This window comes from Candoia aspera, chromosome 2 (genome assembly GCF_035149785.1).
Source record: "Candoia aspera isolate rCanAsp1 chromosome 2, rCanAsp1.hap2, whole genome shotgun sequence".
Lineage (NCBI taxonomy): Eukaryota > Metazoa > Chordata > Lepidosauria > Squamata > Boidae > Candoia > Candoia aspera.
The window spans coordinates 81966436-82038524 of NC_086154.1; the positions used below are offsets into that span (position 1 = coordinate 81966436).

Sequence of the window (72089 nt, forward strand, 5' to 3'; positions counted from 1 at the left end):
TTTTTGGCTTTTTAAAAATTCCTACCCCCAAACAGTGGTAAACAGTGCTGCCCAATTTTGACAGTTGTGGCCTGATGCTGGGGAACCACAAACCAGGAGTTTGAAACTGCCTGAAATCCTGGGGCCTCAGGGGGTCCAGCCCTGCTCTAGCTGGATCAAAGGTGTGACTCAGAAGAAAGCAGCTTCCTTTCTGTGTGAGAAGGATGTGACCAGGTACATATATATGTATCTTTACGTGCTTATGTATAGATGCTGTGTATAGGCACACTCACAATCCCACAACCACAACTAACAACTGAGGACAAGTCACGGTGGGCTGTGGCTTCTCACTGCCTCACAAGTCAATTACTTCAGAAAAATGTCTTGGGTGGTGGTGGGGTTGGTTGATATACAAGGAGTGCTGACAGTCATGCTCACCTAGCAAGAGCTGTAGGTTTGCTTTTTCCAGCTACATGAGAGAAAAGCAGACATTCATTCTGGAATGACAGAAAGTTCCAGAAGGCAGTTTCTGCCTCCTTCACATGGGAATTGCCCTACACTTTTTAAATTAGTGCCGTGATATTGCCTAGGTGATCAAGCTTTCAAAGCTAATAAATACTGAAAGAAATCCCAAGGAGAGGGAGGGAAGGAGACAGAAATGGAGGAAGAGGGGGAGGGAGGGAGGGAGGTGGTACATACTGTAGCTTACGGACTTTGGGAACATTTAAAAAGCTTTCTGTAACTCCTCACCAGCAAGCTGTGTTGGGACTGGATCTCTCACAATCCTGCAATAGATTTCTTGAAGTTGGAAATGGTCAGGTGACAGGATGACCACTAAAAAATACCTGTGCATTTTTGGTGATTCGGAACTCAGTGTACCCTTCCATAGAGGTATGAAAATCCTTGCAAGACAAACCAGTGCTCCCTCAAATAAATATTCTAGATCAGAGTTCTCCAAAGTGGTCAATGTTGAACCCCAAGGGTTGATGGGACTATCCAAAGGGGTCGATGTTGTTGTTGTTATTATCCATAGTACTATTAGTTCATAAATGTTTTGGGGTTGGTGAACAATCTGAAACTTCATGAATGGGCTGATGAGCTGAAGAGTTTGGGGATACCTGCTCTAGGTGGATTGTACTCATGTCATGGGATGGTCCCATTGATGGACATTTCTCATTGCAGCTCAGAGTATGTATAAAATCTAGTGCTCCTTGAGTGAGTTTGAATCCTAGTGACTTAAAAGAAAAACATCTAGGTAATTTTCTTGGCAGCAGTACAGATGTGATTTGCCACTGCCTTCCTAGTTCAATCTACAGCCCTGGGATTTCCTGATGGTCTCCCATTTGGCACTAACCAGCTGCAACCCTGTTAGTGTTTTTCCAAGATCAGCCATGCTGGGTTCTAGTGCTGTTATAACAAAAATGTTTTGCAAGAACGAAACCACAAGATCGCCACATATTTAACAATATATATTTAATATATAATTTCTAGATCAGTACATTCAGTTTAATGTGTTTTTCTTCACAAACAGAAGAACTCTTACAATAGTAAATTTCTAAAATAAATACTATTAAAATAGAGCTTCGAAATAAATATTCTATACAAAGGAAAACTTCTGTGGTAATTTTTTCAGTTGAGGAAAGAAGAGGGAAACCTGGGCTGCTCTCTGTAAAGACTAATAAAAATAACCTAACCATGCACAGAGCTCAGGACAGCAACTTGGGTAGGAGAAAGAGCAGCTATTTCACTTTGCCAGAGCAACAAGAGACAGAAATAGCAAGTGCTGTGCCACTGTGTGCCCACTTTCCGTCCCCTTGCTTTGTATAGAATTATGCTGCAGGGCATCTCTGAAGAAATAACGTGTTTGCTTAGAACAAGAGATGCGACTATCTCTTTTACTTGGTGTGCATTCTCTTGTTTGTCTGTTGAGAGATGAAGGCGCTACCCATCTGAGACGAGTCTTCAGGACAAAGTGAGTCACTAAGGGGAGGGAGGGAAGAGGAGGGAGCAAAGAGCAAAGGACAGGGAACCTGAGGTCTCTTAGTTGTGGCTGAACAATAGCTTCTAGCATCTTCCACCACTGGCCATGCTGGGGCTGGTAGTCAGCTCCGTCAGGTGGGCCACAGGTTCCCTGCTTTTGCCATGGATTCATTTGTCTAGATTGCACTTTGACCCTTCTGAACAATTTCCTTGTGACTCAGGATCCAGCCTGACCTGCTGGGAGAACAGAAGGAAGTTCCCTGGATTAGCCAGTCAGATTGGTACTTAATTTCACATGGATGTGGCGGTTCTGTCTCCATAACCCTTGAGAGGGTGAGGTGGTCAAAAGGGTGAGTTCACAGAGAAGAGGAGGATCAGCCATAGAATGGAAAGGGTAAAAGGGTGGGAGTGGCAGGTGAGGAACTTTGCAGGCTGAGCATTCAAGAAGACCATCTCAAAGGAATAGTGTGATGCAGTTCAGGGTCTTCTTGGCTGGTGTAACCCAGAAAGCTTTCAAAGCTTGGCAAGAAATTTGTCAGCGGTGTTGCTAGGCCTTGAGGAAAATGCTGTAGAAACATGCGGACTGACTGCTACACAAGAGGGCTGGGTGGGAGGAGGGGGAAGCAGTGGAGGCTGGCAGCTGAATTCTGCTTGCATTTTCAGAGTCTTCCTTTCCATGGTCCTTTTCACACATGATCCATTTCCAATATGTTGATATCGAAAGATTAAAAACAAGTTTCAAAAACCCACACAGTAATTTAAGTGGCTTTCAACTATGTACAGTAAAAATAAAAGCCCCAAGCTTTCTTCCTTAAAAAGTGTAAGAAATATAGACAAATGTAAAAGGTCAAAATGTTGATTCACCAGTTTGGATGCTCTGCTTCTTTCTCTGACTATGGACAACCCAGCTTGCTAGAATTTTTTGTTAAGTATTGCTTGATCAGTACTGCTGCACACTAATAAGAACAAACGAAACAATAAGACAGCATTTCCAACTTAGTGACCTCCAGATGTTTTGGACATCAATTCCCCTGCTGTCAAGAGGATGTTGGAGCTGAAGTTCAATAAATCTGGAGGACACCACTTTGAGGAATGCCGTAATAAAGCATTTAGGTTATGGATAGTGCTACGTCATTGCCCTGAATATTGACAGGGATGGATACATTCAACAATAAGTTGGCTGGGATTCTCTTTTCTGCTCACTTTGCTCACCCTGTGTGATTCTCTCAAGTATTTGGAAGAACATCCATAAAACATACTGAGCAGAATCCAGCAGGAGCTTGTAATCTCCACTGAAATGAATGTAAGTGGAACAAGAAGATTCTTGAAGCTCTCTTTCACCATTCATCTCAATGGACAGAGGTTTCCAATGGATCCACTCAGTGTCTCCTTGGTAAGGCTAAGCTACAAAAATTAAGGACTCATAAAACAAATTAAATTATTTTTCCTGTAAAATAGAAGAATAAGAACGTATAAAAAATTTAAAAATAGTTTCCAGCCGATAAATATCTACCATTCTAAACAAATAACTGCATCATGAAAAAAAAAATAAAAAGTGAGCATATTCCTCTACCTGCTTACCCCTAAAATAATAATCCTATCTCTCTGTATAGTTGATTAATTTTGGACCAGAAATCATATTTGGTTGAGGAGGTGCCATGGGGATTTTCTAATTAAACAGAGAAGTACTCTTCACTTTTACAGACCAGCTTTTTACATGCCCGTCATTTCCATTGATTCTGTAGTGTCAATGACTTTCTGTTTAGCTTCTCGTAATAAGGTTAATCCACTGGCCTTGAGCAGGGGTGCTTCCCCCAAAAAAGCATTTTAACAGCCTTTGTCGCTGTCCAAGTGCAGAGATTAACCTTCCCAACCTTCAGCCCTTCACATATATTCCACTCCATTTTCCATCCCTCCCAGTCAGCACTGGAGCAATAGGACTTGTAATCCAACCTCCCCAGGGGGCACCAGTTTGAGGAAGTTTGATATTGATAGATGAGACCTAGAAAGGGGTGGCTGGTGAAAACTATAGGCACTTTGTCAGAAAAGTGCCCCTCAAGCTTTTCTTTCTGCAAAGCACTTAAAACATGTGAGCAAGCCTTCTGGAAGAACCAAGGCATGCTACTTTACAGGAGAGAGAAAATTAAGCAGCAACTGTCTAATGTGAGAATTAAAATATTGAGTGAATGCTGTTTTGTCAGAAACAAGTCCTTTTTGATGAGTTTGGGATTGCCCTGATCCATTTCCAACTACCCCAAGATACTCAAGATATTGTGCCTGGTTTGGACTAACCCTTCAGATGCAGAGTGGAGGATAATTCTTAAGCTTCAACTCAAGCATTTGTATCACCTGATTTGATAAAGTATAATTTATTTCAGGAGAACCGAACTGCTTACATTGATCCTGAAAGTACTGATGACATTAGTGCCCTTGAGATTAGTTTTCTTTCTTCTTTTGTGTAGCAGGATCTTATTTGTGCAATACTTTGAATGTGCAATAATGATCAAGCAACATAATACACTATTTCAAATGTACACTCAGAATCTTCTGTGTTTGAAATGGGATGCAAAAAAGGCTTAAACTCCTAGGAACTCTTTCCAGTGGGCATTCTCTGACCAAGCCAGGCCGTATCTTTCAGACTTGCCCCAGCATTTAAGCATCAAAAGCCTTATATTACCATTGGCCCGTACTGACATTAATGGATAGAGTTCAGGCTGGTGGCTGCTTTGAATTCTTTGTGGAACTGGCAAGAGAGTTCACCCTTCCCACCATTTTGTTACATGAGATCAAGCGAAGCTAAATGAGGAAGTAATCCATTAGTTAGAATATATTCTTTGTGATGATCACTCTATAAAGGGGAGAGAGAGGGAGAGAGAGAGAAAGAGAGAAGATGGACTTGGAAAAGGGAGAATTGGGACATTTGCTCATTATTCCGATTTTCAGGACTGAGCCTTAAAGGCAGTAGAATCAACAGGACTTAACGGCAATGTTAATCCAGGTGTTAAGCTCATCCAGGACATTTAAACCTCTATGGGGAGCAGAATGCCCTACCCCTGTATCTACCCCTCTGGTCAGCCTTGAATCCTTTATTCAAGTTTAAATACTCTGTTGAAGCTTAATACCTGAGAAGAGCTACTGATTTCTACATATTCAGAAAGATTATTTTTAAAAGAAGTACTCTCACAACATACAGACACAACAATGACAACAACAAAATGAGGTGGTAGGGAACTTTCTTGTTAAAGCCTTGGGGGAAACTTAACCCTTACTGCCCACAACCTATAAATATGTTAAGAGGATGGTGGCCCTGAACTGAAGTCCTGCTGCTGATGTACATGCCAAGCCTATTTCTGATTTCTTCTTGCAATCTCTAGATTGAGCAAACTGCCAGGACTAAGAACTAGGAGAGGAGATGTCTTCAAATTGCTCTATGTAGTCTGTTTTGGCCCTTGCACTGCAAAATATCAATATCCCTCCCTCCCCCTCCCCCCTCCCCCCTCCCCTCCTCCCTCCCTCCCTTCCTTCCTTCCTTCCTTCCTTCCTTCCATCCTTCCTTCCTTCCTTCCTTCCGTCCTTCCTTCCTTCCTTCCTTCCTTCCCTGAAAAAGGCTGACATATGTTATCCTTTGATACAGGTGACAAAACACCCTTCCTGTTTCTTTTCCCACCCTGCACTTCCCAGCCCTCATCTCTCCAGCAGTCAAAACGGTTTCTCTGGTCTGCTGTCAACTTTCCCATCAGGGGATGCTTTACAAATCACGCTGTTTGTGTTTTTGCACCGACATCCAGGCCGACTCACTCGGTCATAGCACTGCTGTGACAGCTTCACACAACCAGTGGCTGGCAGATAGCACAGCAAGCAGGGGAAAACCAGGGAGAGAGCACTCATGAAGGACCAGCGGGCACAGCAGTTCGAGTGGGCGCAGGAGCAGGGATGGTCTGCACAGGAGCCCTCATCATCCTCGTTGGTGCAGTGATAGAATATGCCCTTTACCAGGCACATGCAAGTTGAGTAATTGACCAGGTTCTGGGCTGAGCATAGACACTCCTGATTGCACACCCAGCATGAGGGCAAAGTCCTAGGCAGGGCACATTCCTTGCACTTGCATTTTCCACAGGCTTCACACAGCAAAAAGTGCTTGTCCAGCTTCAGAGATGTGGGTCCTTTCAGATCCAGGGGCTTGCAGTGAACTGCCTTGGGCTGAAGCCGAACTGCTCTTGGGGAGGACTGGTCAGCCACAGGAGCTGGGACCATGTGGTCCAAAAGCCTTTGATCCGAAGATGTGCTGCTGCTGCTGCTGCTGATGGAGCTGGGCCGCCCACTGAAGGAGATCCACGGATGGGTGACATCTTGCTCACACCGTGGTGGAAGGATGGGCTCGTGGTGGCCCCGGGAAGGCTTCTGAGCAACCAGTTGAGCCAGCGTGGGATTGTCAATGTAGTCGTTCTCCATATGTGTTGTCTTCATTTGGTCAATAGGCAGGATAGTCAGGGGATGTTGCAGTCTGCCATATGGGATCCGGCTCTCTAGCAGAGGCTGTACCATGGTAGAATTGGGGACCACGGTCATGCTGTGAGGCATCCGAGGCTCCATTGTTTTTAGGCTGTCCAGCACTGGGAAAACCCTGCTTTTAAGCGTCCTGAAAAAAAGGAGAAAGAAGAGAGAAGCAGCTGAGACATTATCCATTACTGTTCCAACAAAGTTCCAACAAAGGACTGAGCTGTTCCTCTGCCAGGGTGGTCCCAGGGCCACCCCTGACAATTTGCAGGGTAACTCTTTGTGGTGTCAGTCCCATAAGTGAGAAGGGACAATGTCGGTGTGCAAGTGGAGTTGTAAGGGTTTGTGCACACACTATAGTGGCATCCCAAAGAACTCGAACTGCAATCCCATCTCCATGGGAAATTTATTTAAATACTGGGGGAGGGGAAAACAAGGAAAAATTTATACCTATTGCTGTTAAGGAGAAAATGATGGAATAACTGGTATGATGTAAGAGAGCCAATATAGTGCAGAGGTTAAAACTGGAGAGACCCTCCAGTTGACCTCCTCCCTCAGTCTTGGGAACTCTGCTTGAGGACTTTGAACCAGTCACTCATTCTCTCACAATATCTCACAGGAGTGCCCTGGTGGTGAAAAAATTGGGACAATGGAGCACTAACAAATAAGTAGCTAAGACGAATGCCTTCTGTGGGTGGCCCTAGGAGCTGTCCACCTGGAAATCCACCTTCTGTGAATACTTCAAATCAATGAGGCTTCAGCATGTGGGAATCCCAATCGTGTTTTGGCCATGGGGACACTCTCATGATTTCTACAAGGGTTTTTTCCCCTTGTTTTTAATGTTTTTTATTTATGCATGCCCAGAATTGTTGGAAGTCAGTAGCATATAAATTTAATTAAAAACACACACACAGAGACAAATGCATTGCACAAGTTGCTTCTCTAGGGAAGCTGGGTTGTTTGGATGGATGGATGGATGGATGATAGACAGACAGACAGACAGACAGACAGAGAGATAGCTCCACTGGAATTAAAAGGGATCTTCTGGACTTACTTATTTATGTATATATCAAATTTATTCACCGCTCATCTCACTCAGAGAGTGACTGAAATTAGCCTGATTTCTATAAAGAGTCTCTCCAAACATGACCTAGAAGAGTAGGGAAACTTTTTATGGACTGTAGCACATATCTGTGGATGCCTTGAGGATGACAGTGTCAGCCTAGGAACAGATTAGAACCTGTTCTTGGGAAAGGTAGAGAGACAGTGACTGGCTCATGTCATAGAGTAGATGTGGGGCTGAAATGGAAAGTGACATGTTCTTTAGGGGTAGTTGAAATCAAAGAAGCATACGATTACAGACATTGCCAACAGTTTCCTGCAGAGTCCAATAAAATTGATGGAATAGGACCAGTTTGTTCTATGAATCTGGAGCACAGAATTGGAAACAAGAGTCTGAAATGGAACTGTACTATTGAGTTAATGACACTGATTCTTGCCACAGAAATTCTGGGCCTGCTGCCCACAGTGCCATCTGTCAGCCTCAGTTTTCTAGTGTCTAAATAGGCAGAATAGTTATGATGACTCACTTGTTGAATCCGTACCCAGTGTCTTAAGATCCAAAAGTAGAAGATGATAAATTAAGAGCAAATGCATACATAAATATTGCCTAAAATCCAGCCAAAAACAAGTGCTGCCAACTTATTCAGAAATATTTGTGAATGGAAGAGGGAAGTAATGTCATCACTCATCACTTTAGCTCATTCACAGGTTAAAAAAAAAAGGTTGGCCATGAATGTATGCTAGTCAACTTGATGCCCTCCAGATATGTTAAAATTACAACTCGCAGAATTTCTACATAGTGATCATGTAAGACTGGAGCTTGGAATCAGTGTGCATCTTGAGGGCACCAATTTGGGAAAGGTCCTTCACACAAATCAAGGTACAGATACTCTGATTCTAGAACACATAGAAAACACAGAAAGAAAAAGAGTCTTAATTTTTATATCAACAGTGGCCAATGTGCGTTCTCAAGCCTAGATTTTATACCTCCAAATGTCAATTCATTCTAAATGACTCATTTCATAAAACCAAACAACTGGGATTACCACAGATGTCATCTAGTCTAACCTCCTGCTCAGGACAGGACCTGCTAGAGCATTTTGGACAGATGGCTTCCAGTCTCAATTTGAAGACTTCAGGTAAAGGGGAACATACTGCTTCATGAGGCCACCTATTCACTGGTTAAGAACCCTTACTGTCAGGAAGTTCCTCTTAATATTTAACCTGAATCTATTCCCCTGAGGTTTTAACTCATTGGTTCTAGTCCTGCCCTCTGAGGAAACAGAAGTCCACTCCCTCCTCCTGATGACAACCACTGAAATCTTGATACCCCCCCTCCCCAAATCAACTGAAGCTTACCAAACTCATTTTCAGACTGCGATGGCCAGGACTGGACACTGGGTCTGGAATGAGCTCATCAGACAGGTCCATTTGGCATTAGTGTTGATTTTGACCTTAAGTCAACTCTAGGTTTGTCCCCAAACCTTTGGATTTCATGGCCTGCAAATTTTTAATGCTTGTATGTTGTTGTTCTCCATTTTGGTGAAGACTGAATGGATTGTAGATAATGATCACTTTGATTTTTTTAAAGAAGTTTATGCCAGTCTCAGATTCTACTGCTCTAGGATGCACTAGAAATAACTCATTCATTCAGTCAATAACCAGAAGAGTAGCCATTTTCTAAATCAGCTTTTATTCCAGAATGCCTCATTTATTCCTTGGAATTAGAATGATACTCATATTTGGAGCAGCAGGATAATGGTCCCTTCCCCTCCCACCCTTTCCCTCAACTTATCAGCCTACTGTTGCATAGTACACTGTGACTATCTTTGCATGTAACTTCAGACCTTCAGTAACTTCCAAAAGTTAAGAGTCCTTAGTGTGTTCCCCCAGAATTCCCAGAATCCCCAATGTTATAGCCTAGCAATGAGGCCATGGTATGAGGTTCAGCACACCAAGCTTTGGGCCCCTGAACTCTCCTCTCCTCTTTGCTCCAATATGGCCAAGAGCAGACTGGAAACTTACTTTTTAGAATAAGCCACAGATCAGCAATATATACATAACCTAAACTGTGTACTTTTGAAGTCACTGCTTGTGAAATTGGCTTGTTTCAACACCCCATCCCTGAGTAACCAGAGTTTATAGTTTGGACATTCAAATATGATTAATCTAAAATGGAAAATTCCAAGCTCTTCTCTATGCTTGCATCAGAGGAAAGGGAGTGTACAGTCCTAACATTTGCTGCAACATGTTCTTGCAATACTAAACCAGGATAGAAGAAACTGTGATTCTACTCCAACTTCCATCAGTCCCAACTGGTCTGGATAATGGTCAAGGAGGAAGAGGGGAGCTGTTGCCCAAGAACCTCTGGAAGTCCACAGGTTGCCGAGATTGGGGGAAACCATAATGTAATGTTTAAGTGCAAACATAGGTAAAACATTTTCTCTTCCCAGTAAAAATAAGCTGCAGAAAAATTCTTTAAAAGCATATTTCTTAGGCTCAACATCAGTCCTCTGACTGTTCTGCAAAAAGGAAGCGTAATAAGTGAGATGCAAATCAGAGCAGAGGACACAAAATCCTTTAAAATATTCAGACTATTTTTCATCCAAACACCAAGCCGCATAATATTTGGTTTAAATGCTGTTTACTAGCCAATCCCTCTATTGCTAGTCTCTAATTTCATTGGAAGAGTGCAATTTATACTGGAGCCCATCCAGGGATTCAACTGTAGGGGAGGACATGAAACCACAGGAAGCAACTAAACTTAAATCAAAGAACGGAAATGGCTTGGTTCAAATTTAGAGAGTACACATTGTTTTTTGGTGGAGTTGCCACTTCCTTGCAGTGACCTTTAGATTCTTTATTAATTATGTTTTTTTTAAGAGGCAAGCAACCCCAAGCATTCCTAGCTAAGACTGAGGAGAAGCTGTTGAAATCTGTGAGCTGAAAAAAGAGGACTGGAGGGAAACACCAGTTCAGGGACAGAATGAGTAAACATGAGAAGTAATGTGGGGGAGAGAGAAAGAGCAGAAACTCCATTCAATATCCAGTGAGACTTAAAAGTGCCTCGCTTTGGCTAGATCTTGATTTTCATCCCATTAAATCCAAACTCGGTTTTGTTACAGGCTGTGAACTGGGCTTCCTCTCCCTTGCCTTGCATGGACCAGACGTACTTATCAGCACTTCAAATGCCGATTCCAGCCTTTGGCCTTGCCCCTTTGCTCCAACCCTTCAGCTGGACTGCCTTTTCTATCTTTTCTGTCCTTAAAAGCCAGGATGGCTGAAACCCTTGCTTGGCCCTTAAATAACACTCCTCCAATTTAGGAAAAGAAATGTATTTTTGACGAGCTGCACAAGTGGGTGGGTTAGGATGTTGTAAACTCCAGCCAATCAGAGCAAAGGATAGCTGATTTCTGCTGCAAACTGGCAGAGCTGGTTTCTCCTCTGCTTGAGCCCAGAGAGGGAGTTCTATCCCACGACACAGAATGGCAAGTCCGCTTCTTCAATGACACTGACCGGAGTGTCTGCATTGAGGCTGCATTGACCTCAGTGTTCAGTTCCACTCATTTAGCGGGGAAGACAGAGGAGGCAGAGAGTAAACCAATGGTAGCTCACTCTGAGGACAATAAAAACATTTGTACTGAGACAGCAGCACTGTTTGGCTCATCTTCTAGAGTGCTGGGCACTTCCAATCTGAACTAGGAAGGAGCCAAAGGTAGGAAATTAAACTGGGTGTGCAGATATTATGTATTCATTTTCTGGATTACTTGGCCTGGATAATGAGAACCTGACAACAGCAGGGGTTGTGCAATGGGAGGAACAAGATAAAAGTTATCTCAAGTCAACAGTGAAGAAATTGCTTGTGGCATTGCCCTTTATGACAATGTCAGATTTTAACAATACTTTGCCTTTTTCTCTGTCATTCAACATAAATCCCTGAACTATCAGGAACCAGCAGATCACTTGAAATTATGGATTTGAAAAGCATGCCTTCCCCAGGACCCCTTATAAGCTCTTAAAACCCTATGCCTACAACCAAAAGCTCATTAGGAACAGAATGAGTTTAGAGAAGTTTGCATTTTCTTTTTGCTGCAAGTTCCAGTTTCAAAAGTATTTTTAAGGTAATTATATTACTATGAGCATTTATTTCAGTTTTGTGTAGGCCTCCTACCTGAATGACTCTAGGCAGCTTACAACCTGTTTACACAAAAGCATCCACAGAGGCAATAAAATCTTTGAAAAGTTTATTGCTGTCTTGCATTCATAACTCATCACCAAATGCCCTAAGGAAGAAGATGATTTTGACCTGCTTCCTAAAGGATAAAAGATGGGGGCTTAGAGTGGGCTAATTGCTTGCTTGGATCCGACAACAGAGACTCTTAAGCTTGAAAGCTTGAAAATGTGTATTGTATTTGTGGGCAGCTGGTTTTCATCCTTGATTACTGATGACAGAAATGTTGACTGAGATTGATAAAAATACTGAAATTAAGGTGGATGGTTGTTTGCTCTTTATTCCAGCATCAACAGAATCAATAAATCAAGCTTTTAAAAAAATATAAGTTTGTAACTTTAACACACATCTTCTATTTTAACATGATACTGTTCGAAATAAACTGCATACTGTGTTAACAATACTAGTAATAATAACTTTTAGTAATAACTTACTATCACCAACGTAAACTGGACATTGAAAACCATAGCCATTTAAGAGCTGGTTAAACAGCCTGTACTAGAATTTCTCTTGGCCTGGACCTATTTTAGAATAGAAGAGGGAGAATGTGTATTTGAATGTTGTATTAGTGTTTGAAGGTATGATAATTCGGGGGGGAGCTACATATCATGCTGTCTCTGCACATCTGAAATAGATCTGAAGCAGCATATGCAGCAGGATGCATTAAATCATTTTTGTGACAATGAAGGCTTTTCCATTTGTACAGTGGCTTTCACCAAAGACCTCTCAAATCTGTCTCAAGAAAACTGCACCTCAGTTACAGGCCATTATGTTACGCATTATTTGGTACCTCTGCATTCCACCCTTCCCTTCAAACAACTCAGAGAGAGGTGCAGGAGGATCTTGGGCTTGTTCAGACCTGCTGAGCTTCAGAGGTGGAACCATATCAGGAACCTTCAGGACATTCAGAGAAGTTTAAGGTGGTCACAATAATCAGCATTGGATGGAGAGAAAGGTATTGAGGATGTAAGGAGCACACAAGGGATAAGTCAGGTGTGGCAAGTTCTGCCTTAAAGAATAAGACTACACAGGGGATGGAGTAAATCACCCATATGAAGTATGAACACAGTCTTGTTGCAATTTGCATGTTTCAGCTCTACTAGAACAGTTGGGCTCAGATAGGAATAATATTGTGAAATATGTTACTTCTAACTAAATATTAGTTTGCTGAAGTCAGAGGAAGTTGATGTTCAAAATGAACAAATCCAACCATACTGGAACTGTTCTGATGTTGTTCTGACCATTCTGGAGGTGCTTTGACCTCAAAACAACTCTTCCGAGTTTGAAGCAGGTATTTTGGACTCAAAATGAGGCCCTTCCAAGGGCAAAATCCATCCGGAATGGTACGAACAGAGGCTTTGAATTAAGAATAGAGCATTTCAAACTTCAAATGTTTCAAATGCAAAGCCATTTGTATGTCCCTAATTAACAGCATTTACAGAATCTGAATAATTGGAAAACTTGCAAGATACCAATGAAGATGTGGGGCTCTTGTTCACAGAAGACAAAAATAAGGCATAGAATTGGATCAAGAGCTAGCAGTATTTTGAGTAGAACAATCAAAATTTAAGGAGATTCAAGAAACTTATTATTATTATTATTAATAATAATAATAATAATAATAATAATAATAATAAATTTATTAGCTGCCCAACTCCAGTGGAATAGAGGTGGCCCAACTCCAGAATGACTCTTGGTGGCTTACAATTAAAAAAATAGTAAACAATAAAAAGAAACAATGCAACTGGACAAACCACATTCAATATATCATAACTGTCCCGTTGGTTTAACTGAGTCAACAATAGACTCAGAACCCTTGGGAACTAAATTGTGTGTGTGTGTGTGTATCCGTATCCTTTGTATTCACCCCCAAGGTATGGAAAGCTTACTTCTGAACTGCATTCAATGGACAATAATAAAAGAAAAGCAAAATATTTAAAATAAATTCAGTAGATCATATTATACAGTGGTATAGGGATTAGCAGGGATTGATGTGGATATACAAAGGCAGAGTTCAATACTAAAGTAATTTTTTTATTAAGACTGATGGGGATTAGGAGCAGGCAACAACTCTTTCCCTTGTTTTTACAACAATTAGCTTTAAACAAAAAGGAAAATTTAAAAATAAAAATAAAAAGAACTAGTTGTTCAAGCCAGTCAGTGAAGTTTTTTTGGAAGTGGGTGAAATCTTAAAACTGAAGGTGATACTGCTGTGACAAAAAGCACACATGACTAAAATGTCCACAAAATTAAATACAGATTTTTTATAGCTGAAATTACGCAATAGCACCAAAACTCACAAGATTTTGGCTTCTCATGAAATGTTAGTATGGGTGTTCACACAAAGTTGGGTGAGCTTGTGAGGTTACAATTGGAACTAAGTAACCTGTAATCCCATAATCATGCATTCAGCTTTAAAAGTTCACCACCCAGGAGTTTTCAACAATAACTAGTATGCCAAAGCAAATCTCATGTGGCCATGCATGTTTGATTGCTAACATTTGGATCCCGTGATTCAGTCTTCCCATGGGCCTTACCAATGGAGTGCTTGTGCTGTGTGGCAAGGCAGAAAAGCAGTTGGATATTAAATTAGATGCTAGGGATTTGACATATAATTCAATAACTTATCTTATATGCTTCTGCCCATGCTCCCCAAACATAATCTTTCACATTAATGTTTGATCCAAAATGCCGCAGTATTAATTAGCACTCAAGATCAAGCCCAGAGAAAAGATGAGAGATGAGGCTTACAATTGTAGGAGGGATTTCAGGTTGCTGCCATGTTATTCTACCTTCAGGATGCATTCTGAATAGAATTCTCTTACTGTTATTAGGAACAATATAAGCAGCATAAGCAACCTGCCCTGTAAAACTTAAATCTGTGCAACAGCCCCATAAACTGGAGTCTTCAAATGAAAACAACTGAACAAGGCAGTTGGAACAGACACCCAGATAAATTATGGATTTGGAATGGAGCCATTTCATTTTTTCAGCAAAATACACAGTGTAGCATCATGAAGAAGTAATATTTCATTGCAAGCAATCTTCCAGGAAATTAAGATAATGTTTTTCCCTTTTCTCTTGTCCACCTAGCTGGACATGTCCACAACATGCATTTGGATGGCCTATTCATATGGAACTCAAACGTAGCTACAGAAGCGAGGTTACCTTTCTACATGAGCTCTACCCATTGACCTCCCATGTTGAATCTGGAGAGCAGAACAGGAAATTCTAGTTGGGAGCAATCCCTTGGATCACTAAGCTCTGGAGATACTTAATGCCCCATTTCACCCTTAATGAAACCTAAATCTTTCCAATTGTTGCGGGACTGGCCCCACCCACTTTTGGGACACAGCCCTTATTATACCACACAAAGCCTGTGGTGGCCCTTGAATCAATGGAAATTCTGTGCTCTCTTTTTAGACTCTAAAATAGGAATGGCAATCCTATGTTTTGGTCTTCAACTCCCATCAGGCATAGTCAGCACAGCCAAAAGCTAGGGATCATGGTAAGTAAGGTTCAAACAGCCTATTCATTCCTATGCTAGAAGATACTGCATTATAAAGTAATGCTGTCTGCTCTTTCAGGTATGAATCTGAAAACACTGGAATTTGAAAATAAGAAAACAGCTCAGAAAGAGGCACCTTGAAAAGAGGCCATCTGAACAATACTCTGAATGGAGTATTTACTGAGCATGATTCTAGTGGTTGATTTAGGGCATGGGACACTCAGATTCAGATTTCCACTCAGCCATGAAACTCCTTGCCCGATTCCCATGAAAGGCAGGCTCGAACTAAGAGAATAACGCTATAGAGATTCGAACTAGACCAATTCATCTCAAAAGCAGGAGGTTGGAAGAAGATGCCTCAGTTAATTACTCTTACGTTTTAACTGCAAATTTTATCAAGGTGCGATCTGACCACCATCCTGCAAAATGGAAGATAGCTATGGAGTATATCTTCCTTCAAAATAAATATGCCAAATGTATTAAAGTTGTGTTTCGAAGGATGTTTATTTGGAAATGGGTCATACCAAATACATTGGGATTCATTCCCAAGTAGAACAGTAGCGGTAGTCCACGTTCATAGCAGAAGAAATGAGATGTATAGTCTAAAAGGAGTTTACATTTAGATTAAAGGGTTACTCCCATTTTATTCATGGCATCGGGCCTGGTTACTTGAGGGGCTACCTGTCTCCCATAGTATCTGCCCAGCTGATTAGATCTGGCTGGGTTGGCACGCTTTGGGTTCCTTCAATTAGACAATGCCACATATTGGAAATGAGGTTCCCCTTGAGATCCGTAAGGCCCTCACCCTACTGGTGTTTCAAAGGGACTTGAAGACCTGGCTTTTCTCCAGGCCTTTGATGAGGGTGAGTGAAGTCTCCTCAGATTGTGTGGGTTCGTTTCTTTTTTTTTCCTGTTCCTGTCCAGTTCTTGTCATCTTTGCCATTTTTTATTCTTTTATTATACTTTTTAAAACGCTTTTATTTGTGAGCTGCCAAATTTCTAGAAACATACATTTCTTATTCTGTAAATTTACTACACATACAGTATATTCAATGAAAAGATGCACAGCAGTAGCCCTCCAGAGATTTCCAAATCTCCGTACACTTAGGTGTGACTGGATTGGGTGATTAAAGAATAGATCAAAGCATATAGATCTGTCGCTTGTGCAGAGTTAGGAGTGGAAAATATAAAGGAACAGCACCAGTAGGACACAATTTGGAGTCTCTTCTTCACTCCGTTGAAGAATGTAAATTGCTACAAATCTGGCTCAAATACAAGCCAATTTTCTCTCTCTGTTTCTCTCCCCTCACTTTTGGTTCTGGCTTTCAACCATCTTGATGATGAAGAAAACAAATGTCCAAGCCTGAAAATCTGGAAGCTTATAAATATTTTATAAATCTTACAAAAGGTATAGTTCAGTACAGATTTTGGTCTTCCTCATTGCCAACAAACCTTTTTTTTTTAAGGGAAACTTTAACCTGCCTCCGAAAGAGTTGTTCAAGAAAGAGCAGACGCCTACTGAACTGAGTAAACATGCAATAGCCATGGAACTTTTAACTGCTCTTGTTGAATGTTCCAGAGAATCTTGGCATGAATTGAGAGGGAATAAGAAAGTATTCATTCCTCTCAGACAAAAGACTTCTAGAAGCAGGCAAGGCAACAGTGAAAGAATCTGAAGAGAAATTCTTACTTTGGGGGCGACCACTCTGAGGGTAGAAATGGGGCAGATTATCTATAATATGTAGACAATGATCAAGAGGATCAAGCAGTGCTCAATTTGTATGGAGAAATATGAAACCAAGACACTGCTACAGCAGTCTCAGGTACACAAACCAGACAGGTACCACCTCAGTAAGACGTAACACTGGGCTTCCCATACATGCCTGAGCAGTAAACCTTCTGAATGAAATTAGCTGGAAGTGCTTGGCTTCCAATCAGCAACATTTCCAGTAAAATATCTGACCAAACAGCCAGGCCCTTGTCTCTGTCGCTGTATAGCGTGGGCAGCTATTTGTGCAACTGTAACAAGTTAATCTGGTAAGTGTGACCGTGAAGGTCTCAGTTGTAAAGATGGCCCTGCTGGATCAGGCAGAAACAAGAGGTATGACCCTGAGGCCATCCAGATGTTGACTCCGAGCCATGCCAGCCAGCAAGACCAAATGTGAGGGATTATGAAACTTCTGATGGACCATGGGTTTTCTGACTCCTAATGCAGAAACATTTTCTATTCCAAAATGCTTGAAAAAGTAGCAGCCTGGCCAATTGAAAACCAAACCTTCGCTAATGATACAGACGATCAAAACACGATGGATCACCGTGAAGGAACATTAAAAAACAAAACAAAACCCTGTTTGCTAAAAGCAGGAAAAAAGTTTCTCTTGGTTTGACCAAACTGACAGGAGGATAGAAACTCCAGTTAATACGGATCAAATTACTTCTAATCCCCATGGAACATGTACTGTTTAATACTGAATAGCATCAAAAGACTTCAAACTAAACTAAAGAGAACACTGGAAACAGATCAACAGCATCCAATTCCACACAATATCTCTTTCTAGGTTTAAATGGCATCTCATGCTTCAGGAAATTGGCTTCAAATTCCTCTGTCAACTATTTTCAAGCTCTACTGTATCAAGGGAGTGACCTTGGTGCAATGGAATACATAAATTAGACTACATGGAGTAAATCCTTGGTATAAAAGTAGCTGCACTGATATATAAGGACATACATAAAATGGGGGAAATGGCAAAATGGTTAAATTCGAAAGTTGGGATGGTGAAACTGCAATATTTTAGGATTGTGATCAAGTGCTTCAAGTGCTTCAAATTCTTTTCTTTGAATGCTGGACTTTCTTTTTATAAGAAAGGCATCCAGCATCCTGGGAATTCATTTTTGTTCTACACATCACCAGTATTGCTTGATTTCTAAGCAAAAAAAAAAAAATGTGTATCTGAGTTTTCTTAGACATTGACCATAATTCTTTAACTGCCACAGTATCTGAGACTGTGCTACACGGACCACAGAAGCACACTTACCAGGCACACTGAACTCAGTGGATCTCACTTCTGAGTAAACATGCTTAGGATCAGGCTTCAGGTCTTCTATGACTGCGACAACCACCACAATTCCATCTGTCAAAAGGGAAAAGCAATTGAACATTATACTCAATAGTTTCCACACATGGGAACATGAAGGTAAAGGAAGGAGATCTTCCCATAAACTGGGACTTTGGAGATCTGTTGGACTGTAATTTCCAGCAGGTTGTGGTGGCTGGGAACAATGGGAGTTGTAGTCCAACCTGTCTGGAAAGCACCAGGTAGGGAAAGTTGCTGCTAAGGGAAAGGCTCTTGATGCAGCCATTTTACAAAGCCCAGTCACACAAAACCACGGCTTTGCATAGGCAGGGTTAGATGTGGCGCAGGATAAGCCTTTTCATTTTATGCAGGTGAAAAGATCAGCTGCAGAAGAAGGCAAGCTGTTTAAAAAGATGCTTGAATGCAGGAATCCCATACCAACTCAATGCATAACTGATAGGTTGTAGGAAGCAGCATTTATTAAATGGAGACATTCTCAACAGTATTCCAATATCCCGAAAATGATTTAATACCTCCCTAATTCCTCCATGGTTCACTTTTATGTTATGGGAACTAGAGGGTGGATAGAAGGAAACAAGTTGAAGAGATCCCTGTGATTCAATGCCCAGGTTTACAACACTTCTCTTAAAACAGCTCCAGATCAAGAAAGCTAGGTTAAATATTGAACACACTACGGTAATTAGGAATGTTGGTGGGAGAGAGGGGAGAGAGAGAGAGAGAGAGAGAGAGAGAAAGAAAAGGAAAATGCTGGAGAGAGTCTGGGTGAAAGAGAGAGAGCTTCAACATCAGAACGGAAACATCTCCACCAGTTCACTTTCCTTGTGAAGTCGATATTGCTTTTGTTATTTTAAAAACTGGGGGGGGGGGTTTGTCAAGCAGAGCAGAAGCTCGATTTTTAGATGGTCAGGTGTTTTTAAATAAAAATGTAAGCAAAACAGGTTCAAAGATAGAAGGGAGCCTGGGAAATCCATCAGCCTTTCCACCCCTTCCAAATTCGGTAAGAGATTTTTGACACTGACATTTCAGGGGCCCGGGCTGCAAGAAACGGCAGGCTGCAACGCCACCATCGCTAGGCTGCCCTTCCAACAGGGGTGGGGGCCGATCACCGCAGCTCAGACCCCTTGCTGCCCCCGGCAGATCTTGGGGCCCTCCTTGGCGGCTTCGCCTGGCCCAGCCTGCGCTCCTTCGGCCGCCTGCCATTTTCTGACCCGGACGTGCAGACAGGCCACACCAGGAGTTCGAGGCTCTCTCTCTTTTGCTACGTTGCGAGGCCCGGCCGGTTCCAGCCCTGGCCTAGATCTCCACCGCGCAATAGGCGGAGAAGGCCCCGACAGGATTCGCGCTTTCCCCCTCTCTCTGGCTCTCCTTCTCCCGCTCCACGTCTGCCGCGCACAGGTACAGAAAGCCCCTGGCACCCCCACCGGCGCTGTTTCATTCTAGCGCAGCGCGATCCTCCCGGCTAATCCCAGAGTTCAAAGCCAGAAGCCGCTGCGGGTGGGGAGGAAAAGGCGAAGGGAACGGACACCAGGCGAAGCGAAGCGAAGCAAACGGGGTGGGGGGAATGAGAGAGAGAAGAGGAGGCGGTATCGCAGGATCGTTACCCGAAATAAAAGGCAAGCGAAAAGAGCAAAGGTCACGGCAGGGAGCAGCGGCTTGGCTGGGCGAGAGCCCCGATGACGGCAAAGGCTCCGGAACCGCATCAAGCTACCTACCCAGGCGGGAGGAGAGAGGTACCAAAGTCAGAGGGAAAAACTCGACGTTCACACGCGCAGCCGGGCTACAAGCCGGAGAGTCGAGTCCCTTTGACTGTATAGACTGACCCCGAGGACAAGCGAGGCGGACACAGCTGGGATGCGGCCGACAGATCGACCTTCATCCCAGCGAACGCACAGGTACCTACGACTAAAACAGTGTCTTGATAAGGCGGATGTGTGAGGATTGGGGGGAAGCCTGTATCTCAGGAGCACCAGGCTAAATTACAGTCCATTCCGAAGAGGCAATTCATGGAAAATGAGGAGAGCCTTGTCTTGTTTTCTTTTTTAAAGATACATCCAGAAGTTTAAGGGCACACGCCTTTCCCGCAGACGATCAGATGAGGAAGTAGAATTATTCCCCCTTCTTTCACCCGTCTCCTCCCCCCGCGCCGTCCCCGCGATGATTTTCCTACTTACTTTCAACAATCCAGTCCAGATCATATCTCTACAGGCGAGTTAATCCTAAATCCGAGAAAGATCCCGGCTGTACTTGCACGTGGGTGGTGAAGGATGATGTTAAAATCGGCACGAAACACACCCGGGGCTCAGAAAGCAACCTACAAGTGCTGCGCTGTCAGGAGCGGCGGTGGCAGCCGTCGCTTCCCCTCGCTTAGCTTCGCTATTGCAACAACTGCTGCCTGGGAAAATGGCTATTTTATGAATGGGAGGGAAAGGGCCTCTACCACGCATGCCTGTCCTCCCAAATCTATGAATGGGTGGGCAATGGCGTTCCAAGGCGCATGCTCTGCTCTCATTTTATGAATGGGGGGCCGGAAGGGAAGTTATTGAGAGTTAAGGATGGGTATACACTGGTGTTTTTCCTTTTTTTTTTATGAATGAAACGCGGTAGCTGCAGGCAGTTGCGCATGCACCACAGTACACACCTCCAGCCTCAGGCTGATGGTAAAGCTAACAACAGTGCAGGCAGGGAGTGGACGTGTGGTTAAGAGTGAAAGAAAAGGAAATAGGTCGTAGTGGAAAAATATCCTTTGTCTTTGCTACTGAGGGCGAGAGATGGCATTTCTCATGAGTAATTAAGGGAGGCGGATGGAGAGGGCGTAAGAGAAAGGCTGCGTGCGGTTTAACGTAGTGTCGCAGCCTTTCGCGGGTATTTCTCCAGGCTGGTGCCGGGCTTGTATTCCCTCAGGACTGTGGTGACCGTCTGGACGTCCCCCAGGATCTCGTTACAGCGCCGACGCCTGCTCCCGTTCTTTTCTGGGCGGCGACGGCATTTCTGGTGGTTAACTTGAAGCCGAGGCGTTTCGGAGCCTTTTAAAAACAAAGAAGATACGGGGAGGGTGGGGGAACGTGCCCCCTTCCCAATCCCTTGACAAATCTGGAAATTTTGTAGGGCCTTACTCTGACCTTATTTGTTTCTTTAAGACTACATCAGTGGTTCAGTAGAAATCTGGAATTCCCTGTATTGGATTTTGTCTAAAGGACATGATCTGTACTTCTGTGAGCCTTGAGAGCAGGGGCAAAGAAGGGGTGGGTTTAAGAAAAGGCCACTTAATCGATGGAAAACGGCCGAGCTGGAAATCAATACTCATTCCTTAATCCTCCACCCCACCAGCTTCCTCTTCTTTTCCCCCAGGACAGGATCATATATATATATAGCTGCATTCAGTGCATTTTCAGAACCTGTTCAGGAAAGCAGGGTGAAGAAAAAATTAACTGGAGAATTCAGTTCTCCAGAACTTCTTTCCAAAGCAAGAGCAGAGCCTGGATCATCCAGAAGAGCAGGACAGCTATGTGAGCCAACCTTATCTAACTCAGGGACCTCCAGATAGGTTGGACTACAATGATCGCCACCCCCAAACCAGCATGGGGGGGAGGGAGGGTAATGAAACACATCACATTTGGTCTCCTCCATCACCACTGAGGTTTAGAAACAGCCAAATAAACCTGAGATTGGGAGAAGCCAGAATGGGACAGAAATGCAAATGAGCCTCAGCAAAGCAGTTTATCCAAGTAATGCAATCCAATGTACGGCAACACCTTTATGGGTGTGCTGGGAAAACAAAATGTATCTCCTACTTCACTCAGTGGAAGGGCTCAAAGAATATTTTCAAATCACCTACAGTTTGGTTTCTCCCAAACTGTATTTCTCCGTTTGTGTGAATCATGGGAAATAGAGAAAGAAAGAAATGGAAGCTCCCCTTATTTCTGTGGATGTTCCCAGGTGAAGGACTCTCTGTGCTATCAGTCAAAAGACATGGTGCTGCTACTCTGTCACACCTTCTTAACAGACTTTTGGTAAGAAAAATAAAAGATGGAAAAAGCAGTGGGTAGAAAAATGGAAGATAAAATGATTACATTGCCTCTAAAATTCCATCAATGAAGCAGGGTAATTGTCAATAAAAGCCTCATCTCTATTTTTCTAGCTAAACACTTGCATTATAACTTAGATCTTAGCTCTGTGATCCTGTTTAACTGAATTCAGTGCAGTCCTAGACAGAATGCACATTTCTATGTGGAACCCTTTCTTGCCCCAGTGGGGCAAGGAGTTATCTAGAATTTGGGGTGCTCCGGATCCTGTTAAAGAGCGCTGGGTTTGCAGCACAGCCCTGAATATAGGAATATAAAGTCCCCTTCAAGTCAAGCTTGATTCTTAGTATCGACACACAAATACATCTCACTAAGTTCCAAGAAAACTCCCAGGAAATTGGGATATAATTAAATTCACATTCAGACATAATTTTTAAAGTAACAGTGAAAGAGCAGTTTCTAAAGATTTAACTTGTTACTGTGTTCAATAATCTAATAACATTTCAGTGTTCCTGAAACCTTGTTAAATATTAATTGCAGGTGTCCTCTCATTCACTTTAATAGAGGAAGTAAACAGGAAGAGGGATTCAGAAGGATTTTTTTCCATGACCTTACAGTATTCTTCTGAATTACAGAATAAATTGAAAATGGTCCTTGAATATTCATAATGATGCAGAAATACAAATCATTATTTGATTGTACACAAAGAATGAAACAGGATGAAATGAAATTCTTAGAAAATATATAAAGGATATTGGGGAGAATAAAATCAGATGGAGTCTGGTAGCACCTTTTCAGACTAACACCTTTTATTAAAAGGTATAAGCTTTCATGCACTACAGCTTACCTCATCCGATGCACAGGGAATAGTAACCATTCTTTTAGCTGATAGCTAATGCCTGTATGTTTGTATAAGTTAAGGAATGCAAAAGGGAATTGCTTCCTTCTCATCTTACTGGGACTTTGTTTCACCTGAAAATTCAGGAAAGAAAGAAAAAAACCCCAAGCGTACACTTTGTAAATATTTTAATGCACACCAACTCAATGTGTATTCCAAAACATTATTTTAAAAGGCATGCTCATAACATTAGAAGTGTTCTAATTGCTAGAACAGAAAAATAAGTCACATTCAAAATAGCTCCTGAGAAGGGAAAAGTTTGAGAACAGCTACATAAGTAAGGGAACAGCTTAAAGAACTCTCATTTTCCGGCAGGGCCAGCTCCATCCCTGGGCAAAGTGAGTGCATCTTAGGCAGTGGGTGCTGAACTGCAGAGAAGGTTAAGTAGTTGGATGACCCACAGGGCTAACCCTGAAGCTTCTCAAAGCTATCAGATTGTCTTAGTTGTATGGAGGACACAATCCAATCACTAGCAGTGAAATGAGAATCTGTTGCACCTCTGTTAGTTTCAAATTTGATACTTGGGTAGGAAAATGTTTTTGTGTTGGTGTTGCTTTTCTGGACCAGTTTTAGGTATGCAGCAGCTCCTTGCCAGAGCAGGTAATAATCTCTTCAGTGGAATTGCTTAAAGTATAAATAGGCCTCAAGACCTTAAAATAAAACCTGAAAAAGAGTGGCATAGCAATATTTTCCCCCTTTCAGCATGATATCTATCTAGATAGTGCCACCTCCTGCCCCTTAAATTGGGAGGTTTAATCCCAATTTAGTTCTTTGCCAACTTTGCAAATGAGAGGTGGGTGGAAGGGATAGGAGTGCAGCACTGGACATGGCATACTCTTCATAGAGGATCAAGAAGGGCACTGAATGAAAAAGAAATATGTGCAAGTGAAGCTACAACATCTGGAGTTTCCATTTCTGGCCTACCATGCAGATCCACAGCCTATGGTCTTAAACGCAGCCTGTCATGGAAAATATGCCCTTGAGAGTTAGAGCCAATAATATGATTGGGTAGACAGTAGTTTCAGATATATTAAGTATGGACTATAAAAAATGCAATTTCTTCCCTAATTCTGGAAATGTAAATTTAAGATAACCTCAGAATCTATATAATTCAGAATTCTAGTCCAGGCATTTCAACAATGCTGAGTTTCAATCAAGGCAGATTGTGTTCCCAATTCCTTGTTTGTAGAACAATGGAGAGAAGTCTAAGGAACATTTCTCCCTCCCCCTTGACTCTTTCTACCCTACCAGATATGACTTATCCTAAGTGAAGGTAAAATAAAAGATGGAGGATTCAGACTGAGGCATGATCTCATGCATATTCTCCTGTGTTTCTGCACTATCAAGGCAAAGAAATAAAAACTGCAGCTAACAGTGGAGCTGCTTTTTCCTTTCTGCATCTCTCTGTGACCCTAGCTTTTTGGGGGGGGGGCAGGGGGGTAACATATGTTTCAGTTTCCCAAGTTTAGGTTAAAACCAGAGATTGGAATAAATACTGTCATGTATGTAGATGAAACCTCTGACTTTTCCTCCTGCCTCACTAACACCTGGTACTTGTATCCTCCATGAATTACTCACATCATATATAATGTGTGGTGTGTGTGTGTGGTTTTTGCATAGCCAATATCAGCTGTGTGTTTAGCTTCCTTCCTTCCCTTTCAGTTCTTTTCTTCAACTTTGCCTAAAAACAAACACATTCTCTTATCTAAACATTTCGTTTTATCCCATTATTCAAAAATGGGAAACTGACTCCACTAACTAGCCGGATTGTTTCTCCCCTGACTTGCCTGTGATCTCCCCCACCCCCTGCAAATTGTCCTCCCTCATCTTTCAGCCAAAGAACCTTCCAATACCGTAGAAGGCATCCAACTGATCAAGACAAGTTCTAGTATGTTTCTTTTTAAAGATTTTTCAAGCAAATCGTACAGGGGAACTGTTGCATCCTTGTAAGAATCCGTTTGTTACAGGAACAGGTTGGTTACATGGCTGTGATTTCATTAAGACTCCCTTCATGTTCTGGTGCAGTTTCATACTGCTCACTAAGAAAATAATGCAATGATACAAGCTTTGACTGTTAATTTGTAGAGCACTCTGTGGGTTGAGGGGCTGTCCTGCCCTCCAAGCCATCACAGTGCTCAGGCCTATGATAGTCCTCAGTTTTTGATCAAAGTACTGAATACTTAAGGTCTTGCTTCGTTTTGAAATCATCATTCATGTCAGCTAGAATGCAAAGGTTTGAAGACAAATGTGCCCTTCACTTCCATTTTGTACAGTCTCAGTATATCAAGGACGTTGATACTTTACTTGTATTTATTTGATTTATATAGCCATCCATCTTATGCAACATAACCCTGGGTGTTTCATGAACAACAGTAAAAGCAGTAACAACATAAAAACCAACACAGAAAACTCTCAGTGCTCCCAACTGCCACATATCTCCACCCATCCACAAAAAAACTTTCTGAGTTCCAGCCTCACACTATCCCAATGCTTCTGGGAAAAGCCAGGTCTTCACAGCTTTTCAGAAGTCTAGGAGGGCAGGGGACTTCCGGATCTCGGAGGGAAGGTGTTCCAAAGGGCAGGAGCAGCTACCAAGAAGGTACACTCTCTCAATCCCACTAGGGCAATATCCGAGGGAAGGAATCTGGAGCATGCCCACCCTATCAGAACTAATGGAATAGGCAGATATCCTTGGAGAGAGGTGGTCCCACAGATAACCTGGCCCTGTGCCATTCAGAGCTTTAGAGGTGATAGCCAGCACCTTGAATCATACCTGGAAAGAAACTGGAAGCCAGTGTAGCTCACTCAGCAGTGGTATAACATGGACAAACTACAGGAGCCAAGAACTGTACATGCTGCCACTTTCTGGACTATCTATGATTTCTGGATGGTCTTCAAGGGCAGCTCCAAGTTGAGCACAATGCTGTAATCCAGTTGGGAAGTGACCAGGGCATGAGTGGCTGTGAGCAAGGCCTCCTGGTCCAGGAATGGACACAACTGGCACACAAGATATAGCTGTGCAAAAACCTCCCCCTAGCAACAGTTGCTACCTGCTCCTCAGGCAGGAGCCATGTGTCCAGGAGGACTCCGAAGTTGCACACCAGCTCTGTTTGGGGGAGTGCAACCCTGGCAAGAGTTAAAGGTGATACCTCACCAGAACGAGGGAGACCAAAAACCCAGACCCATTTTGTCTTGCTATGGTTGAGTTGAAGCTGATTCCTCTCCCACGGTTTTGTGCCTAAAGGCCTTCAGCAAAATCTGTACCCCACCGCATTGTGCCTAGGAACTCATAACCTAAGAGGCTCTATGCTGTCCAGATATTTGAGCACTCTGTGCTCATTCAGGAACTGAATGAGTTCCACCTTAGGCACGAAAGCTGGCCAGATGACCTTGGGCCAGTCACTCTCTCTCAGCCCAAGAGCCAATCAGGCATAGTAGGAGAGTTCTAGTCCCACCTTAGGCATGTTCGCTGCCTTGAGTTATTTATAAAAATAATAAAGGCGCAATAGAAAATAAATAAATGAAATGAATGAATGAATAAATCCCCTTTAAAGGAAGAGAGTTGAGTTTCATACATATCATTCATCTGACATTGCATTTGCATGCAAAATGGTGATTTGATTTGATCTAGTGGTTAAGGAGCCAGTTTGGTCTTGTGGTTGAGGCAACGGGCTAGAAACCAGGAGACCGAGAGTTCTAGTCCCGCCTTAGGCACGAAAGCTGGCTGGGTGACCTTGGGCCAGTCACTCTCTTTCAGCCCAACTCACCTCACAGGGTTGCTGTTGTGGGGAAAATAGGAGGAGGAAGGAGTATTAGGCATGTTCGCTGCCTTGAGTCATTTGTAAAAATAATAAAGGCGGGATAAAAATAAATAAATAAATGAAATAATGACACTTCTTCCCCTTCAAACCTTCATTTCCATACTTCATGTCTGTACAGGCTGTGGATCTGATGAAAGTCTGACCAAGGCCATCAGTCAGTATGTCCCATTGAGAGATGACAGCAATGACTGCATTTACCAACTCAGTTCTGTTTCAGGGAAATTCAGATTATGAATGAATGAATGAAATCACCTGCTTATTGTTTCCCAATGATCCAGGTTCACTATTTTCACCTTTGTGTAGTAAAACTGGCAAATGGAAATACAGGTACTGAGCAACACAGTCTGACAACAATTGATTTCCAGAATGCTCACAAGTAGCTACTGATGGGCAGAGCTAATGCTTTCCTGGATATTATTTTCATACCAGTTATAGCTTCCATCTCTCCAGTCAGAAGGAGAGAAATCATTTTCTTTAGCACAGCACATGACAAGCAGCACAGCTGCAACTGATATTTAGGTGACAGCAATAGTTAGTTTGGAATATTTTCCAAGCTGATTTGTACTGGAACCAATGGTTAATCAATGCTTCATAGGTAAATGGACATTTCCCGGGTGGGATTTCACAGTTCAGTGGATCAAATATATTCTTTTCGATGTGAGTGAAAATAGAGTGCAGTGTATGGCTAACAAAATAAATGATTTGCAGACAAAGCCAGAGTCATCTTTATCTAAACAGATGCATCACCAGCTCATTCTAGTAAATCAGTAATTTTATTTTTACTCTGTGAACTTGAGGAAAGCACCCTGATTTTTGAATGAGTGGTTGCCTTCAAGCCAGTGCAGCTGATAAAGTTATTTTCAATGAGGTGGTAGCATTTTATTGCCTGACTTTTACCTAATGATTAGTCTCAATGGTCCAGAAATTGGACTGGTTGCTTAGCCATTACAATCTGTCAGTTACAACAGTACAGTTGAAACCGAGTCTATGATAACTATTTCTTGTTCTGTTTTCTGTAAGCTTACCTAGTTCCCACAACATATGGTATTATTTCTTTTATTTAGCACTTTGTTCTAAAGAATCAAAAGCCTGTCTCCAAGAAAAATTCACAGGAACTTATTTCTGGCTGCTTCTCATATGGCTCTTGAACATGCATATAACTTGAATAGAAGCCAAATGATGCTCCCGCAATGGGTTCCATTTTATGTGTTTATTAATTTTATATTTCAGCTTTCTTAAAGTGGCTCATGTGATGATCTTTCATATTCTGTCCTCATAGCACCTAACCTGTGAAGTAGGTTAGGCCAGGAGAGCATGATAATCTCAAAATCATTCAGTGAACTCCTTGACCAAATGGGAACTTGAATCTCTATTTGCTTGAATTAGTCATCTTGAACATGGTGGAAACAGACAAATGCAGGCATGGAAAAGGGCAGTTTGTTATTGCTGTGGTAGTTTGCATGCCAGAGAGAAAGCCTACCTGGTCCAGGGACAATAAGTTGCAGTATTCATTGGGGAACGTGGGAATTTCTAAGGCAGACCCATTTTTCATTTGATTGGCTGGGGTAGGTCAACTGGATTATATATGATCTGAAGTTGATGCAGACCAATTTAAGCGGTCCATAGACTGTGAGAGGGCATTTTATAGAATGGGCAAGACATTTATTTGGCAAAAGTCAGTCTGGAACAAGTCAGCTCTTTTCTTTGGGCTCTTAAGTCTGTGATTCCTATGCTAGATAATTGACTACTTTCACTGGACTTTAAGAAGCTAGCAGAAAAGAATTTTTTTTAAAAAAGGTAAAAAGTTGTATGTTCCTGCCAATTATTTTTCTTACATATTTCTGAATTGTCCAGCCTTCTGTTGAATGCTTGAGGCAACTTACAATGAAACCACAAAATTAAGAAATGCAGCAGTTAAGAGAATCCATAAAAGCATTCATTTATTTAAAAAAAAAGTGGAGGAGAGAATCCCTAGGAGGTTAGTCTGCAGCAGCAAAAACACCAGAGTCTTGTGGCACGATAAAGATGAGCATTTTCATTACAGCATGAGCCTTTATTTGATGAAAGATAAGCATACTGTAGCCCATGACAGCTGACATCCTAATAAAAGTGTTAATCTTCAAGATGCCACGAAACTCTCTGCTGCTTTTCCTGGAACTGGCTAATATAGCTGCCCCTCTGGAAATGAGAAACAGGAACCTTTTCAAATCAGGGATAAATCTACCGGCGTGTTTCTGCTGACTGAAGTGCTTCCCCCTGTGGGACTCTTCAACTGCTGATTTATGACTGTAGCTGCAAAACTAGATACTACGAAGTTACAGTGTAGCAGTCTCTAGTAGCTCCTTCCTGTGCTCACCTGGAGCTAGATCCTACTGGATTCAGTGGATTTACACTATAGCTATGCACAAACATGCCTTACTCAAGTTGCTGTAGGTTATCCCTCTAATTGCCCAGGCTAAACCCAGATGATATCTTAAGGCAGTGTTTCTCAATCTTGACAACTTTAAGATGTGTGGACTTCAATTCCCAGAATTCCCCAGCCAGAATTCCCCATGCTGGCTGGGGAATTCTGGGAGTTGAAGTCCACACATCTTAAAGTTGCCAAGGTTGAGAAACACTGTCTTAAGGAATCCTCCTCCCTAGGCTGTGGTCATCTTTCATGGTCCTCCTGTGGGTGCCCTGTCATTGTGGGGCTCTGCTTGTGGAATGTAGCACCAGGGAGGTGCAGCTGGTAACTATTGTTCATGTTTTCTTAGGGCTGACTGAAGACATCGACCCCCCGGCATTTCTGTTGCTTGTTTTTCAGTGCCCATTCCACACTGGAACAGTGGATTTACATGTTTCATATTTTTCCTGGGCATTTTAACAGCCTCATGTGGTACAGAGCGGTAGGCGGCAGTATTGCAACCAAAACTCTCCCCACAACCCGAGTTCGATCCTAGCAGAAGCTGGATCTGGGCAGCCGGCTCAGGTCGACTCAGCCTTCCATCCTTCCGAGGTCGGTAAAATGAGGACCCAGCTCTCTGGAGGAAAGGTAATTACGACTGGGGAAGGCAATGGCAAACCACCCCGCTATAGGCTGACAAGAAAACATCACAAAAGCAGCGTCCCCCCAGAGGGTCAGACATGACTTGGTGCTTGCACAGGGGACCTTTCACCTGGGCATTTTATTGTTTTACTATTTTTCTTCCATTTTTTAAAGACTATCTTTCTGTTGTAAGAAAGATGCTCACCTGCTCAGAATGCAGCCCTTTCCGCTGTTGTGCAGATTAGAAATGACATAATCATAGTGTTAGGCCCAACAAGCTATTGATAACTGTTTTCTTCTCTCATGATTGCCCATGTTGTACCTTTTTCTAGTGTTCTTGGTGAACAGCAATAACTTTGATATTTACGCTGAATGCCCGAGGCACAGCTAAGAGACAGAGAAAAAAAATGACTGAAAATAAATACATCCCTTGTGTGCTAGTATTAAAAGGAGAAGAGACTTCATGTAACTACTGCAAGTGGAATCTAGATGAGAGCAGCATATTGCCTTGGGTGAAAAGGGTGGGCTGATAAATAACAGTTCCAACTTCCTATGCAGACTTCAGGCATGTTTAACCTTATTGATCGCATTTTTTGAAATAAAAATAATGAAATCAGTGAGTGCAGGTGGAGCTAACTTTGCATAGTAGCAATCTGTTGGAAGGATTGTGGTATAGACTTTTCTAAGTTTTTAAGGTGCTATACTGATGGCATTTAAATAACTACTTTAGCAATGCCTAAGAGTTTGGACACCCAGAGGGAATTTTTCTTCAGGGATTTTTTGTTGTTGTTGTTGTTTGGCATGAAAAGATGCTTTCAAGTCACATAGCAAATTGCTTTTGAAAGTCTTTTCAATTTCAGAAGCAGCTATCCGCAACAGAGAAGGCTGCTCTTTGGAAAACAACCTTTCAGAGCAGTGCATGGTTATAGCTGTAGTGCATTCCTTAGATCCTAAGCACTCTATCCTTTGCAGATACGATAGAGTAGGTAGTAGAAATACTGTAACTCACCTTTCCATAATGACTAAAATATCCCTAGAGAGAGAAACAATACAGTCAGGCGTTTGTATATTGTTCTTGGAGTTGGTGTTTAATAATCTACTTGATTAGAAAATGAAAATCTTTTTTCTCATCGAGAATTATAACTTTAATACTCAGAAGAGACATTTAGCAGGATTTTCTCCTAAATCTTGACTGCAGGACCCTAGAAACAGATTTATGAAATATTTTCCAGGTTGTTGTGAGTTTTCTTCAGGCTTAGAGGTATGATCTTATTGCTGTATAGAAAGTGACTAGACTAGCCTTTCCCCAAAAGCTGCTCACTGGATGGTTGTATTACAGCTCCCATAATCCCCAGCCATCCTAAGTCAGCCAGAAACTCTTAGGACCAGCTATGACTTCTAATTCCAACCCCTATAGGCTTAAAGATAAAATATCTGGTGCGCTACCTTTGTATGAAATATAAATATGAATGTTGAAATAAAAAAGTCTTATGGCCTGAAGAGCAGTTCTATTTCTCACTCCCAGTTTCCAGAAAGATGAGTCAGACAATTGCTTTTCAGAAGCTGTCCTGATTCTACTTCTGAACCTTCAAGTCCCATTAAGCTTGATGTCTAGGAGTCACTGATAGCTCTTCCTCCATAAAAAGTATCCTTTTCTTTTAAAGAGAAGCAAAGTTAGCTGTCATCTCCATACTGCATGACAGTGATTCTGTAAATGAATGAAGTATTCCAGGAGGGCCAAGGATTCCATTGCCATTCATTTTCACTGAGCAAAGTACAGTGCTAATATTACGGGAGATGGAAAAGTTCTGTCTGCTACTTGTATTTCTCTTGGACTCTCATTCTTCAGTTTCCCATGCCTGCTGAGTTGCGTTCTTTTTCATCTCCGATGTTATCCCTGGTCCCTATAGATTAAGAAATGTGGAAGTGGAACACATTTCACTACAAACCAACTTCTGGGAAGAACTCAGTACATTTTAGGTTATAAGTTATCCTTCAGGCTTTTATCACAAATATTAGTCTGTGGCATGCAATTAGCCAAGAGGATATAAAGAAGTCCAAAAAACCTGAAAGCTTTTTTTAAAACTACCATAAAAAACAGTTTTAATCTTTCCTCCCCTTCTGTTCTAGATTCTTTCAACATTTTAAAATAAAGCTGAGAGTAAGAATGGGAAACAACAGGCACTTTATTTCTAAGTAAACATGGTTACGACTGGGCAGTAAAAGTTGCAATTCAGGTAATATTTCTTTGAAGTTAGTTCCACAAAACTTGCTAAAGTGGGGACCAACATTAACCCAGAAGCTAGAATACAATTCAGTCCGGCATTAGAACATTTGCAAAAAAAAAAAAAAAAGTTTGTTCTATGTGCATGTGTTTTACATAGCACAACTTTTCCATGCTCTGAACTGGAAGATAAAAAAGCATTTGCAGAGTTGGAAGGGACCATTTTGGTATTCATTCCAGCTATTTCGTGCAGGAATTCAGATCAAAATATCCTCAACATATATCTAACCCCCTTCTCTGCTGTATTTGAAATTTAAACTTATATTTGAAATTTAAACTGCATTTGAAACTTTAAAATCCTAAAGTGGGCGCTGCCACTTAATACAGTATAGCCATATCGAGGGCTTCTGGTCAGGGTCCCAGCAAGCCAGTGGTGTTGGATATTCCATTCCACCCCACTGTACTTCTGATTGATATACTGTACCGTGACATCATTTCAGTCTCTAGCTCCCTCACCCCCCCTTTTCCCCCCCAGAAAAGATATTTCAGAATTCCAGGGCCATTAAACAGGCCCAATCCTCACTGGACATTTTGGGGAAAAGTTCCTTTCATTTACCTACAGCTGGTATTTTTTGCTAGTTTTGCTGAGCAATCTCTGTTGATGCATATTAATATAATTATAACATTATAATATATATATATATAAATATATTAGTAGGACAATATTAATAATAGATATATTAATCTCTATTAATGACATCTGTATTGATGCCATTTGAATTCAAAGCCAGATAAGGCGTTCCTAAATAGGATGTTCAGATGGCAATAACTGGATTGTAGGCAGGTTTACTAAAATAACTGATACGGATTTCAACTGGATTTAATCCATGCAAGCTAAAAACGCAGAACTTATTATAAAGAAGCTCCATTTAACAGATAAGTTTATTTCTTAACTCTAAACGGGGCTGGAGGGAGAGTATAATCTTAGTGCCGGGTCAGCTCTCACGCACCTGGTTTGGAGCTGACCCGGTACTATGATTTTACTCTGCTTACGGCCCCGTTTATTCAACCGATTCGCTTAGCCGTTTCCTGGAGGTATAGGGATGGGATGAGCGCCTGCCACTTTCCCAGAAAGCCGTCTTTACCCGGAGTAAACTCCCTTCAACCCAGGAGGGGCTTCCTTCCTTGTCAATATTGTCGTGCTGGACCTTCGCTCCCGAAGCAGCCCGGTCCTACGCAGGGCTGCTCAGGAGCGGCCTACTCAGAAGTAAAGCCAACGGCGCCGATTCCCAGCTCAAGGGTTGACGCGCGCTGCAGCTTCGCCAGCCAGCGCCTCCGCAAGACGGCTCGGGCGGGCATTCCGAGGGTGCGGGAGCGAGGGGAGACCGGGTCGCTCGCTTTCCTACTCGGTCTTTGGATCCCCTCTCGACCTGTAAGCCGGCCCGGGGAGGAGCCCCGCGCAGGCGCCCAGGCTTCCTTCGCCGCCCCCCGCCCAGCCGGTTGTAGCGCTGCTACTGCAGCTTTAAGGGACTGCAGCCATCCGTCTGGCAGACGCCGCCGAGCCTCACAAAAGAACAGGATGTTGTTGATTTGTAACCAAACCACAGGGAGGAAATGAGTGTAAATTTCCTCTAAACATCCCAACTGTCTGCCTCCTCCGCTTCCGCCTCCGCCACTCCCGCAGCCCAAGAGCGCCTGCGCTGGATTCATCCCGGGGAATTTCGCTGAGCCGGTGGCTTTGCGAGCCTCGGCTGCGGAGCTGTCGCGAGGCTCCGAAGTGCTCCCCTCGGTCTTTGAACCCCACCCCAATACCGGTGGGGCCCCTCCGCTTCCGTTTCATGTGTTGTTTGCTGGGGTGGGTGGCTGGGTGTCGCTTTACATCTTGTAAACAAACTGGTAGCACCTTTTCCGACTACAGTAATACATTTCATTAAAAGGCATAAGCTCACGACATTTGTTAGCCGGAGAAGCTGCTACCAGACTCTGATTTTTGGCTACCTTGTAAACGCCCGACCACCCAGATCCGGCACAACGCACTGGGGGATAGGGGGCGAGTGAGGGGAGGGCGGGAGTCACTCACTATGTGACTGTCCCTCTGCAGGGAAGGAATGGCATGATCCGATCTGTTCCTTTTGCTCAATCTTTAATTCCTTTTCTAGCTGAGATCCTGCAGGAAATCCCTGGAATCCAACACTTCTTTCCAATAATAATTTCAGTTGTTAGAGAGCCCTCTAAGAGCCGCTTTCCAAGCAGTGTGCCAGGGCTGATGTCACTATATTCCTAGAGATGAAGTCTTGCTCCCCTTTTCTTTTTAAAGTAGCAGCCCTGACTAAGTTACTACAGCTACAAAATGAAAGACTCACTATTTTTCACTCATAGCGCCCCCAATCTTGATTTCATGTATCTAAACTGATAATCAGTTTGAATTTATCATCTTATGATAAAGAACACAAGTGTAAGTACTATTCATATTTGTTAATCTGAGATTAACAGAAGCAAGCCTAATACTGCAGTAGCCCCACCGATTTTGAGTGGGAAATGAAAACCAGACCTGTTTATGCTATTAGGAAGAAGCCTGTAGAACAGATTGTGAATATATCATGTGGCGGATTTATTTCTGACAGAAGCATAGAAATAGCTTCTTGTGCCTGATGATAAATGGAGAAGGAAAATCTGCCACATGAAGTCGGGGAACAAGGTAACTGCCAAGACAAGGAAAAAACCCAAATTAAAATAGTTGTTGTTTATTCGTTTAGTCACTTCCGACTCTTCGTGACTTCATGGACCAGCCCACGCCAGAGCTTCCTGTTGGTCATCAACACCCCCAGCTCCCCCAGGGATGAGTCCATCACCTCTAGAATATCATCTATCCACCTTGCCCTTGGTCGGCCCCTCTTCCTTTTGCCTTCCACTCTCCCTAGCATCAGCACCTTCTCCAGGGTGTCCTGTCTTCTCATTATGTGGCCAAAGTATTTCAGTTTTGCCTTTAATATCGTTCCCTCAAGTGAGCATTCTGGCTTTATTTCCTGGAGTATGGACTGGTTTGATCTTCTTGCAGTCCAAGGCACTCTCAGAATTTTCCTCCAACACCACAGTTCAAAAGCATCGATCTTCCTTCTCTCAGCCTTCCTTATGGTCCAGCTCTTGCAGCCATATGTTATTACGGGGAACACTATAGCTTTAACTATGCAGACCTTTGTTGTCAGTATGATGTCTCTGCTCTTAACTATTTTACTGAGATTTGTCATTGCTCTTCTCCCAAGGATTAAGCGTCTTCTGATTTCCTGATTGCAGTCAGCATCTGCAGTAATCTTCGCACCTAGGAGTACAAAGTCTTTCACTGCTTCTACATTTTCTCCCTCTATTTGCCAGTTATCAATCAAGCTGGTTGCTATAATCTTGGTTTTTTTGAGGTTTAGCTGCAAGCCAGCTTTTGCATTTTCTTCTTTCACCTTCATCATAAGGCTCCTCAGTTCCTCTTCGCTTTCAGCCATCCAAGTGGTATCATCTGCATATCTGAGATTGTTAATGTTTCCTCCAGTGATTTTAACTCCAGCCTTGGATTCCTCAAGCCCAGCATGTCGCATGATGTGTTCTGCATACAAGTTGAATAGGTAGGGTGAGAGTATACAGCCCTGCCGTACTCCTTTCCCAATCTTAAACCAGTCCGTTGTTCCATGGTCTGTTCTTACTGTTGCTACTTGGTCGTTATAAAGATTCTTCAGGAGGCAGACAAGATGACTTGGTATCCCCATACCACTAAGAACTTGCCACAATTGGTTACGGTCCACACAGTCAAAGGCTTTAGAATAGTCAATAAAACAGAAATAGATGTTTTTCTGAAACTGCCTGGCTTTTTCCATTATCCAGAGGATATTGGCAATTTGGTCTCTAGTTCCTCTGCCTTTTCTAAACCCAGCTTGTACATCTGGCAATTCTCGCTCCATGAATTGCTGAAGTCTACATTGCAGGATCTTGAGCATTACCATACTGGCATGTGAAATGAGTGCCACTGTTCGATAGTTTGAACATTCTTTAGTGTTCCCCTTTTTTGGTATGGGGATATAAGTTGATTTTTTCCAATCGGATGGCCATTCTTGTGTTTTCCAAATTTGCTGGCATATAGCATACATTACCTTGACAGCATCATCTTGCAAGATTTTGAACAGTTCAGCTGGGATGCCGTCGTCTCCTGCTGCCTTGTTATTAGCAATGCTTCTTAAGGCCCATTCAACCTCACTCTTCAGGATGTCTGGCTCCAGCTCACTGACCACACTGTCAAAGCTATCCCCGATATTGTTATCCTTCCTATACAGGTCTTCTGTATATTCTTGCCACCTTTTCTTGATCTCTTTTTCTTCTGTTAGGTCCTTGCCATCTTTGTTTTTGATCATACCCATTTTTGCCTGGAATTTACCTCCGATGTTTCTAATTTTCTGGAAGAGGTCTCTTGTCCTTCCTATTCTATTGTTCTTCCACTTCCGTGCATTGCTTGTTTAAAAATAATTCCTTATCTCTTCTGGCTAACCTCTGGAATTTTGCATTTAATTGGGCATATCTCCCCCTATCACTGTTGCCTTTTGCTTTCCTTCTTTCTTGGGCTACTTCTAGTGTCTCAGCATACAGCCATTTTGCCTTCTTGGTTTTCTCTTTCTTTGGGATGTATTTTGTTGCCGCCTCCTGAACAATGTTGCGAATTTCTGTCCATAGTTCTTCCAGGACTCTATCTACTAAGTCCAGTCCCTTAAATCTATTCTTCACCTCCACTGCATATTCCTTAGGAATATTAGTGAGCTCATATCTAGCTGATCTGTGGGTCTTCCCTAATCTCTTGAGTCTGATCCTAAATTGTGCAAGAAGAAGTTCGTGATCGGAACTACAGTCAGCTCCAGGTCTTGTTTTTACTGACTGTACAGATGTCCGCCACCTTTGGCTGCAAAGGATGTAGTCAATCTGATTTCGGTGTTGTCCATCTGGTGAAGTCCATGTATAAAGCCGTCTCTTAGGTTGTTGGAAGAGAGTGTTTGTTATGCAGAGTGAGTTGTCTTGGCAAAATTCTATCAGCCTATGTCCTGCTTTGTTTTGTTCTTCCAGGCAATGCTTACCTGTAATTCCAGGTGTCATTTGACTGCCCACCTTAGCATTCCAGTCTCCTGTGATGAAAATAACATCTCTTTTAGGCGTGTTGTCCAGTAGGTGCTGCAGATCCTCATAGAACTGCTCTACTTCAGCTTCTTCAGCATCTGTGGTTGGGGCATATATTTGGATCACTGTGATGTTAGATGGCTTGCCCTGAATTCGAATTGAGATCATTCTGTCATTTTTTTTGGATTGTATCCAAGCACTGCTTTAGCCACTTTACTATTAATTATGAAGGCTACTCCATTTCTTCTGTGGTCCTCTTGTCCACAGTAGTAGATCTAGTGGTCATTTGATGTGAAGTGGCCCATTCCAGTCCATTTCAGTTCACTGACGCCCAAAATGTCTATCTTTAATCTTGACATCTCACCAATAACCACATCCAATTTGCCCTGGCTCATAGATCTTACATTCCAGGTTCCAATGGTGTGTTGATCCTTAGAACATCGGATTCGCCGTTCACCACCAGTACCGTCGGCTGCTAGCCGTCCTTTCGGCTTTGAGCTAGCTGCCTCGTCACGTCTGGGGCTAGTTGAACTCATCCTCTGTTCCTCCCCAGTAGCATTTTGACCATCTTCCAACCTGGGGGTCTCATCTTCCGATGGTATACCGACATATCTCTGGCTGTACTGATCCATTTAGTTTTCACGGCAAGAATACTGGAGTGGGTTGCCATTACCTTCCCCAGGGATCGCATTTAGTCTGACCTCTCTGTCATGACCTTCCCGTCTTAGGGTTTAGCTCATGGCATCATTGAGGTGCTCAAGCTCCAGCACCACGACAAGGTAACGATCCTTTGCTGAAGAAAATAGTTAGAGGAACTGGATATTTAATCTATTATTGGACTCAGTCTTGACCATAGGATTTAATACCAATGGATTCTCGGACAAGCATCTGCAGTGATTAGTGCTGGATGCAATTGATTAATATTGTTACTTGTTGGAATTTGAGTGATTGTATGTATGTATGTATATCACATTATGATTGTTTTGAATAAAATGATGGCAAATACCAAATACGATCTTACTCTCCTCTAGATATATAACAGATGTCCGTGTTACACAGCTGAAATAAGTTAAGGCAGAGAGAGATCAGGCATATTATGAAAACCCATTTGTATTCACCCGCCCACATGGAGGCATACATAAGCCTGGCTGATAACACTGGCTTCCATATAAGCATATTTAGATTGCTGAATGCAAGACAGCAGTCCTTTGCCATCCACTCTTGCACAGATTTAGTCAAAACTAAGGCACACACAACTATGTATATTTTGCTAGAAACAAGTCCCACTGAATGTAGCAGGACTGACCTCTGAAGAAATAGGCACAGGGTTGCTCACTACATTTAACTTCTTTTATGCCTGCAAGTGTATTCTGGGACTGTAGCTGCGGGGTACATATAAGGTAGTCTCCTTCAAGTCTTCACTCTGGGTTACTTCAGGGATAAGTCTCTGTAGTTTTCTTGGAAACAATGTGGGAGTAGTTTGCCATTTATTTCTTCCAGGTTGTTTTTTCAAATTCCCAATCTAGTCTCCAGCCCTGGCATTTCCTGGTGCTCTCCTATCCAAGTAATTACCAAGCTTGACCCTGCTTATGTCTTGGGGATAGTTCCTGTATTTCAAGAAGGGATTGCAGGTTTGACTCTCCAGCCTAACAATGGCGCTAAACTGTAGGCAGGAAATTGATTTGCAACACGGATATTAAACGAAGACAATCTGTTAATTGGTTATGAATGTATCCATATAGTAGTTGGATACCTCCTTTTTCAGAATAATTGATTATGCAAGTCTAGGATAACTTCCACACTTATCCTGATTTATACTGTACAACCATTGAGATTGGCATTTTAAAAATATTTATATTACAGCTTTGTGGATGCAGCTTTCTGATGAGTTTAGCAGCACTGTTTATAGAAACGACCAAGCTTCAGTCAAACATGAATTCAGGTAAATGCATCGGTGACCAAATGTAGTAGCAAAATGCTGCTTTTTCGGGGCCCAGAGGGAGCTTAATCTCTCAATGTTATCTTTCCCCCCCCCTAAGATGTTTTCTAGTTCTCTCAGTTGTTGATAAGATCTTAGCGAAAGATTTGTTAAATCTTTAAAAATCTAGGGCCTGGATGTGGTTTTCAGGACATTTTCAACCCTTCCCCTTGAAGGGGAATGTCTATTCTTAAAAGTCTGTTTTTTCTTTATCTCTATGTTTTGATCCAAAACTGATACTGTAGGAGATTGTAGTGTTTAATATTGCAAATCCAAGCATATTCAAGAGCTATGATTCATGAAATATGCTTAGGAAGGTAACTTAAGGCTGCAGTTTTATTCCTGCTGATATTGAGAGTAGGATTTACAAAACCCAATAGGATTTACTTTTGAGAAGATGTAGCTCCATGATGAAAACTGGAAACAGATTTATTTCTACTCCAGTTTCTTTCATCATGGAGGCAGCCATGGTTTTATACACAACAAAGCTAGGGAATGTACCATCTTCCAGATGTTGCTGAACTACAATTCCTGTAACCCCAGTGAGCATGGTAAATAGTGAGATATGCTGGGAGTTGTAGTTCAACACCATTAGGAGGACCCTACTTCTGACTTTCAGAGGGTTCCCAGGCAAGACCTCATGCAAAATCAGACCAAAGGTTACTGCTTTAGGCTCCTTCAGACATAACATGTGCAAGATATTTTAGGCATTGTTTTCACAAAAAGCTGATCAGGATATAAACCCAGACTTTAGAGAGCATGTTTGGTTTACATGATTTCATGATCACTATTCAAAATGTTATCTGCACATTGAAACTGGCACATTGGGGATTAAGCTGAGCTAGAGTTCTTCAATGTCATCTTTCTTTCAGTGGAAGACTACAGGTAGTCCATGTTTAGTGACCACATTTGGGACCAGCAACTTGGTCATTAAGTTAAGCATTTGTTAAGTGAAACCGCAATTGTGCTTATGATCTTACTTCAGCTTTCCTTTGCTTTACAGATCTGTGAAGGTTGTAAATGTGAGGATTGATCGCAAAGTTATTTTTCTATCACCGTCGTAACTGCAAACAGTTGTCAAACAAGGCAGTTGCTAAATGAGGATGACCTGTATTCAGTTACCTAAAGTCCAACATGGTATAAATGGAAAGCATGTTTAGCATGCCAACCTTTGATTCTGAGGATCACATTTGTACACATTATTCAAGTCACAGCAGTAGAGCTTTTTCTAAATACGGGTTTAAGATATTTAATTTCAGAATGCCAGACTGTGATGGAGGGACTGCAAAATGTTTGCAGAGTAAATGTATCAAGTATCCTGTCATTGCTTGGTTCTGTAAAATAGGCATTTGCTGATTTGCAAATACAGCGTGTAAAAAATTTAAGCTGAACGTTCAACCAACATTTCATATTCAGGTAAGCAAGGAATATTTTGCTTTATTTTAACTAAACTTAATGCCATTTCGAATCAAGAAATTGAAACACTGACCTAAAGATGTAAATAGGCCAATAAGGTTTAACTATGAAAAGGCATCACATATGGATTGCCTGCTCTGTCCTCAGAGAAACCCAAATAATGTTTACAGTATGGCTAAAATGTGCCACTTTTGGAACAGGAAATATTTTTGATTGTTTCAGCTACTCTGCATTATGAAAATAGTGGAATAATTTTAGGTGTTCCTAACATCAAAGCTATAAGACCAGAATGAGAAAAAGGAAATCCCACCACTGGTTAGGACATTAGAAAAAAGGAACTCTCCTGATGCTAGAGATCTCTTTGGGATAAAAAGGGTTGCTGGCATCTATTGCCTATAGTTGTATAGCCATACCCTATAGTGGTATGGCAATTTTTTGCTAACTGAGTGCAAAGGATGATCTGGTTGTAGATATTCTGTAAAACAGTTGTTTAGGGTAGATGCTATGAATGGAGAGAGAGACAGTGTCAATGACTCCTTAGAAGATCTGCTGCAAACAGTGATCTTGCAATGATTTGCAGAGAACTTTAGACTAGATAAGGGTCTGCAAAGCCTAAACTGGAAAACCCAAGCTGAAAGATCCATATTAAGTGCAGATGTTCCCCAGAATCTCACTGTTGGTAATAGTGTACACTGTTTTTTCCAAAGCAAAACAAAAAAAGGGCAGGGGGAATTAGAGACTGTATGCTAACAAATAAATAGCAGCTCTTTTGGAATTGCATTGAGCAACCTTTGCGCAGAGTAACCAACAAGAGGATGACAGAAAGTATGGTCCAATAGTTTTGGGGGTGCAGCTGGCTCATATGGACTTTGTCACTTGAGCCCTCTCTCCACTTTTCTTTCTTGCATATATGCATCTTCTGGAAGGAATATATGCATGATTCAAAAATAATTCAGAAGATGTGTTTCAGACCTTGTGCAAGCATAAGACTTCTTTGCTACTAATAATTCACACAAGTCTGAAAAAAGATGAGGCTGTCTTAAAAAGCTGCTCATTAAAGTGACTTTTAAAGTAGAGCAGGGTGTTGCTGCTTTCATGAATAGCAGAGAGGTGCTTTTAGGCTTCATCAGCAGAAGTATAGTTTCCAAATAATGGAAGTAATGCTTCAATTTTATTTTGTATTTTTAGATCCCCAACTCAAGTGTTGCATCCAGTTTTAGGTACCATAATTTAAGAAGGATTCAGACAAACTGAAAGAGGCTCAGAGAAGGACAGTAAAGATGATTTCAGGGCTAGAAAATAAGTCCTATGAAGATTAAAGGAACGTAGCATGTTTAGCCTTGACAACAAAAGAGGGGTGGTGGGGGATATGATAGCCTTCTTCAGGTATCAGAAAGGAATAGGATACTGCATTATCCCAGAATGCAGGACATGGAATAATGGCTTTCTATTACAGGAAGAACAGTTAGCCAGTAGAACCGGTTATCCAGATAGGTGGCAGATTTCTCATTCACTAGATATGTGAGGCTAGACAATTATCTGTCACAGATGGTTTAATCTGAATTGTTGCATTGAATTCTGTGTTTAAAAAAAAAGATTAGATGGTTTTAAAAGTCCTATCTTTTCCCCACCTTCAGTCTATGAACTTCTCTTTCTATTCCCGTTTAACAAAGGCAAAGCCTTTTTCCATATTCTGTAGAGGGAAGAGCTGGGGGAATCTGACTCAGGGTACATGACAAAAAGCTCTCTCTACTGTAGCTCTTGGGGATGTGGATGGTGAATCTGAGTCTGTTTTGCAATCTGGCATGCAGGACCCATTCACAATAGATTCCAAGATGTTTTCCCTGATCAATTACAGGCACCTAAAACTCAAGTGTATATGTGAAGTTAATATATACTCAAGTGTATATGTGAAGCCTCAATGTCATCAATTTACACTTTCTTAAATTGAACTACATTTGCCATTCACCCAATTTAAAGAGAGTCTTACTGGAGCTTTTCACAATTACTTTTGGTTTTCACGAACTTAAACAGCCTTGGCTGTCTCACTGCTTTTACCTCTAACTCAAGATAATTTATGAACATTTTAAAAAGCACTGGTCCCAATATAGATTCCTGAGACACTCTACTTTTTTCTTCCCTTCATTAAGAAGATTGTCTAGTTATTTCTGTTTTTTAACCAGTTTGTTGTTTACTCGTTCAGTCACTTCCGACTCTTTGTGACTTTATGGACCACCCCAGGCCAGAGCTTCCTGTCGGTCGCCACCACCCCCAGCTCCCCCAAGGATGAGTCCATCAGCTCTAGAATATCATCCATCCACCTTGCCCTTGGTCGGCTCCTCTCCCTTTTGCCTTCCACTCTCCCTAGCATCAGCATCTTCTCCAGGGTGTCCTGTCTTCTTATTATGTGGCCAAAGTACTTCAGTTTTGCCTTTAATATCATTCCCTCAAGTGAGCAGTCTGGCTTTATTTCCTGGAGGATGGACTGGTTTGATCTTCTTGCAGTCTAAGGCACTCTCAGAATTTTCCTCCAACACCACAGTCCAAAAACATCCATCTTCCTTCACTCAGCCTTCCTTATAGTCCAGCTCTCACAGCCATATGTTACTACAGGGAACACCATGGCTTTAACTATGCAGACCTTTGTTGTCAGTGTGATGTCTCTGCTCTTAACTATTTTATCGAGATTTGTCATTGCTCTCCTCCCAAGAATTAAACGTCTTCTGATTTCCTGGCTGCAGTCAGTGTCTGCAGTAATCTTTGTGCCTAGGAATACAAAGTCTGTCACTGCCTCTATATTTCTCCCTCTGTTTGCCAGTTATCAATCAAGCTGGTTGCCATAATCTTGGTTTTTTGAGGTTTAACTACAAACCAGCTTTTGCAGTTTCTTCTTTCACCTTCATCATAAGGCTCCTCAGTTCCTCCTCACTTTCAGCCATCAAAGTGGTATCATTTGCATATCTGAGATTGTTAATGTTTCTTCCAGTGATTTTAACTCCAGCCTTGGATTCCTCAAGCCCAGCATGTCACATGATGTGTTCTGCGTACAAGTTGAATAGGTAGGGTGAGAGTATACAACCCTGCCGAACTCCTTTCCCAATCTTAAACCAGTCCATTGTTCCGTGGTCTGTTCTTACCGTTGTTACTTGGTTGTTATACAGATTCCTCAGGAGGCAGACAAGATGATTGGTATCCCCATACCGCTAAGAACTTGCCACAATTTGTTATGGTCCACAAAGTCAAAGGCTTTAGAATAGTCAATAAAACAGAAATTGATGTTTTTCTGAAACTCCCTGGCTTTTTCCATTATCCAGCAGATATTGGCAATTTGGTCCCTAGTTCCTCTGCCTTTTCTAAACCCAGCTTGTACATCTGGCAATTCTTGCTCCATGAATTGCTGAAGTCTACCTTGCAGGATCTTGAGCATTGCCTTACTGGCATGTGAAATAAGTGCCACTGTTCAATAGTTTGAACATTCTTTAGTGTTCCCCTTTTTTGGTATGGGGATATAAGTTGATTTTTTCCAGTCTGATGGCCATTCTTGTGTTTTCCAAATTTGCTGGCATATGGCATGCATCACCTTGATGCATAACCAATTAACAATCCATAAAAGATCAGGATCTCCTATCACATGAGTACTAAGTTTACTTAAGAATTTTTGATGAGGAGCTTTGTCAAAGGCTTTTGGAAGGTCCGAGGGTGCAGTGATGACAGGATCATCTCTATCCATACCCATGTGACATTCTAAAAACTCCAGATCATTAGTGAAGCAGGAATTACCTTTGTGGAATCCATGCAAGGTTTGTTTTCCTATGTGCCCGGTTATTTCTTTTCAAATGCACATGTGCTCCCAGCTTATGGAAATGGGAACCCTAACTGACCAGGGCTTTAATCCCTAGGGAGGTAACTGTAGGCCTAAATTCATATTTCCATCTTTGCACATCCCTCCCTTCACATTAATGTTAACACACCTTAAGAGCTGGGAGTTGCATATAATGGTTTTAGAGCAAGGCTAATTGATTGGGGTCATGACACAAAGTAGGTGGGTTCAAATCAGGCACATAGCAGAGCTTGGACTTTCTCTTTTGCCCAATGTGTGTATGTCTCTCTCTGTGTTTGTGTGTGTGTGCAGATTACACACTTTGTAATATTTTATTAACTTAGTATTAAGTTTAATGTATTATTAATAATATGTTTAATAACAATAAATCATAATAAGCTAGGGAACAGCACCTATTTTCACTTGTCTTAACCTGGAAAGCTAAGCAGGGAAAGATCTAAATGGGGGACATCAGAAAATACCAGGGCAATGTGCTAGAAGCTGCAAAGTGGAATAAACATCATGGAAGAAGATCACAGAAACCCCCTTCCATAAAGTTGTGAAGAAAATTATATGGATGTATGCATGGGATCACCATGAGCTGAGTTCCACTTGAAGGATTTACTTTTTAAAAGCCTATTTTACATTTATACCACATTTTTCATTTATTTCTTGTCACAAAATAGGAGTAAGAAAATTCTCAGGGCTGCAAATAGGGAGTTGGGCCCATTCCTGGTCAGTGAGGTGAGATGAGGGTGAATTTTCTCCATGAGCCCTTCATGAGTTCCAGGATTTGCATCACCAGAAGGCTATTTGAGATGCATAAATCCCAAGTGATAGTTTTTGCACTTGAGCATTCCTGTCCTGTTTGTTGGAAAAGGGCCCTCCTTGTGGGAATGAAGCACACAGAGAGGGCAAACTGGCCCTGCAGGTTCCATTTTGTCCCTTCCTCCCCCTCTTCCTCCTCCATTTCTTATTCACTTCTTTGGTGGTACTTAAGTTATCAAATAACAGTGTCTTCTGGGTCTTGCGTTCAGCAGGAATGAGCAAGCATATTCACACCAGATCCTGCTCTTACCTCACCAGGAAAGGGGGACCTGCATTTTATCACAGTTGTTTCTAGCAGCTGTGCTTTGGGCAGGGGGTGTTAATTGATAATTTATGCCTTTCCTGTCACAAAGTGTTACTTTGAGGTATTAGCAGCTTCTGCTAACACTTCGGTCCTTGGATAAAAGCAATAAAAATAGGGAGTGAGGGGGTTGTGTCCAGCTGACCTTTTTAAAGAAAAATACACACAGTTGTTCCATTTTTAAAAAAACAGGATCTTCATTTTATAAAAGCATCTTCATTTGTCTTTATGAGAATCAGATGTCTGTGTCTGCATACACACAAGTTTATTTGGTTCATGTTCAGCTTGAAAACAGGAATGAGAAGCTTGCTGTACATACTGAGACCTGCAATGGCAACTGCTGGCACTAATGAATAGAAAGGGTGCTACTTTGGTCATATGTGGCATATCGCATATTCAATGAACTCGAGCATCTGTAGCAGAAAAGTCTATGCAGGAAAAGTAATTCAGTAGAGGCTTACACTCCAGGCCCATTAGGAAAATAAAGGAGACCAAGTAAGCGGAAATTAAAAGAGGAAATGACAAGCTAAGGGAAAGGACAGGGAGAGGAAAGCAACTTCAGGTAGGATTACTGTAATTCCTTCTGGAAATGATTTTTTACAATCAAATGTTACTGCTTTTTTCCAGACTGTACACTGCAGAGGTGAAGCCGCATATCTAAATCTCTCATACCAGAAATTCATTTATCTAGTTAATAAACATATCAAGGCAAAAGGATCAGCTACTTGGCCTGCCACTTCTTGTGTGTGTGTGTGTGTGTGTGTGTGTTATTGTGCAAGAGCCTGTACAAATGCAGATCACATTTCCTGATTTAATAATTTAGTACAATCCATTAAGTTATATCACTTAATTCTGCTGACCACAGAAATTCAGATCCAGATGCAACAACGAATATATTAGTACTTAAGCTTCCACAAATCTCTTTCTTTGTTGGAAAAGGCTATCAAGACTACTTGATAGTCTTGATAGCCTTCCTCTGAAACCTGTGCATGTCCATACCTGAGAGCAGCCTCACTGAGTGCAGTGGAATTTATTTTTGAGCAAAAGTGCATAGCATTGTCATGCCAGTTAATTTGCCTGACTTCTGGTGTGATATTTAGAGTGACTGATACAGAAGGGCAGTTGTCTGAATGTAAACAAAGCCACACAACCACAAAGTAGGATGTTTACTCCCCTTTTGTCTTGAGTAAGCTGGTTCAGTTTATAAAGAAAAGAATGGGGTTGAACAAGGATTCATTTAGCAACAATGCTTCAGAACATCTTATCTCAACTACTGTGATTCATAGCCTTCTTATCCACATTTCTTCTTCATATGAGCCACAAAATTTCAAAAAGGATTTCTCCATTTCACCTATGTTAGGTGCTTTAGTTTCAAAGGAGGGATTCCTGAAAGATACAGATGCTTGGCTGTTGGAACACATTTCAGCATAGACACAGTAGTGATTGGCCTTGGATCTATCCATTGCTAACATATAGGAGGGGAGAATACAGGCTTTCCCCCCATCCCTGCTGGGTGGGAAATAAGAAGCTGGCATTTCCTCTTTTAAACTATTCAAAAGCTGGTTTTAAATCGGATTAACATCTTAACAGATGCTTCATGGTGTGCTCTCTGCAGGGAGGATCAAAGAGCAAAGAAAGTCCTTTGACTGTTTGCTGTTCCTTTATGTAGCAATTTGTGGGTGGGTGGGGGGCTAGCCCCTTTTACCTTTTATTTTAAAAATAATGAAACAGGACCACAAGTTACTTAAAATTGCAAATTGGATTGCAGATTCAACTGGACTTTTTGTTATTTTTTTTTCTCTAACATATAATCAATATGAAATCTGGCTCAGCCATACATGTTTTATCTGGCCCAGATCAATCCCATTAATCCCAGGGATGAAGAGAGCTACAACAAACTACATACAGTGCAAGTCACCTGGTCCCTAGAAACTGGAGAAGAGATTCTCAGACTATGAGCCATGTATGTTTACCACCTTTCTTCGAATTCCAACTTTTAAATATTTTTGGTGTATGCATGGATATCCAGTTGTCCTTTGACTCACTTTATCTTGGCTTCAGTTAGATCCTTAACAGAGAAGCCATGGTCCATATATGTGTGGTGTGATATACATTTATTCTAAGCAAAAATGTTGATTTGGGAAATGGCTGAAACATTGTTTTTTAATTACTTTTGGACCAACTGTCCTGAATTCAGTTTTCAATCTCCTTCCTCCTCTATGGTTCTTGAGCAAATATATTCCAGTGTCCTTGACCGGATGTGGTCAGAATTGCCACATCCAAAATCCCTTGACCCACCAAACATATTCATCACTGAATTAGCATGTGTAAAGAGTTAGGGACCTTTCCAAATCTGGGTCACTCCACTTGTTCTAACCTTCATTTCCCTTCATCCCTGATTATTGGGCTATGCTGGTGGGGACTAATGGGAAACAACTGAAGGGACTCAAGTTGGGAACGCAGGGCCAGCTCAAGACATTTTGATGCCCTAGGCAAAGCCATATTCTGGCATCCCCTGGTTTGGCTCATCTTCCAATTTTATTATGAATTTCAAAAAGGCACCCCCTTGTTTCTTAATTATATTTAACCCTCAAGCAGGTGCGCTAGCTCAAGGAGTGTGCTGTTACTGCTTTTCACATTTTTACTGGGTTTTTATTATTTATTTATTTATTTATCCAATTTGTCCCTGCCTATCTCCTCCCATTGGGGGACTCTGGGTGGTTTACAATGATCAATTAAAACAGCAATCATAAAATATACAGTATAAAATTACAATAATAAATAATATAAATAGGAGTAAAGATAAAAAGTCCAGATAAAAAGTCCAAGTGGCAAAAGAATCTAGAACAGTCCAAGTGTGGGAGGAGTGGTCTATAGCAGCCATCCCCATGTAGATCTATTCCCCTCTCCACCCCAAGTGAGGTGGCAGAACCAGGTCTTCAGACTCCTCCGAAAGGCCAGGAGCGATGGGGCCAATCTCACCTCCGGGGGCAGCATGTTCCACAGGGCGGGAGCTACTGCGGAGAAGGCCTGCTACCTGAACCCCGCCAAATGAGGTTGTCTTAGAGACGGGGTTCGCAGAATGCCCTCTCTGCACGATCGGGTGGGACGGGCTGATGTAATGGGGAAGAGGCGGTCCCTCAGGTACCCTGGCCCCTTGCCATGTAGGGCTTTAAAAGTGATAACCAACACCTTGAATTGGACCTGGAAGCAAACTGGTATCCAATGCAGCTCGTGCAGCGGCGGTGTTATATGTGCCCTTCTAGGGGCACCAAAAACGGCTCACGCGGCTGCATTCTGGACCAGCTGAAGCTTCCAGATACTTTTCAAGGGTAGCCCCATGTAGAGTGCATTGCAATAGTCTATATGAGAGATAACAAGGGTATGAGTGACTGTTTGAAGGGCCTCCCGATCCAGGAAGGGGTGAAACTGGCACACAACACGAAGCTGCACAAAGGCTCTCCTGGGCACAGCTGCCACCTGCTTTTCAAGCAGGAGCCATGAGTCCAGGAGGACCCCCAAGTTATGCACCAGGTCTGTCTGGGGCAGTGCAACCCCATCCAGAACCAGAGATGTTAATGTCCCAGATACGGAAGAACCATTAACCCACAGCCATTCGGTCTCACCAGGGTTCAGTTGAAGCCTGTTGTTCTCCATCCAGGCTCCCACAGCCCCCAGACACTTGGAGAGGGTAGTCACAGCATCACTTACCTCACCTGGGATGAAGATGTACAATTGAGTATCATCAGCATACTGATGATACCTCATCCCATGGTGATGGATGATCTCGCCCAGCGGTTTCATGTAGATGTTAAAAAGGAGAGGGGAGAGTACTGATCCCTGCGGCACCCCACAAAGAAGGGGCCGTGGGGCCGATCTCTCCTCCTCTATCAACACCGATTGGTACTGGCCCTGGAGGAAGGAAGTGAACCAGTGCAAGACCATGCCACCCACCCCCAACTCCCTGAGCTGCCTCCAAATGATACCATGGTCGATGGTATCGAAAGCCGCTGAGAGATCAAGGAGAGCGAGGATGGATGCACTGCCTCCATCCCAGTCTCACCAGAGATCATCCATAAGTGCGACCAATGCAGTCTCTGTCCCGTAACAGGCCTGAAACCTGACTGAAACGGGTCTAGATTATCCGTTTCCTCCAGGACCCTCTGGAGCTGCAAAGCCACCACTTTCTCAACCACCTTCCCCAAAAAGGGGAGGTGGGACACTGGACGAAAATTGTCCAGAACAGTAAGGTCCAGCGATGGCTTCTTGAGGATGGGGTGCACCAATGCCTCTTTAAAGGTAGCCGGGAACACCCCCTCTCCCAAGGATGTATTAACCATCGCATGGACCCAACCACATGTCACCTCCCGGGCTGCTTTTACTAGCCAGGAGGGGCACGGGTCTAGATGGCATGTAGTGGCATTTACTGTCCGTAGGATCCTGTCCACTTTTCAGAAGTCTTTTCAATTTTGGCACCTCTCAAGTCATGGTGCCCCTAGGCCAGTGCCTACTCAGTCTTAGCCTAGAGCCGGCCCTGTGGAGAAGGTAATACTTTTGGCAGATAATTCTACTCAGTGTTTGTCTGGACACCTGGAGGGAATATGGAATGGAAGATGCAATTACCAAATTGTGCTTTAGGATCAAAGAAAGCTTCTGCACATTGGATTTATTTCTGTTTTCTCATAATAAGATGATTAATGCTTGGGGTAAAACTGGGCATTGGTTTTGTTTGTGGCATAATGGTCAAAATGTGCCCAAACTAGCGTTAACATTAGTAGGGAATGAAGCATATAATATAAATATGACTAAGGCTGTAAGCCAATTTACATTTTCTTTATCTTATTAAAATCGTTATGTGAATGACATACAGAAGATTGTGGTTTGGAATGAAAGAGTAAATAGTAAAGAGCATTAATTAATGAAATGAAAGAAAAAGGTGTGTCTGTGAAATAGAGACATAAAGAAAAGATGTTAGATATCTGAATGAAGGTCTCATTGTGGATTGCTGCTGCTGAATATGTGCAGGGAAGTGAAGTTATAGGTTAATTATAAATGAAAGGGCTAAAATGTATGTCAGAAAGTAAGAATTTGTGTCATTTAGGTTGTAATGAAAGTAGCTGGTGATAATTATATATTATGCTCCCATGAATAGGAAGAACGAGAGACGAATTAAAATTGTATAACATTTTGAATGAAGGTGATCCAGATGAAAAAAAGTATTTTGGTAGGTGGCATAGACAAATGGGTGGGAACAAGATGAGAGAGCACACACACAGACACAGACACAGACACAGACACACACACACACAAAGGTTTAGGCCAATTGGAGACCCCAGAAGGAATGAGAATGATGACACTTAGATGAATAACTACTTAGAAAAAGATCTGTTTATTTCAAATGTGTGATTTAGGGGTAATTAATATGTACATATGGCAAAAGAATGAATATAAATCTTAAAAGTGTGATTGATTTGTTTGCTAATGATGAAAGATTGACACAATTAGTGAAGTATACAATGATTATGAGACGTTCTGAATATGGGATAGAATATTCTTTAGTAAGGTCAAGTGTCGATCTTGCTAGAAACAGACATGAAAGAAGTGAAAGAAATGACAACGCAAGTTGGGCTGCAAGAAGTCATTTTATATGAAAAAGTCCCGACAGAATGAAAGAAAAGTGGACATAAGGGAAGAGGGTGCAAAAGCTGAATGGCACAGGGTGAAAAGAATTATGTTACACAGTGCCTCAGAACTTTGTGGATTTACTGTGCAGTAATGGCAAGGGTGGAAGAGGGTGCTTGGTGGAATGATGAAGTGAAAGAAGCTGCCGATGAAAAAATACATATAAGACCCTTATTGCTGCAAACGTGAGGTTGAGAGAAAGATGTATAATGTGTATAGACAAAAAAAAGGAAGTTGAAATATAGGCAAAGAGAATAAGGAATGTTTAGGAGTAGAAGAGACAGAGAAAATACAGAGCATTTTTAATGGAAACAACAACAACAACAAAATACTTTGGAAGTTGGTGAAGTAGATGAAGAGGCCCAACAGTAGAATGAATGGAACTAAAAAGAAAACTGATAAAATTATTAGGGATGAAACTTGAAGTGAGGGAATGACAGAATGAGAATTTTAGAGATCTGCATGAGAATAATAGTGGTACGTACGTTGAAGTGTGGAATTGAAAGCAGTGCTATAAATGTTAGTGCCAAAAATGCCATGGGAGTGTTGAAAAATGGTAAGATTGCAAGTGTAGATGGTGTAATTGGAGAAATATTAAAATATCAAATCAAATTTTATTTTACAGCCAAAAGGCCCCCCAAAATATTAAAATATGAATGTCGCTCGCTTATGCATTAGCTGCACAATTTGGTCAATGTGTGCTTGAAGATTTATCTGTGCCTGATGATTGGAAGAATGCCATTAGTGTTCCCCTATACATACAGAAAAGTAGCAAGAGTGAATGCTAAAGCTATAAGGGGGTTAGTTGGTTAAGTGGGTCAAGAGAAGATGTTTGGCAGTATTCTGATCGAAGGATTATTAGAGTGCCAATGAGCAAAATTTGGGAAGTGCAATTCAGCTTTATGCCAGGGAGGGTCTGTGCAGGTGAGAAGTTTGCTGCTCAGCAAGTCATGGATGAAAGTGAGAAAGAAAATTTATTGTATGTTTGTGGATCTAGGGAAGGCATATGTTAAAATGAAGAGGCTTGAATTGTGGAATGCTTTGTGTGAATAAGAATGCGAGGGCTGTTTGCTGAATTAGATAAGATATAATGGAAATAAAACGTGTGAGAATTAGATGGTGTGGTTAGCAAATTGTTTGATATTGAGAAGGGATTGCTGCTGAAAATTAGAAGTCAATTCATTTATTGGAGTGGAATGCTGTGATACTTTTTAATGGGACTTAGTACAAGGTATTATCCCAAATGGCTGTTCCAAGTTCTTTTATCATTTTAGTACCCAGTCGCAATATTGAAAGAGCCACCTGAATAATCCTGAGTGATATTACCTATATTAGGAATGACTGTTTGCAGGAACTCAGTAAAATGTTACGATCTTCTTATCTGAACAGTTGGATGTAAATGAAAGCATCTGTGAAAAGCATCTGATTCCATCCTAGGATGCTTTGGAAGTTAGTGGGCTGCATGATCTGGAGCCAACTGTCACAGATGGTACGTCTGGATAAGGAGCTTGGTCAGTATGCCTGAGAACAACCCAAGCGGCAAATAAGAATGACTTAGGCTAAATTGGAACAGCTGCAAAGCAAAACCAAAACAGGGCACCATCACATGGAAAACAATCAGCCTGGGAGGGGCTGCCTTCAAAAGAAATGTTGCTAAAGATGTACCTTTGCCCGTTTTCCTTGTCTGGACAGTTTGCTTTGAACCTCAAGAGCCGACTTTCAATTTTAGACACTGGCTTCCTGCTGCTTTTTTGAACTCAGGGGATGTTCTGATGTTACTGCCTGCTTGGGAGTCTACCGAGGCAGCAGCTTTTCACTATCCCCATAGAAAGCAGAAGGGACCTGAAAAACATCTCTGTGAGGGTGTGGGATAGAGGAAGGGGGAGCAAGAAATGGCACTTCTCCTTTAGCTGTTTACTTAACCTGATACAGACCTCAAGCATCAGTTCATTTTATGGCCTGCTTGATGACTGCCAAACTGGGGGCAGTGCCTTTTAAGGAAAGGGCTGGATTATATTGCCCGGTTTGTTAAGGGTACCTTGAATGAAGGCCATAGCTTGAAAGGTTGAGAGAACAGCTCTGTGTGCCACTGGTTCTTCTCTGCCAACGCACTTTCCAGAACCTGACCTAAGACAGCTCCACATTCTGTTGCCTTTGGGATTAAGCTTGCTCTCTCTTGGGGTTTGCTGCCCATCTGGGCAGCATACATGCTTTCCCCAGCTTTTTCTCTCTCATACTCATTCACACGTGGCATGTATCCAAACTCCATCAAGAGTGAGGATGGCTAGAAGGCCCACAGTGTACATAAGGGATGCATATACTGTTGGGTAAGTGGACTTCCACTCATGCAGGAGGAGTTTCCCTTGTTCTCTTCTTTTGCACTCTTGTGCATACTCTTCAAAGTTGCTCTGATGGCTACATAGGGAGCACACACAGGAGGACACACTGACAGTCAGTGCCAGTGTCCAATCATTTGGTGGTTGACATAATAGACTGTAATGCTTTGCTTGCAATGCTACAACTCCCTGCTCCCTCAGAACAAAGCTGGCTGTGTGGAAAGGGATTCTCCTCAGGGTTAATGGAGTAAAATAGCCTCTTGGGTTCTGCTGCTGAAGGCAGGGTGAATGTGCAGGGATGACTAACTGAGAATCCTAACATGCCTTGCCCCATGGTCTCACCTCATAGTTGGCATATATCCAGGTGAATAGATACAGATGAAGACTCCCTTGAGTTGTGCTCAATTTCTTTCTTCCTTTTTTTATAAGAACTTTATTAAAGTTTTAAGGAAAAGTTAAAATACAAAATACAGAAAAGTTAGAATACAGAATCAAAGAAAAAGTACAACAAAAAACATTAAAAAGTGCAAAAATAGCAAGAAAATTAAGAAGGTGACTTCCAACTTTCTCCAACACAGATATAAGTACTTATTGAACTATCTTAATCTCTTACTCTTAATTAAACCTTAATTAACATTTCTCTAAAACAAACCAATTAATCATCAAAACCCAAAATCAGAACTTCATTTTTTTCAGTTACAAGCAAATAGTCCAGAAGTAGAAACAAATCCAGTCACAGGATGGTCTCTTATAAGTGCTGTCAGTTTTGCCATCTGCACCAACTCCATTAGTTTCACCATCCATTCTTCCAGTGTGGGAATTTGTACATCGAGTCACGCTCGATTTCTAGGAACTGTATGGCACATCCAAAGAGGTTTCTCTGGCAAAAGTATAGAAATGATTTGCCATTGCCTCCTTCTGAGATGTTTCGCAACTACACCAAACATATCTGAGCATTTTAAAAAGTAGAAGATTGAGAAGGTGTCCTGAAACTCTTGCCAAATAGCTGCCCTCTCTCATTTACAAAATGGCTGCCACGGGGAATGTAGCTCATCATAAAATTCCCATTTAACAGAAGTCAAATGGGCAAGGAAATCCCCTCTAGTTACACCCCCAAATTTGAATCCTACTTTTTAAAACAGGCAAGTGTTCTCTGGGAGATCTCTGGATGATTTTAAGCAGATTTATGACTCCTATTGTTTAACAATAACAGCAACATCTCCCCTGTATACCTGGGACCAAATTATACAACTGTAATAAAAATAAGCTTGGGATAACCACGCGTGCATTTTATATGGAAAAAACATGAACTCAATAAAATCTTCTAGTATACAAAGCAAAATTCTTGAAGTCTAATTACGTTTTTCAGACTGCCATCCCCCATCCCAGAAATCAGCTACTGACATCAGCACCAGGTTTGACTAGGAAAAAGAAAATCCTGTCTGTTAACAAGGATTAAATTAGTTGGCTTCATTTCTTCTATTTAGCACACACGCCCACACACACTGGTCTGAAAGGTTATGCATGTGCTAAACCACTAGTGCATCACTTTCTTAAATATTTTAGTAACTGAGATTAATTTCAGTAAAATAGTTTAGTCTTTGGTACTTACCCTGTAAACTGTTACAATCTGTGTTAGATTTTCAAAAGAAGAAAACATGTTCAAAGTTTATATGATGAGATAATTTCCTACCCTCTGGGAACTGTTCAGGAGACTGAGGAAAGTTAGACATTTCCAAATGTTTGGTCACACTAAGCTGGAATGGGAGAAATAAAGAAATCACTGGAGGACGTTTGGAAGAAGGAGAAGAAATGGAGTTCTTGATCATAAACAACTTTTCTGAAATTTTAGTGTCAGTGTATTCTTTTTAAAAAGTCTTTGCAAATCATCTAGGACATTCTTGGGTTTGAAATTAGTAACACCTGTCTTAATTTTGACTTGTAAATACTGTAGAGAATTATTGGGTAGAACGGAAGTGGACCTTTTAGACTTCTGCTATTTTGTTTTCAGCCTCAGCCAATAACTGTTCAGGGTTATTTGCAGATTAGTTAATTTTTGTTCGTTGTATTTTACATGAAAGAAAGTTCATTAGCATAACAGAAAAAAAAATAAGAGTACAGACATGGAGGTATTTTGGATTTCTTAAGTTGCTACATGGATACATATACATACATTCCCTCTCCTGATTTGTCAGAGATGTAAAATGATCATAAGGCACCCATGATGATGAAAAAATGATGAAACTTGCATCAAATTGTTACAGTGAAAACCTGGCCTCTAATTTTTATGTCCCAATGCCAGACACGAGTACCTAAGTCACAAGGTTTGTATTTTGACACCACAATAGAAGTTTTGTCACTTGCTGCCTCTCCCCCCATGTCCATGGATGTCTATGCAGATGATGATCTTATGGCCTACTGACTGCAAAGCAAGCCCTGAAAAATACATGTAGGCCAATTCTGCACTGCAGCCTAAGCTGCTTGTCTCCCATGCTGTTTCCATCAGTTCCTTAAGCCAACCTCAGATATTCCGATCTGCACTGCAGAGGATTGCCAACGGGACTGAGTTGGTGCTCAGTTTGGGTTATGAAAGGTTTGATGGGCCATTCCCCTGTTGTTAGCTCTTCAAGGCAGTCCAGACAAGAAACACAACCATGAGTACTAGCTCTATCTTTATCGTAAGGTTACATGAACAGAATCTTGCAAGGCTGAAAGTATTTCTCCCCCCTTCTCCTTTTACTCTCCGGCAAACGAGGGAGGGTCCCTTCTGAAATGCTTCCCATACCACCTCTCCTTCTGTGGGCTGAGACATCTTTTATATGCCAGTTGTCCAGTCTGCGGCTCTTTCTCCTCTCTCCCAGGGTCATTCCCACAGACCATTACATCTGCTGTTTGACCTTCCCATTCATACAGAGAAGGTAATCTTTACTGGGTGGCTCCTGTGTGGATCGGTCTACCATGCCTGCAATTTCTTTTAGGGATGTTAGTTCTTTGCTTGACCCTGTGCTTTCCTAGATGTTTGCACACATGGATGCCTTCACATCCCCTTCCCATATTATTCTGTTTGATACTAATGCAGACTCTAGTTCCTCTGTAGGGAGAACTGATAGTTCAGCTTCACAGAAACAAATTAGCAAGGTTTCTACATTGCAGCTCAAACATGTAAACAAATGAAGGGAAGGAAAGGGAAGTTTTGTAGTATTGTGGGCAGGGGATAGGAAAACAAGAAAAGCATGCTACAACTAGCCCAGGCAAAAACTGAAAGGGGAATATAAAGATTCAATGAATGTGAGCCTCCAATGTTGACGATAGTTCAGTGACTTAACAGGCCATCATTGGATCAACTGCAAGATCATAAAAACATGCAATAGCCCAGGATGAAATGGCTGCCTGGGGCAGCAACCAGCTTCTGGAGGGGAAGGGGCATGCCAGGCATTATAGCCAATCAGAACTGTAGCTGCTATAGAATGGAATGAAGCACTGGAGACTTTCTGCTCTGAAGGGCATAAGACAGCTTGGGTTGAATTGGAGCTGGAGAACATGGGCGTGGGGTGCATTTGCAATGGGCTGGGAGTGAGAATAGGATTATGTCATCCATTCCTGCACTCAGGAAGTGGTGAGTGGCCCATACTGGCAATGAGCCAGGCTGGAAGTGCACAAACGCCCTTAGGGTTGAGCCTCTTGTTGGCACTGAACAAATACAAGGTAAGAGTGTAGGGATACCTTGCTAGCTCCATTCTGAGTCCTTTCCCCCTTCATAGAAGGGCCAATAGTCTGTAACAGGAAGTTCCCTCTGTCCATGGAGGCCTTCCATGCAGTTTGCAATCCACCTGGAAATAAAAGGCCAAAGGAAGCTGTGGGTGGAGAAAAAGTGTTTTGTGTTTTGGAGGCCTGGAGGGCACTGCAAGGACCAACCCCATCAGTTCTCCTTCAGGTAAATTGGTGCTTTGCACATGGACCAGATCTGGGCCACAACAATCTGGATGACCACTAGAGCCTGACTCTTTGCAGCCATCTAGTGATCATCTGGATTTTTGCAGTTCAGATCTGGTAGCCCTAGTGTTTTGTGATTGTCCATGACAGTCATTTGGGGAATTAAATGGCCAGATATGCTCAGTTGCTTCAACAGTTGAGGTCTCTTACAGTAATAAGTGTTTCTGACCCTGGTGAATGTAGAGGTTCACAGCCTTTGAATAGAGGCTGGAATTCATAAACTCCTCCGAGGCTTCCCTCTTCTGGATGGGAAACAGCAGTAAGTTTGGTTTCTTTCAAACACAGCTGATTATATCTGACCCTTGAAGCAGCTCCCTGACATAGTTTCCTCAAGGTTTTGTACACAGAGCCACAGGAGTGCTGTTCCAAGCTGACAGATATACATGTTTTCACTTACAGCTCTTTGCTTGGGAGCTTCAGAGGTTTGTGCCACTTGTAATGTGACCTAATGTCCTTGCAGTGTGCAAACCTTTTGAACACTAACTCACTTCCAGCTGGGCCCACAGCTGAGAGGCTCCAAAGCAGTTGTACCTGGCTGTCAGAAAGCAGGAAGATGAATTCTTGAGGTGTGAAGTGGAACAGCCACACAAAGCGCGAGGGGGAAAATCAGGAATTTAAGTGGGCTTCAAATTCCAAAGATCAGCTTGCTTGATTTTTCTGCCTGTCCTATAATTCTGCTTTGGTCAAGCTGTATCCTCCACAGTTCCCTAGGTGGAATGATCTTAAATAAATGTAACCTTGCCAAACAACCAAGCCTGAGATGAGCAGCTTTCCCTCACTAGGAGATTTTCTCATTAGGAAAAGAAATAACCTGAAGTCTAAACTCAGAGTTTGGAGCTTGTGGCAACTATCTGTGCAAAGCACATTAACTTGTCTGTAGGCTGGCTGGATCAGTATTGTGAGAAATAGCAATGGGAAGTAAATCTCTTTCCCTGTGTTTGTGCTACATGCTTAATCAATCAATTCTGTTTTCTGGGTTTGCGCAAGGCACTAGATTTAAATGTGAGTTGGCTAGTTTATGTGTCAAGCAAGCAGCCATTTTCTTTCTCTAACTATATACACATACACAGTCAAGGGCAGGTCTTTTCTATGCATTTCCCCTTCTAAGTGGGATGGGTAATTGTCAGCATATTCTTGATTACTGACCTTTCAGGTGTGGTAAAGCTCAGCTCCCTGAATTCCTTTTCATGATGGCTGGGAGATGAAGTGCACATACTGTATGCAGCAAGCTCTTGGCACTGTAAAGGGGTCCCACAGCTAGCCTAGTTTTTGGTGGGGTTGGTACCTAATTATTCCAAATACTAAACTTCTTAGGTTCTCTTGCAGATTTCTGGGAACTGTATCTAAGATGGCATTTTGTTACAGGGGGACTCCATTGGCAAGAAGAAGAAAAGAAGTGGGGAGGATGTTCATATGAGTAAATTCTGGTTGGGAATTTCTTGGTCATATCAGTTCTCCAGGTATTGGGTTTACAGATAATACCAAAATAGAACTTTAAAAAATGAACAAAGGGGTTTTTGTATATGAAGGTGTGTTTCTCTCTTGTCCAAGGTTTTAACCCTTTATTGATATTTCATTTGCATTTTTAATTTGACTATAGCTATGTAGTGCATGATTCCCATTAATCATTTAAAAAAATCTTATATTTGTATGCACAATGGCCTGGCTCATGCTTGCAAATGGTCCTAAATTCAATGTCTGGGATCTCTAGACAGAGCTGGGAAAGATGCCTGTCTGAAATACTGGAGACCCACTTGCAGTCATTCCTACAGAGTCATGTCCTCATGTCCTGCTAACCACGGCATGAAGTTGCCTTGCTAACTCCTCTTGAAGGACATGCCCTTATGATATCATTTTCACCTAAATTTGTTCTTAGCTGTTCCAGTTGTGAAGTTGGGTTTTCCTGTTTTCCTGACACAAGTCTTGCTGTACAATATCTCTGATGAAGCAAACAGGGGCTGGGATCTGCCTAGCTCCCAAGGGTTATTTTTAGCTGTTTTTCCTCCAGTCCCTGAACCCTGCCCTCCATGCCCATTTGGGGGAGACTGGGCACCAGGCTTCTGTGGAGGCACATCCTCATCTAATGCCTGACTGGCACTTTCCAAAGCATCAGTTGGGTGTTTCGTGGGCTCCTTATAAAAACAAGATCGTCCCCTTTTTGAAAGAGTGGAAAACTTTCTTTAAAATACAACAAAACAGGACTACTATTCTCTAGTGCTTGGGTCTGTGTGTTTGTGTGTGTGTGTACTTGTATGGGAGCTGTTACCCCTGCTCCATACCTTCTGAAGGCTGGTGAGGAAGGTGGCAGATAACATTTCATTCTCTTTTTTTGATTAGGATGCTACCAACCAGTCTTCACACGCAGCTCCCCAATCTAGAGTGCAGCAAAAGACCCCACCATGAAATTGACTAGGGAAAGGGTGAGAATGACCAGCTCCATTTCAGTCGGCTACTGTTCCTACTACTTCTGCTAATGATTTCTTTTCCCTGAATGCCAATTAGTTCTACACACAAACTGTTTTCCAAATCTGTTTGAATGACAGGCCATTGTGACTTTTACTTTAAAGCTTGCAACCGCCACAACCTTTCCCCCCACCTCCAAGCCATCCAGAATTGTTGATAGTGGGATGGCATACAAGTTAGTCTCCTTGAAAGATTCCTCTCTTGATATTAACTTCTTCCAGTCTATCACTATTGACCAGCAATTGGGAAAAGGAATGCCTCCCAACCCCCATCCCCCTCGAGGCAGTACTACCCCTTTGCCTGGAGCTGATCTTTTTTCCCCCACCCTGTCCTATCCAATATAATTTCCTTCTGAATCTACCCATTTTTGTAGCCAAAGAGTTCCTCTTCTCAAAAACACAATTTATATTACCGATTTCACTGATTTATCATTTTAATAACAGCTGCATTACATACTAACAGCATTGGAGGGTGGTGTTGCTCGGCCCAGTGGGAGAGCTCCCCCATCTCACGCTGTTTGATTGTTGAGCTACTTCTAACATAGATTTCACACTTTCCTTTGCACACTTTTCTATGCATCCATTGTGTAAAACCAGAACATATTCTGACAGATGATGAAACTCTGTCAAAACCCCTCCCCTCCCCTGGCCCATGTTACCTAGCAATTAGTGGATGGTTTTCCTACTGACAGTGTCATTGGGTGGGAGGGAAGTGAAGCGAAGTCAGGGAAATACATCAATTGCTTTCCTTGCCCCATCTTAACTCTCTGAGGACAGCACATTAACATGGCTGTGAAGAAGAGCTTGCTTCCTGTGTCCCTGAAAAACACCACCAAAGGACGGTGAATGACCTCAGGCAGTTAGCGGCTGATAGACTTCAGTGAAATGGAGATTGAAGAGGCTGACCATTAAAGCTCTTACGACTGTGAAGAGTATAACTGCTATGATATTACAGAGTATTTGCTTTTTTGAAATGCGGGACTGACTTTTAACCAAGAAGATATTGCTGAATTTAACTGCACAAACTTGGGATATATTACGATGTAGCGAGTTTAGAAGTATTTCCAAAAATAGACATCTGTTGTCAATCAGGCTAGATTTTTAAATCTGTTTTCAATTGTGTTGGGTCATTAGTGGCTCACTGACTACAGTGCGCATCTAATTTGCATTTCTTCATTCACTGATGAGGCATTTAGATTTTGGGACTTTTGCCACTGGTTTCTATTGTTAAGAATAAAGTGACGTCTCCATGCTACAGAGTTTAAATAAAATGATTAGGGCTATATGCTAGCTGTCTTCAATATGGTAGCCTCCTGTTATGAAAGGTTATAACTTCCATCCTGTCAGACAACATGCTGGCTAGGGATAATGGCAATTCTTGTCCAATACTATGGGCAAGTTTCTCAGCCTAACCTGTCTTGGTGGGCTGTTGTGAAAATAAAACGGAGGAGGTTGGAAGAACTCTGTACCTCACCTTGAGATCCTTGGAGGAAAGGTGAGATATAAATGAAATAAATAAAATGCCTCTAGAGAGCACCGCCTGAGGAAGAGTCTCTAAGCTACCATATTCAGGTCACTCTTCATTGTATTTGAAGCCCTATGATGGTGGCTTGTAGTGAATGACCAGGAACCGGAGCACAAAACCCTGCCAAGAGGATCTGTTGATCCATGGAGTAAACTAGATGTAGATAAAGTTAAGCTCCAGCCTTGCTGGGGGGCTGGCCAGATAACCGTCCTTGTTTCCTTCCAGATCCTGTCTGTTCCTGAAGGAGCAGTAACAACAGATGTCTGGAGATGTCTGTGCTCTGTTCCCACAGGAGACTGTTGACAAGGACTCTCTTTCTTCTAGGCATGTATTATACTGGTGTATTGGTGTGTTTGTATGAGCTTGTATAGAAAGCCTTTTGCATATGCTTTTACATCAATGCAAATCATTTACACAGTTTGCTGGTTCAGGCACCTATTTCTCAGTGGCAAGGACAATATACCAAGAAACAAAAATGGGTGTAATAGATGGGAGGTGCATGTTTTTGGTGTTCACATGAAAGGAACTAAAATTATATCACAACACAGCAATGCTACTGATTCTTTTTTAATGAATTATTACTTTTCAGTCTCCTGCACTGTACAGTTTTATCATCCTTTCTCTTGGCAGGCATCAAAGTTAGGTTAACTTTCCAATAGAAAGTTTCTTTCTCTCTCTCTCTCTCTCCCTTCCTCCTTCCCTCCCCCCGTCCCCCAAATCAAAGAAACGTCTTAAATAAAGCCTTATCTTGTTCCATGTTTGGCAGCCAGACACATTCGGAGTCATAACAGCTGGGGGTGGGATGGGATAGGATGGGAGAGTAACTAAACCACCATCCACTGATCACAGGAACTATTTAGCTGATCCTTTGATATCATAGTACTAGAGGACAAAACAGTGTGACATGGGACACTTCCTCTCCCCAATGGGAGCTGTGATACTGGACACCTGAAACAACAAGTACACAAAAGATTCACAGTATTGGTCCTGGAATGTCCTATTTGGACTGAAGTTGCTTCTCCCAGAACTGCATCAAGGACTCAAGTCCAGCATACGTATGCCAGATATTCTTTTCTAAACAAAAAAGAATCGATGTGGCTCTAATTGGTATTCTTGCATCACAGTCAGAGGAGTGTTGAAGTCAAGGGCAGCCTGGATTTTTGGCTTGTAGAAACAAAATTTTATTTTATCCTTCCAAAATCTCAGAGAAATAGAATAAAAAGATACCAAACTAATAGATAAGAGTTTGACTTTTTGCATCTGATTTCTTGCAGGTTTTCTAGACAGCTGTATTAAAGTACTATCCACCAGTCTTTGGTCAGAAAAATGACCATTCATTCAGTGACCATTCAAAGTTACAATGGTGCTGCACAAATGATAGTTACAACTGGTCCTTGAAGTTACAGCAGTTGCAGTGCCCCCGTGGTCATGTGATCAAAATTCGGGTGCTTGGCACTCCACCTGCAGTTACAACCACAGCATGTGCTTCAGCTCCCACCACCTGCCTATCTCCCCCCAATCTCTGCCCTTTTGGCCACCCTGCACTCCACCGCCTATCCTTACTGCTCCTTGCCATCTCCAACTGAATTTTGCCATCTTCTGCTGCAAGGCACACCTGGGCGAGTCAGCTGCTGGTCCTCTGTGAGGTTGCACAAGGCCTCGGGGAGGCCTTGTGGGGCCTTGCAAAGGGCCAACAGCTGCCTCTTGTCAGCAGGAGGAGGAAGAAGATGGTGAAATCCAGTGGGGCTCAGGAGGAATTAGCGGGCTTTCCCTTTAGAAGGTCATATGCAGTCATCTGAGCAAACCTTGGCATGGAACACTGAGGGACATACTTGGGCCTCCATGGATCAAAGAAACCTGAGAGTCACTTTCAAAATTATGAAGGGTGTGTTGATGGGTGGTTTCCTGCTGCAAATCCCCACAGTGACTATGTGCAGATGCTTTATGAGTCTGCAGGAGCTGCATTGTCTTCCAGGTGCCTATTTCCATGTTGTGATGGAAAGGTTACTATTCAGACTCACTGACAATGATCCTTTCCTTTTGATCCAGGTAAGGATGAATGACAGGACCAGAAATGACTTTGAAAAAATTTCTGGAGGTTATGAGACCTTAAGCAGGAAGGTGAAGGAATTGGGAACACATGTAGTTTTTTTATCCAAACTTCCAGTTGTGGGTCACAGCGGAAGAAAAGAAAGCAGGATATGGGAAGTCAACAACTGGTTATGAAGATGGCGTTGCTGAGAATGGTTTGGATTCACAAAGGACCTCTAAGAAGAGACAACTTACAACTTATTAAATTGGGAAACTGATGTTTGGAAGACACCTTGTCAGTCTCTTCAGAAGGACATTAACAAAAGAAGGAGGATGACAATAAGCCAGAACCAACTATGCAGCCAAGCAGTGGGGACAAGAAAGCAGACCATAAAGGGAAAAGTGGGAGGCCCGGGTGGGGACTCAGAATGTTGCAAGAAACCTTCAACAGAGAGGCCAGCAGTTGGTGCCCTTGAACTCTCAGATGTTTCTACACCAATGGACAGAGTATGGGAAATAAACAGGGAGAACTACAGTTCCTAACTCAGGAAGATGTGATAGGTATCTCTGAAACTTAGTGGGATGGTATGCATGATAAGCACCTAGCACAGAGGGCTACAGCTTATTAAAAAAGAATAGACCCAACAGTGAAGGTTAGAGTGATGCACTGTATATAAAGAGAAAGTGTTGGAGCATGAAAATCCTAATGAAGGTGTCTGGGTAAGTACCTGCCCTGTGAAACAACATCACTGCACCCCCAGGAAATCCAGTTGGCCCCTGTTCAGAAGACCTGGCTGTTCCCCTAGGCACTTGGTCCAGGAGGTTAGGTGAGCTCTGCTGGTGATGCTGCTTTTATTATTTTTATTTATTGTTTTAACCTTGCGTATAATGGTTTAGATGGTTAAGTGTTGTTTTATCTTTGCATGCTGCCCAGAGTCACTGTTGTGAGATGAATGCCCCCGCCAAATAAAATGAAATAAAATGAAATATAGAGATACAAAAATGAGACTATCATGGGAGCTTAGAACACCTGGGCAGGCAGATGATACAGATGAAGCCTTTGTACATCAGATTACTATTCTTTCAAAAGTGATAATGGGTGATTTCAATTATCCTGAAATCAGAGATCCAACAAATTCTTGTCCTTTCTTACTGGTGGAAAAAAGGGCCTGCTATCCTGGATCTAATCCTCACCGACAGGAGACTGGTACTTTTGGAGAAAGTGATTGTGATATCCTTAAATTTGTGATATCCAAAGGCTTGAGAAGAGTCAGACCTGCATACTGGGCTTCAGAAGAGTGGATTTTGATGATCTCTGAGGGAAGATATGTTGGATCTAATGGCTTGAAATCCTGAAGGAAACAAGTGTCCAAGAAGAATTAGAAATCCTATAAAATGAGACACTGAAGGTGAAATCACAAACAATTCCTACAAGAAGGAAAAATGGGAGAAATCTAAAAGGCCAGTGTGAATACACACAGAGTTCTCTAAAATGCTGAGGAAAAAGAATGTGACATGCATAGGAAATAGAAGACGAGGTGCATAACCAAATGAAGAATACGAGGTAGTCAGTCTCCAGACCTGTGGCAACAGTGTCAGGCAAACTAAGGCTCAGAATGCACTCAGGTGGTTTGAGAGAGATACCAGAAACAACGGATTATCTGTAGGGAACAAAAGGGGAATCAAAGAGGAGGGTTGGGGGTCCACTGATGGGGAGAAGTCAGATATTAACTTGCATTTTGCATCTGTTTTGTCTCAGAAGGGAAATGGAGTCCCAGCTGGTCATTGTTATGCCACTGGGGGAAGAAGGGAACTGAAGATTAGGTTAGACAAAGTGACAGTAATTTAGCTAATTTAAATGAATTTGTGTCACCAAGGCCAGATGGATTATATCCTAAAGTACTGAAGGGACTAGCAGAGATGATGGGACAGCTGCTTTTGGTAATCTTTGTGACCTCCTGGAGGACTGGAAAGGTCTCAGAAGACCAGAGGACAGCAAATATTGTCCCTGCCTTCAAAAAGAGGAAGAAGAAGGGCCCAGGAAACTACAGGCCTGTCAGCTTGATGCCTACACCAGGCAAGGTCCACAAACAGATGAGCACTGAAGTAGGTGTGCTACATTTAACAGGAGCCAGTATGCGTTTGTTGCAAACAAATGGTGCCAGACTAACCTTATCTCTTTCTTTGATAGAGTTATTAGCTTAGTAGGTCAGGGGAATGCCATTGACTTAGTGTACCTGGACCTTAGCAAAGCTTTAGACAGAGTCTCCCTTAATAAAATGGTAAAGTATGAGCTACATGATGCTACTGTTAAATGGACTCACAACTGGTTGAATGACTGCACTCAAAGATGCTCATTGATGGCTGCACTTCCACTTGGAGGGAAGCATGACTGGAATGGAATGCCATTGGGCCCCATTCTAGCTCTGTGCAGTTAACATTTGTATCAATGAATTGGATGAGGGAATTGAGGGGATACTTACGTTTGCAGGTGACACAAGGCTGGGAGGAGCAAATAGCAATGTAGAGGAGAAATAGAAGATCTAAATGGCTTGAGCTGAATAGGTTGGAATTTAACAGAAATATAAAGTTCTGCATCCAGGTAAGAAAAATGAAAGGCACATGTATAAGATGGGGGAGACCTGGCATGGCAGTAGTATTTATGATAAAGATCTGGGCATTCTTGTCTACTACCAATTAATAAGCCAACAGTGAGATGCAGCTGCTAAAAAGGCAAATGTCATTTGGGGGTGCATTAATAGGAGCATAGAGTCCAGATCATGGGACTACCTGAGAAGTAATTATCTTATTTTACTCTGCCCTACTCAGACCTCACTTGGAATAAAGTGACTAGTGCTGGGCATCAAAAGTTCAAAATGGGCAGTGACAAACTGAACAAATCCGGAGGTGGGTTCTCAGAATGGTGAGGGGTCTGGAAACGAAGCCCCATCAGGAACTGTTAAAGAATCTGGGTATGTTTAATCTAAAAAAGAGAGAACTGGGAGGAGTTATTTATTTATTTATTTATTTATTTATTTATTTATTTATTTATTATTCAAATTTTGCTACTGCCCATCTCCCCCAAAAGAGGGACTCTGGGTGGTTTACAATAAAATTAAGACTATAATAATAGACAATTAAGATGTTATAAAAACAAATTACAAATATAAAATACAATATAAATAAGTATAAAATACAAGAGGTTAAAAATTCTAATCAATGATAGCAGTCTTCAAGTATCTGAACAGTTGTCGCATGGGACAGGGAGTGTTCTTCTTCTCTGTTATCCTACAGGGAAAGACCAGAAATAAAGGATTAAAACTACAAGGAAGTAGGTTCAGGCTAGACATCAGGAATAATTTCCTGATTGTATAAGCTGTCAGCCAGTGGAACAGACTGTCACATGAAGGGGTCAGTTCTCCTTTGCTGGATGTAGTGAATCTTGCACTGAGCAAGGGGTTGGACTAAATGACCCTAAGGTACTTCCCAATTCTTATGATTTTTGTGCCTCATGATAGAAAATTTGGAAATGGCTTACAAAAAGCACAAAATAAGTACTCTACAGAACACCAAGTAAAAACAAGATAAAATAAAAATAAGACTAATGCAAAGCAATATTTTTTATTAAAATGTTCCCATACCAACACTTTAATCAGCACAGCATGGAAAGAAGATTCTCTAAAATAACATATTCTTGAGTATTACATTTCCACTTGCATTTAAACAGTTGAAGTGTGGGCACCTCAAGAATGCTCATAGCATGTTAGGCATTTCCAATAGAAGAGAATATATGTAGCTCAGAGCTGAACTGTGGAGTCCTTGGTGTTCTCTGAGCCTGGTTGTGTGCTTGCAGATGTTTCATTACCCAACTAGGTAATGTCATCAGTGCGAGTGAGTGTGGGGCTTGCTCCCTGTGTATATACAGCAGCTTGCCCTGCCAGGGTTGGTGGGGGTGTGGTTTTCTCCTTGGTAGTTCCTTGGTTGGAGTATTGTTTTCTGCTTGACTGTTTGTCTGGTGTTAATCCCTGCTTCTCTGGGTGTTGGTTGCTGGAGAGGATGTGTTCTGGTCTTCCTTAGCTTTTTATTGTTTCTTTTGAATTGTGTGTAAATATGGTGTGTCTACGTGTCTACTGATGGCTGATTTGTCTGAATGCCAAGCTTCCAGGAATTCCCTAGCATTTTTAGATTTGGCTTGGCCTAGAGCTGTTACAGTCCTTACACTGTATGTTGCAGATGACTCCTGTTTTTTTTTTCTTGGGCTACTGGGTCTTTTAGTTTACTTAAGATGTTTTGGAGGACTTTAGTTGGTTTGTGTGCTTTGGTGATGCAGTGTGGTTGTAATAGTCTGTTGGGTATTTCTGAGATGTTCTTGATGTATGGTAGTGTTACCCTTTTCATAACTTGGGTTGGTTGTGCTGTGGTGGGTAGAGTGGTCAGGCATTTTTTGATAAAGTTGCATGGGTATCCATTTTGTTGGAAGATGTAGAGGTGATCTGTTTCCTTTTTCTGGTGTTCTGGGTTGCTGCAGTGTGTTTGTGCTTGTCTGGATAATGCTCTTACACTGCTCCTCTTGTGGGTGGTCGGGTTGTTGCTTTGGTAATGGAGCACTTGGTTAGTGTGGATTGTTTTTCAATAGACTCACATTTCTAATTTGCCATCTTTTCCTCTGCTGATGAGCATATCCAGGAAGGGCAGTGTGTTGTTGTTTTCTTCTTCCCTTGTGAATTTTATTCCTTTGAAGATATTGTTGATTATTTCATCTGTCTTCTCTAGTTGTTCCTTTTTCTTTATGACAAAAGTGTTGTCTACATACCAGATCCATGCTTTTGGCTGTATGTGTGCGAGTGCTATAATTTCTGGACGCTGTGTCAGAGTCTCTGCTGTGAGTCCTGAGAGTGGTGATCCCATGGGTGTTCCTCTGGTTTGTTGGAATATCTGTCCATCAAACTGAAAGTAGGTAGTGAAGCAGAGGCTGATGAGATCCACGATTCTGATTATTTTGATCTTCGTGTGTTGTGGCTAGATCAGGTGTGTTGTGTAGTATTGCTGCCATGGATTCTTTTACCAGTTCTAGATCTATGGATGTGAAGAGTGCTGTGACATTGAATGATGTCAGGCATATCCCCAGACAAGGGCTGCTATGGAAAGAGTGGCACATCATAAAATATTTATTTCCCCTTGTTTTAAGTTTAGGTATCCCTTCTTCAAAATTCAGCAAATCTTCATATCTCAACCAATTTGGTTTGCCTGCCATCTCTCTTCTGAAAAAAGCTTCTTGAGGGGACAACCACATGAGTACATTAGGAATTGGAAAGTCATATTTGTCACTAGTTTAATTATGCACAACTGTCAGAATAGTTTAATTTGGATAAGAAGGTATATAATTTGGTTCATGAAAAAAGGCAATTTGAAATGGGACTTTGTACAAACGATGAAGAAAATGTATAAAATATTGCTGCAATTGAATTTAGAAGATTAATATGTTAAAGATTGTATGATTAAATGCGCTAAGAATTTTGGGTATAATATTATGCTTGAACAGTGGGAGAATATGTGGAACAAAGGTATGAAATTTATTCTGAATTATAATTTGAAAGAGAATTTTTATGAAATGATGTACTGTTGGTATTTAACTCCTGATAAGTTGTCCAAAATATATAATGGGGTATCAAATGTTTGTTGGAAATGTTTAGGGACGCGGTGGCGCTGCGCATTAAACCGCTGAGCTGCTGAGCTTGCCAATCAGAAGGTTGGCGGTTCAAATCCGCATGACTGGGTGAGCTCCTGTTGCTAGTCCCACTCCTGCCAACCTAGCAGTTCGAAAACATGCAAATGTGAGTAGATTAATAGGTACCACTTCGGCAGGCAGGTAACAGCGTTCCGTTTAGTCATGCCGGCCACATGACCACGGAAGTGTCTACAGACAAACGCTGGCTCTTCGGCTTTGAAAGGGAGATGAGCACCGCCCCCTAGAGTCGGACACAACTGGACTTAATGTCAAGGGAAACCTTTACCTTTACCTATCAAATGTTTGTTGGAAATGTTTACAGGGTGAAGGAACTTTCTATCATTTATGATGGACTTGTAGAAAAACTAAGAAATTCTGGAATCAAATATGTATTATTATTCAAAAGATTCTCAAAGTGAACTTTACAACTGAAACCGGAGCTGTTTCTCTTGGGTATGATGGACCAACAGCTTGAGAAGCAACATGGAACTCTGTTCTTATATATGATAACAGCAGCAAGACTCTTACACCCTCAAAGATGGAAGGATGCACAAATTCCCTCATGGAGGATTGGATGATTAAGTTAATAGAACTGGCGCAAAGGGCTAAACTGACAGCATTGGTAAGAGAAAATACTGTAACTGGATTCTATTTGGAAGCTGCTTTTGGACTATTTGCTTGTAATGGAAAAAAAATGAAGTTCTGATTTTGGGTTTTGATGGTTAAATGGTTTGATTTTAGAGAGATAATGTTACTAAATGTTTAATTAATAGCAAGATATTAACTTTTATGTGCTCTTTATATCTGTGTCAGAGAAGGTTGGAAGTCACCTTTTATGTTTTTCTGTCTATTCTTGCACTGTTTTAGTTTCTCTTGTTTCTTTTTTAGACTTGTATTCTATCTGTTCTATATTCTGTATTTTGTGTTTTAATTATACCTTGAAAATTAACAAAGTTTTATAAAAAAAACCCAAAATACCCATTTCCCCAAAGGCAAACTGATGATGTTGCTCACCATAACCTGATTAGCTCCCCAGGATGCAACGTAACCCTCTCCCCCAATTACCTTTGCCTGTTCCTTGGCAGGTGGGTACACATAGCACTGGACTGCATAGCCCTGCAATATTTATTTTGTAGGCGTGCTTACAATGTTCAGAATTGTTACCTTGCTTTGACGCATGCTAGCTTTTAATTCCTACTGCTAAAGTAAGAATGTCTGTCTGTCTGTCTGTCTATCTATATCTATCTCTATCTCTATCTCTATCATCTATCTATCATCCACACATCCACACAAGGACCTGTCTGTCAGTCAGTCAGGTGTGGCAGGGATATGCCTGGCAAAATGTCTGCAGGCACATTGCTACTGATGGGCATCTCAGTGGGAATCCCACTGTTTGATATAGTTATTGATGATGTAATTATTTAGCCTAAACACCCACCCCTTATCTTAGGAGGCAAACAACATAATAATTTAATCAGTTAGCCCAGTGCTTCAGAATGTATGTGGTAGAGCAAAGTCTTTTTCATCTCACTTTCTTTTTACCCTCTGGATTTCTTTCCCTGGAACTGTAATGCCTTCAGGAAGTACAAGACGATCAAGATGAGATGATTCTCTGGTGCCTTTTCTGTTGACATGCTTTTCTGAAGAACAGGCGTCCATTCCAGATTCTAAGAAAGCAGCTTCCCAGGAGGACACCTGAAACAACAACTGCCTTTGCTTCTCTTCGTATCTTTGGTGAGAGCCACACATCCACTCCTCTCCTTTTATATCCCTCTCATTTATCAAGTCAGTTTTGCTTTGTTTTCATTCCTCTATGCCAGAATAAATCTCAGCCAGAGGCAGGTGCCAGGAAGTGCTGTAATCAGAGGAATGTGTTTCTAACTTTAGTTCTTTTAACTGCAGTGAGAATTGCTGTGTTATTTTATTTAAATAAACACAACCTTTTATTGGCAATGTGAATTAGCTTCCGTATAAAGGGGTGTGTCACAGGGACTTGTTGCTGAGCAGTACTCTTAGCGTAGAGCTATTTTCCCAACCTAGTACCTTCCAGAAATGTCAGGACCACCGTTTCCAGGTTTTCCAGCCAGAAAGCTGGTAATTGAGGAGTTTTCAGTCTAATGCTTCTGAAGGTGCCAGACTGGAGACCCTGCAGGGAAGAATTCTCTTCACTTCATACTTGGGCTGCCTCATCTCTAAGTATCTCACATGCAAGATCACACCATAGTTCTCGGCATTAATTAGGCAGCAATACCTGCCATCCTTTAATGACGTAGTTAGAACTGCTAGCGTATACTTCTTGCGTTTCCCTTCAATGTGCATAAAAAGGATGGGAGGCTGTGAGAAAAACCTCACTGTGTCCTGTTGGTCAGGGATTTGGGATGCAGTCCACCAAGAAGGCCTTTTGATTATGGTGAAGAAAGTAAAGTTTTTTTTTAAAAAAAAGGAGGAAGCAGGTCAAGTTGGGAAGTCCCAAAAACATCCCAGAAGAAAACAGTGGCA

General features: G+C 41.9%; 1 protein-coding gene and 1 long non-coding RNA gene across 2 annotated transcripts; one reads left to right on the plus strand and one right to left on the minus strand.

Moving 5' to 3' along the window:
• Positions 1-5477: 5477 nt before the first annotated feature.
• Positions 5478-20772, minus strand: SPRY4 (sprouty RTK signaling antagonist 4). Its single transcript, XM_063292351.1, has 3 exons — positions 20524-20772; positions 18293-18388; positions 5478-6598 (listed from the first exon to the last, which is right to left on the minus strand). The coding sequence occupies exon 3, from the start codon at positions 6550-6552 to the stop codon at positions 5659-5661; it is 894 nt and encodes a 297-aa protein (XP_063148421.1). The 5' UTR covers positions 6553-6598; positions 18293-18388; positions 20524-20772; the 3' UTR covers positions 5478-5658.
• Positions 19997-43533, plus strand: LOC134489585 (uncharacterized). Its single transcript, XR_010067145.1, has 4 exons — positions 19997-20244; positions 29850-30127; positions 39354-39432; positions 40472-43533. It is a non-coding gene; the product is annotated as an uncharacterized LOC134489585 (long non-coding RNA).
• The last annotated feature ends 28556 nt before the right edge of the window (positions 43534-72089 follow it).

What these genes read in the sequence shown, in the direction of transcription:
- SPRY4 (XM_063292351.1), bottom strand. Translation starts at nt 6,552, where the DNA reads ATGGAGCCTCGGATGCCTCACAGCATGACCGTGGTCCCCAATTCTACC.